Below are 58,474 nucleotides of genomic sequence, written 5' to 3' on the forward strand. Positions count from 1 at the left end.
CTTGTTTATTTGGCCCGTGTCATCCTTTGAGTCTGACGTCTTGCTTCAGAGGCTCCAATAACTTGCCTGTGGCGCAGAAGTAGGACTTGAAGCCCATGGTCTGTGGCCCCACCCCATCCTCATCACCTGTTTAGGGGAGCTTTCATTTCCTCATCTCTGTCCTGCCCGTGTGAGTTTACACACATGCACACACATAGGTTGTGCGGGGGAAAGCACCAGGCTGTGAGCTAAGGGACTTGGAAGGGCACGTTGTAACCCAGTTTGGGCCACCAACCCACTGTGCGACCTGGGGCAATCCCTCTGCCTGCCTGGGCCTCAGTCTCCCCATGTCTGTACAATCAGTGGGGTGGGGTGGACCAAATTATCACTGCGTCCCTGGTAGCTTGAAAAGGAGTGACCGTGCCTTGGTGGGCACCAATTTAGTGCCCGGCTTTGCACCAAGCCTGGGCACTGTGAGGTGGGCACTGCACATACCCAGCTCACAGGGCGGAAGCAGGCTCAGGGAGGTGAGTGCCTTAGCCCGATCACACAGTGACACAGTGGCCAGCCAGGACTCGAACTTGGGTCTGGGTAGTCCCAGCGCCCACAGGCCTAACCACTGCTGCCAGTCCATCCCCAGGCGGCTTAGAATAAACTGCCCTCTGCGCAGGCCTGACGCCCTGCACCCTCCCAGCCCAAAGACCAGACCCCCTGACAGCTGTTGGCAGGTCCCCAGCGGTCCCCAGCCCAGTGGGCTCCGTTCCCAGAGCCAGTGGTTTGTTCCCCAGACCTTCCAGTCCCACGGGCTTGTGGTCTGCCCTCCGCCCCCCCCCCCCCTCCTGCTGAGGACAAGGAGGAGGCCCACAGGGGCCTGGACTTGGGGAGGCCCCAGCCCCCGCCCCCCCGCCCCCTGCGGAGAGGATAGGGAGGGTAGGGCTGTGGGAGTTTCGCTGGTTTAAAAATACACAGAGGAAGCGGGTGAGAGGGTGAGAAAGGGGAAGGGGAGGTGAGGAGGCAACGTCGATGTCCAGAGCCTCGAGCAGCCTCTTGCCCGCAGGCCAGCAGCACTGCCCGACTGGACAAGATGACAGAGAAGCCCAAGAAGGCCAGCAAGAAGTTCAGTGAGTGCACTGTCCCTCCGCACCCCTCTGCCCGCCTGGCATCTCAGCTCCTCTCTGCATCTGCTCTTTATGACCCTGTCTCCTTCCTGTTTCTCTTTTGGTCCATGTCTGCCTCTCTCCGGAGGTCTCTGCTTCTGGGTTTCCATGTCACCCTCTCTCACCCTCTCTCCATCACTCTGGGCCACTGTCTCTCTCTCTCTCTCTCTCTCTCTCTCTGGCCCGTTTGGCTCTCCATCTCTGTGCTTCTGTGTGTCAGTCTCTCCACTCATCTGCGGGTCCATGGAGCCCGGGAAGATGGCTACACACTCCATCTGTACGCCTGGTCCTCATGGGGTCTCAGGTGGGGCGTTACTGGGGTAGGGCAGGGGTGTGTGTGTGTGTGTGTGTGTGTGCGCCATGGGAGGCTGTCCCATGTCCCCACCAGCGGGGACACTGGGACCCAGAGCAACTCAATAAGGGCCACACCCACCCATGGCTGCTTCCCCAAGTCAGTCCCTTCCTGGTCCCAGCAGACATCTGCCTGCCCTGGGCCCTGGTTTCTTTGATCTGACAGCACAGTGTGTGTGTGTGTGTGTGTGTGTGTGTGTGTGTGTGTGTGTCCAGGGCAAGGCTTATGGCTGCATCCCACAATGAAGAGACTGAGACCCAGAGAATTGCCTGAGATCGTTTGGGGCGATAGACCAGGGCCCAATCTCATGTGCCTGGACTGGGCCTCAGGTTCACTCCTTGCCCCCCTACTGTTTCCTCCAGATCCCTGGTGCCCAGGAGACAAATACGTGGGGCTGGGGAAGGAGGCCTCCCTCTGGCTGTTGGCACAGTTTCTGCCCCAGGGCAGAGCTTTCTGAGAGCAGAGCTTCGGTGTTTTCTGACGCTTGTCAGGAGGCAGAGGCTAAGACCAAGTGAGGGGCGGGCAGGGCTGGAAGAAAGCCCCAAAGCACTGACCTTTGTCCCGGCTCAGCCTTGCTGTGTGACCCTGGGCAGCTCCCTTGCCCTCTCTGGGCCTCAGTTTCCACTCTCGTCAAATGGAGGCATCTTACCTATCTGCCAGCGTGCTTGTGAGGACCTGAGGAGGCAGAGGATGCTGAGGAAGTGGAAAATGCTAGAGTTTTTTCCTTTTTGCTTAACTGGAGGCCTAGGGACGTCAGATGGTGGTGGCTGCAAGAAGGGGCAGTCCCACCGCTGGGGACCGGAAGGAGGAATCCACACGCGCCCCCCCCCCCCCCTGCAGAAATGAGGAGATGGTATCACCCGAGCACTGAGCACTGCCCCGAGTTAGAACCCAGGGCTCAGCTGACAGGAAGGAGAGAACCCACAGAGACTGGGACCCTCAGGCTCTTGACAATCCCTTTCTTGTTTCTCCCCCGCCCCAGGTTCATAAACACCCACCCCCTCCATGCCCCAACACACACGTACACACGCCCACACACATGCAACTTCACCTGCAGGCTGTGTAACCCAGGGGGTTCATTTCACTTCTCCGAACCTCCGTTTCCTCATCTGGAAAATGGGGGATTAAACTGTGCCGGGAAGTCGTGCTGAGAAGTCAATGAGGTCATGCGTGCTGCAAGTTTGACCAGTGCAGAGGCATTATCGTGGTCAACGTCACCACCATCATGACCGGCTCCTCCATTTTTTTTTCCTTCATTACTTCTGGAGGATATTTGTGTGCCAGGCCCCATGGTAAGCATGTCATTTACATGCTTTCCTTCAGTCCTCCTACTGACCAGAGGAGGTGGGCGTTATAATCTCCATTTTGCTGATGTGGAGAATGGAGCTCAGAGGGGTCAAATGACTTGACGAAGCTTGCACAGCCAGGATGCGGAAGAGCAGGGATTCCAGCCTGGGGCTGTGTGGCTCCAAAGCTGCCAAGTTGTACCATAATAATCAGAGGAGGTGTCGGTGAGGCCTGCCCTCCTGAGCCCTCAGTGAGTCAAACAGCATGTACCTAGAATCTATTATTATCGCTGCTGGCATCATCATTAACCCCTTTCCCTTCTCCTCCCCCTGCCAGAGTTCTTCAAGTTCAAGGGCTTTGGGAGCCTCTCCAATCTCCCCCGGTCCTTCACTCTGAGACGGTCCTTGGCTCACATCACTATCCGACCGAATCTAAAGCCTGAAATCTTTGAGGCCACGCAGGACGACATGGTGACGGTCCCCAAGAGTCCCCCGGCGTATGCCCGTTCCAGCGACATGTACAGCCACATGGGCACCATGCCTCGGCCCAGCGTCAAGAAGTCTCAGAACCGACAGGCTGCCCTGGAGACCCAAGAGGTGGGCCCTGAGCCCCACCTGGTGCCCCGAGGCCTGCCTGACCCCCCAGGCATGGAGGCGGCCCAAGAGAAGGTGGTGGAGACCGAAGCCCCCCTGGAGGACACAGAGGGGAAACCCAACCCGTCAGCCGTGGAGGCGAGCCCCACGGGAGAGCCTGAGGACCCCAGGGTAGACACAGAAGAGGAGACAGTCCCCAGGAATGTGCCCCCAGAAAGGTAGGTGCCCACCAGGGGAAGGGGAGGGCAGGACCTGCAGGGATGGGGTTTCCAGTCTCCCGCTGATAGAGCCTGGAGAGCCCCCCCCCTCCCCCGCCCCGCACACACATCTAAGTAAACATGCCTTAACCAAGAGCCTGCTATAAACCAGGCACTATGCCTAGCCCTTCACTTGCAATTACTTTTCAAGGAAAAAATAAAACTGGGGTGGAGATACCGTTATGTACATTTGAGGAAACAGATTCAGAGACGGAGTCATCTGCTCCATTCAGGTTGCACATCTAACAAATGACAGCGTCAGGGCTTGAACTAAGAGCCATCTGACTCCAAAGCCCCAGGCAACCTCCAGCACGGGCTCCGCTGCTGGCTGGACTCCAAGCCTGATCACTGGACCTCTGCCCAGGGCCCTCACACAGAAATCAGCACCCTCACTTCTGCTGGACAACACTGCTTCACCTGCTCTAGAAAACTATTTGTCATTTAACTTGGTTATAGGGTGAATTGAGTTCATGCAAAAATACAAAGAGTGATGATATGGTCCTAGCTCCCATTTAGTAAGCACCCTTTTTACTGGCTGTCAAAGCAAAGGTCATTCACGGAAAACTAAAAGAATCTACGATCAGCCCCATTTTACAGATGGGGAAACTGAGACTCAGCCAAGGTTGCAGAGCTGGGATTTGAACAGGAAATGGCTTGCTTCCAGGGGCTGCACACTCATCCAGCCCATTTTACCTACCACTTTCTAAACCCTACAGCCATGTACTTCATGCCCTTGGGAGACCCTTCTCAACCCCAACGAAAGGAACCTTTTCCACCTTAAGAGCCTTTGTGTAATCACAGGGATCAGATGTGCCCATTGCGATAAAGAGAAAAAACAAATAGCTGAGCAAAGGAACTCTAGGGCTGGTGCTGGGACCTTTCTTGAGTGGCTTTGCCCTGAGACAAAAAAGCACAAAAGACAAAAAAGCTTCTGTGTGCTAAGAGATCAGAACACAGACCCACCCCCTTCAATGGGGGGAGCAGGACCCTGTAAATCTGCAGAGTGAATCCAGTCCAGGCTCTGCCTCTGACTGACTGCGTGCTGTTGGACACGTCTGTTCCCTTTTCTGGACCTCAGTTTTCTCATCTGATAAATGGGCATCACAATAGCACCGACCGTGTAGCGTTGTGGTGATAATTCAAGAATAATATACTTATTAAATCTTAGCACAGTGCCTGGCACACCACAAACAATAAATGGGAATGCTTACATTTATGATGAATAAAATGAATGCTTTCCACCATCCCTGGCTGCCCCACGATCGGGGATGCCCTGCGGTTCCCTCCTAAATTCAGCCTCATTCGGGCGTGGAGGAGCAAGGATGGCATGGCGGGGCGGGGCGTCCCAAGTCTGAGATGGACATTGGAAGTTTGAGGGAGCGGGACTGGCGGGTGGAGGAGCGTGGCCTTTGCACACTGCGCCGGGACAGTTGGGGAAGTGAGGGTTGGAGAGGGGAGGGGCGAGGCGGGGAGGGGGGGTGTCAGGGGGCGTGGCTTTCCAGCCCCGGACGCTGACAGATGGGGAGAGGGCGGGGCGAGACAGGAGGGGCGTGTCCAAGTGGGGCGTGTGCTTCCAGCCGGTGGAGCGGCGCCGGCGGGGGGCGGGGAGGGGCGTGGTCTAAGCCTCAGGCTCCGCCCCCGAAGTCTCGCTCTGGCTCCGGAGCCCGGTGGCCTGAGAAAGGAGGGAGCCCCTGGGCTGAGCACAGGCGGCCAGCGGGGAGCCATGACTGCAGTGGGCCGAAGGTGCCCCACGCTGGGACCCAGAGGGTGAGTGACCAGCGGGGCGCGGGGGCGCTGGCGGGGGCCGCAGGGGTCTGAGGGGGAAATCCGTGCCCCTGCGGCAACTGACAAACCGGGGCTGGTTTAGCATCAGGGACTTTGGGTGGAACTCTGTCCCGTTCTGTCTGGAAACAAGTTGGGCATTTACTCCTCAGAACCGCCCCGGGAGAGAGACACTACATCACGCCCATTTTACAGATGAGGAAAGAGAGGGTTACTGTGCCCAGTTTGACACAACAGCAAAGATCAGAACCAGGGTTTAATTCCACCTTCCTGCCTGTGCCCTTAAAGGGTGGGCAACCCCTTCCTCTCCAGCAGGGCTGTTGGGAAACCTTGGGCATGCCAAGTCTAGGACCCAGCCTTCCTCCCCTGCGGCAGGAGCCTGGTGGTCCTGGCAGTGCCTCTGGCATCAAGCATGGCCTAAAGCTGTCAGAGAAATAGACTCTCCCTCACCCTCTAATATCTGGAGTGTCCAGGGGGCCAGAGGGGGTGGGTTTGCCGGTCAGACTGAGCCCTCCTGTGTCCTAGGACCCAGTGTCCCACGCTGCCTTTCAGCCAAGGAGGAGGCCAGGAATTGCTGGGCGTTTTCGGGAGCCCCTGAAGCCCAGGCCTGTACACCGGAGTCAGGAGCGCTGCTCGCCCTGCCCTCCTCTGGGCCTCAGTCTCCCCAGAAGCCCAGATGGGCCTGCGATGGTTTCTGAGGATCCATCCAACTATGGAGGAAGGCATTTGAGAACTGTCGCTGAGCAAGACTGGGGGCCTCGATCCCATAGGGGGTCCCCAGGGGGTGTTTCCAGTGTCTGCCCAGAGAGCAGCCTAAATTGGTTGTCCCTCCCCCACCCCTGGGGAGTCAGGGTGCACCTGGAGCAGAAGGAAGGAAGGGGAAGAGGTGAGGCTGCAGGGGTTTCCTGGTGCCCAGTTCCCTGTTGAGATCATGGGATGAGGAGGGAGGAGGGAGGGGCCAACAACACCGGGTATGAAGCGCCTTTAGGAGAGTGTCAGCCTGGCCTGCCCCCACCCAGCACCCTCTGCAGGGAAGTAGCCCGACCAGAGACCCCTGACACCCTTCCCTCTCAGTCCATGTTCCAGAGGAGGAAGCCAAGGGAGGCTCCCAACAGCCCACACCCACACCCACACCCACACCCACACCCACACCCACACAGGAATCATCAGGCCAGGGCACCAGCAGAGGTGATGGAGATCTGGCTCATCACTGGCCAGGCCCTGCCCGGAGCTCCCAATGGGCACTGTCTACCACATGGGCCCTAGGTGTGTGTGGGGGAGGGGGGAGAAGGATGGGGGGCTTCTATTTGCCACATTTTATCAGTGAGGAGACTGAGGTTCAGAGAGGGGAAGGGGTGTTCCTGGGACTGCAGAGATTAAGTGTCAGAGCCGAGATTTGACCCCAAGCCCAAGCCCTGAACCACGAGGCCACGGTTCACCGCCTGCAAGTAAAAGGCTCAAACCCTGTTTCTACCATTATTTCAAGTGACTTCCCATAACCCCCTGGAGAGAGATGTTAGGAGCCCACTTTACAGACGAAGACATTGAGGCTTTATAAAGGTAACGACTTGCATGAGATCACACAGTTAGCTGAGTTGGAGTGTTAGTAAATTTAACATTTGCTGAGATGTAACTCTGCCCTAGACACTATTCTAGGTCCTGGGGAGACAGCAGTGGGCACAGCAGGCAAAACCCTGGGCTCCCGGAGCCCCCATTCCAGAGTGGGGGAGACAGATGATTAACGAGAAAGCGAGTTATACCGTCAGAGGAGAAAAGCGTCAGGAAGAGAGGTTTAAATCAAGTAAGGGAATTGGTCGTGGGGGGCGTGGCTAGTGGTGGCAATTTAGGGAGGTTAGCTAGGAAAAACTCCCTGAGAAAATGACGCTTAAACAAAGGAGATGAGGTAACAGTCCCTCTTGCTATCTGCGGGAGCGCGTACCCGGCCGAGGGGACAGCATGGCCAAAGGTCCCCAGGTGGGGCGTCCTTGGCATATTTGAGAACAAGGCGGGGGGCTGGGGGAGAGGAGTGGGAGGGGACAGGCTGGAGAGGACATGGGTTCAGGGACCGTAAGGCCCGGAGGACCGGCTGTGACTGTGCGGCCATTGCTGGCCTTGAGGCAGGAGGGCCCCACTGTGACTTGGGGTGACAAGGACCTCTCCTTTCAGGGGGATCTGAATGCACTTCTACTCATTGTAAAGGTCCCACCCAAGTGCCCTTTCCTCTGACCCAGAGACCCGACCTCTGCACCCCCGTTCCTAGGGCTGTTCAGAAGGAACCTGAGACTTGGGGAAGGTGGTACCCCCTAGGGGAGCCGGGGCACCCTGTGTTGCCTGGACCCCAGCCCTGATGCCAGGCACTGAGAACAGGCCAGCTCCCCCCTTTCTTCCTGGAATGTTGATTCTGGTCCAAGAATTCGCAGTGCTCCCCAGAGTCCCACGACCCTCTCGGTCCTGCGGAGTGACGTCAGCTGCTGGGCATCTGGTAGTGATTACCCACTGGGGGAGGGGGCGGTGGGGGCCCAGCCCGCTCAGCCTCCTCAGGCTCAGGGCGGCTGGTCCTTGTCTTCCGAAGGGGCCCAGCTGCTCCTGGCTCTCATTTCCTGTGGAGACTTTCTCACAGTCCTCGAGACCCCCGGACGCCTCCGGCTGTGGGAACTGTGCTGGTTCAGGAAAGATGGACTGCCCCGCCCCCAGCTGAGACAATCCCCCTAAACCCTCAGGGGGCCCTGCTTGCAGCGTGCACCACCTATGTCGGGGGCGAGGGCTGGGAGGACAGGGGTGGGATGTATCAGCAGCTCCGAGTCCCCCTGACTCTACATCCTTGAACTCAACTCCCCTCTCTGAGCCTCAGTTTCCCCATCTGGGCAAATTAACAGCAGCTGCTTCACAGGGTTGCTGTGGGGATTGGATGAGATGGGGCAGGTGGGACATTCACCCTGGGCTTGACCCAAGAAAGTACCAATACACGGGAGCCGCTCATACCGCCATGCCCAGGGTACAGAAGAGGAAACTGAGGCCCGATGAGGGGGTTTGCCCAGGGTCACACAGCTTCCTCCCTCCCGGCCGAGGGCCCTCCCCAGAGCCCCAGCGGGTCTTCCCTCTGCACCCACATGCCCTTTCCTCTTTCTGACATGGGTTCTGGGCTCCGGTTTGGATGAAATCTCTTTCTTCGCCATCCCCTCCCCAGCTTCCCCCTCTCCCCCGACCAGGAGCAGCCTCTGTTTCCTGGGGGGACCACCTCATGCAAGGGACAGCGCAGAGCCCACCCCGACCCAGTCTGCGCAGCGGTGTGTCCTGGGTCAGGTCCCCAGCTTCCTTTCCTCCCCTAGAACACGGGGCTTCCGGTCCCAGGCCTTCGGTCAGCATCCAGCGCGTGCCTTCCCTTCTGCTCTTCTGCCATTCTGAGACTCGGCAGCCTCGGAACTCAGAGTCCCTGGCTCTGCCCTCTCCTTACAGGGCTGCCGCCCTCTCTGAGCTCCTGCCGGGAGCTCACCCCTGCCAAGGAGTCTGAGGGCGCAGAATGGTGGAGAAGGAGCAGGCTTGCCTCCAGGACAGTGGTGGCCCATCTTAGAGGTGGTGGGGCAGGGCGGGCGCTAAAGCCAAGGGCCCTCCTGGCAGGAGATCCCGAAGGCGTCCCTGGAGAGCCGGGCATCCTGCCCCAGATCGCTCTCTGCCCGGGGCCCTTAAAGTGTGAGGAGCACAGAGCAGGGTTGCTTCTCGGCCAGGGCCGAGTGAAGGTCAAGGTGAAGGCAGGAAAGAACCTTGCTGCCCCAGGGCAGGGTGGGAGATCTCGGGGAGGGGGGCTGGGGCAGAGAGGGGAGCCACACGGGCGCGGGAACCTCGCACCCTTCCCTCTCACAGGACCCTGGTGGCCCCTCTGGGAAGACAGTTCTAATGAGTCACTTTCACAGAGGGCGTTGACCCTCAGAGAGGGGAAGGCAAAGGGAAAGCCAAGAAGCAGGAGGCGGCGGCCGGCCGGGGAAGTCTCCACTCAGGGCCGTCTGAGCAGGCCTCCAGGCCCAAGGGGACGAACGAGGGGACAGACAGATGGCAAAGCTGCCTGTGGGGAGGGAGGGCCCGGGTGGGACAGGATGGCGGCCCCTCCACTGCCTCTCCTCGGGGAGCCCAGGGAGCCGTGCCCTTTCCTCTGGGCCAGGATGGAGGTCCTGAAGGTCACGTGGTGCTCAGACTTAAACCTGCATCAGGGGAATAAAAGGTAATTGGCTTTAATTACTGCTCATTAATCCAATTAACTAAGTTAAAATATGCACCGAGTGGTATCAGTTATCAGAACAAATCAGTTAATATGGGCAATTAAAGGGGTTGGTTATTTAAATAATTAATGCAGCTGATTAATGGGACTGATTTAGCTCAATTGTCACTATTATTTATTAATTGATTTCACCACTGATATTAGAGGGGATGTGCCTTTTAAATCCATAAAATACACGGAATAAGTTAATTAATGAATGGAGCCGAGTGTTTAGAAATGAAAGCTTTGATTCCTGGTTTGCTCATTACAAGAGGGAGAACGTTCTAGAAATCTCCAAGCAAACTGAGAACTGAAGTCTAAGTAGGAATTTCCCTGGCCCTGAGGCAAAGAGGAGGCTCCAGGCAGAGGAAACAGCAAGAGGAGGCTCCAGGCAGAGGAAACAGCGTGGACAAAGGCCCTGAGGCTGGAGGGAGATGACCCTTGGGAGGAAGTGTGCGGTGGAAGTGTTAGAGGAGAGAGGATGGGGGCTGGCAGGGGGCCTTCCTAGGGCACGGAGCCACCGTGAGGACTAGACTTTACCCTTAGGTTGCAGGGGCTGCTGTGACCTTCATTCATTCATGAACATCTTTACGGGGTGCCTGGCACTGCTGTGGGCAGGGCTCAATCCCTGGGGAGGTGAGGGTATAGTGAGAAGAGACAGTCAGCGCTTGCGTCAGGCCCACGGTCAGTCAGATGTGCTCCGGGGAGAACTGGGCAGGGCAGGGAGGTGGGAGCCTGGAGAAGGACACAGTTTTAGGTGGGTGGCCAGGGGAGGCCTCACTGAGGAGGGGGCATTTTAGTAAAGACCTGCAGGTGGGAGGGGGAGCTCAGTGGAAAGTATTCCAGCAGAGGGAACAGAAAGTGCAAAGGCCTGAGGTGGGGGTGAACTCCAGCAAGAAGCCCAGCTTGGCCTGAGCAGGGTGGTCAGACCTAGGGCGGGGGAGAGGCAGGGAGGCTGTGAACGCTGTCATGAGAACTTTGGCTCTTACTCTCAGTGAAACTGGGGTCACTCCTGTGGGTTGGAGCAGAGAAAAGCCATGATCTGACTGTTATTTTAACGGGACTGCTTGTGCTGCTTGGGGTGAGAATGAGCCACGGGCACAGACGGAGGCCTGTGAGGAGGAGGTGGCCACACTCTGAACAAGTGGCGGCAGTGGGTGTAAGCAGACATAGCCACCTTCTGTCTTGGAAATCCTGGAGTGCTATAGAGTGGGGGGGGGGGGGGGGGGGGGCGGGGGGGGCGGGCAGGGGGCGGGCTATGGGGGCTGACTGCTGCCCAGGCCCTTAGCTTCCCGGGCCTCTGCCCTGAGCACCCCCATTGCCCTGGGCACCCCATCCCACCTGATCCCTGGTGCAACCTTCCCTCCCCAAGGCTCCTCTCCCGCCCACAGCCTGAGGGGAAGTAGACAGGAAGCTGGAGGAAGTGCTGGGGTGATCCCAGTGTCCTGGCCAATCTGTTCCCACCAGTCAAAGGATTTCCGGGCTTGAATGGCCGGAAACACTGGGATGGGATGCCTCACCCGGGAAGAGCAGTGGATGTAAGCAGGGCAGGGGTCCCCCGTCATCGGACAGAGAGGATCCGAGAAGCCTGCTATGGCCGGGCTGCAGCCTGAGGGACTATAGTTAAAGGAAGGACCTTACAGGAGGGAAGGTGAGCAACAGAGACTATAGAACAGCGGTTCTCAACCTGTGGGTCACAACCCCTTTGGCGGTCGAACGACCCTTTCACAGGGGTTGCCTAAGACCATCGGAAAACACATATCTAATTACCTATTGTTTTTGTGATTAGTCACTATGCTTTAATTATGTTCAATTTGTAACAATGAAAATACATCCTGCATATCAGATATTTACATTACGATTCATAAAAGTAGCAAAATTACAGTTATGAAGTAGCAACGGAAATAATTTTCTGGTTGGGGGTCACCACAACATGAGGAACTGTATTAAAGGGTCGCGGCATTAGGAAGGTTGAGAACCACTGCTATAGAATGTTGCAAAAAGGAGGGCTGTCAGACTGCTGCACAGTGAGGAGCCTCCTGGCCTCAGGAATTCTGCCCTGGGAACACATACCTTAACCACTGTTATTTTTTTAAGCTCAGATTTTTTATCTATTTTATTAAAATTACTACATTTAAATTTAAATATTGCACTTCTGTATGTGAGGAAGCAGTTCCCCAATGTTCAAACTTTTTCCCTATTCTGTAGCTGGAATAGATGCTGAGGCCTGTGTCAGCTAGACAAGCAGGGCCCCGCCTGGCAGAATTCATAATCATGATAGTGGTTAACATTTCTCGAGAGTTAGTATTCATGCATTCCTTTAAGCAATAAATATTCCTTGAGCTCCTACTAGATGCAGGGCACTCGGCTGAGGGCTGGGGTCTCAACAATGAATAAGACAAAGTGGAGGTGTCAGGTAATTAACAGTCAACAAATAGCTGTCAAGTGGTCATTTCGGGCAGGGCTTGATGTGGGGAAACATAAACCAGGGCAGAAGGGACAGCAAGTGCAAAGGCCCTGTGGCAAGAATGAGCTCGGCTCAGAGGCCAGTGTGGCTGGGGTGGGAGGAGGGTCAGAATGAGTGAGGAGGCATGTGGGGCGGGGTTGGCAGGATGGGTGGTTGGGCACCTCCAGGCCACACAGGACCCTAGAGATTGGGGAGCATAAACCCAGTTTATGCCTATTTTTTGAGCATGATAATGCCACTCTACTCTCACAGGGGGAGAAGCGTTCTGGATTGGATGATAACTGACGTGGCCAGCCATCTGCAGGCCATGGAGGAGGGTTTAGATTTTGTTCTGAGAGATGGGAGGGTCGGGGTGGTGTGTGTTCCTGATCTGCTTAGGTTTTCAGCCTAGTGCCGGCTGGTGGTGGAGGGGAAGCTGACCGAGGGGTGAGAGAGCCAGTGAAGAAGGCTCAGGTGGGGCAGGGCCGACACATGGAGAGACATGGTCAGGATCTATTCTGGAAGGAGACCGCAGGATTTCCGGTGGCTGGGTGTGGAGTGTGAGTGAGAGAGGAGGCACAGATGACCGGAGGTTCTTGGCCAAACAAAGCAACGAGAAGAATGAAGCTGACACTAACTGATCTGGGAAGTGGGTGTGGGCGCAGGGCGCGGCGCAGGAGGACCCAGCGGGCCTGGTTCGGATGTGGCGAGGTCAGGATGACAGCAGACATCCAGGAGGAGATGCCACAGGCAGCTGGGTTTACGAGTCCCGTGTCGCAGGGACAGGTCCAGGCTGTATCAGAGGAGGGATGCCATTGCAGGCCAGGTCCTGGGGGGAGCGACTCACCGTGGCCCCCATGAGGAAGGAGATGTTTGTTTAGCACCAGGAAAAACAGACACCTTGGTCTCTGGCCCCTTCAGGCCCCATCCTGGCCCCATCCTGGCCACCCTGGAGACAGAGGGATCAATTCCGCAGCAAGTGTTCCAGCAGTGGCACCAGAGTCCTAGGCAGCTGCTGGGGGCAGGGGGGTGTCACTCCACACTGGGGACCAGTGCAGGGCAGGAGGAGAAGAGGCTGAGGCCCAGCCTGGGGCCTCCAACTGCTCCAGTCAGGGCCGGGTGGAGGGAGAGCAGGATGGGCGGGGGAGTGGGGGGGTGGGGGGTGGGTGTAGGCAGTGGCCTACAGCGGGGTGAAGACAGTGTCAAGCACCAAACATTCATCAGCTTCTTAAGTCCTCACGACAACCCGATGAGGCAGAGGCCCTATTCACAGGAAGCCCAGGCTCAGAGAGGTGCAGGGGTTTGCCCAGGGCCCCACAGCTAGAGAGCGAGGAGCAGCCAGGCCAGCAGATTCCAGGAAGCGCTCTCAGCTGCAGTGCCCCTCAGCCTTCAGGATGAGTCCTCCGGAGAACAGCACGGGGGGGGGGGGGGGGGGGGGGGGCAGCTGGGGAGCCCGGAAGGGCTGGGGACACTCACCTCTCTTCTTTCCCTCCAGGGCTGCTGGAGAGCCAGAGGCTGGCGGGGACTACGTGAAGGTAGGAGGGGCTGGGCAGGGGACACTGGAGGGAGGGCTCAGAGCTGTTCCACGAAGGGCAAAACCATTTCCTGAGCCTTTTTAAGAGCCAGATCTCACTGTCTGTCCCAGGAGGAAGGGGCCTAGGGATTGGGGCAACATCTGGGGTCTGGTTTCCCTCCAAGCATCTTCTTCCCATGGGTGCCGTCATTCTGTCCTGGCCCCCCACTCAGGACATCCCAATGCTTGTTACCAGCAGACCTCACCCACTGCCGGCTGGACAGCACCCCAAGGGTGTCTCTATGCAAAGGCCATACTCCAGTCTGCCCAGTTTTTGCGCATGTGCTGGTGCTGGGAGGTGGGAGCAGGGAAGAATGACTCTTCATCATCACAGATACGTTGATCACAAGCTGAATATGTTCTGGGAGCTGGGAATGTTGAAAATGCAGTTCTGAAATGATGACAACAACAACAACCCGACATAACATTTTGAGTGCCTACTGTGCGCAGAGCCCTGTGCTGGCTGCTGGCACTGGAAGGAGACAGTTTTGAGCTCTTTGCATGAATGAGGTCTTACTTCTTCCTCATCACTGGGCAGTGAAGGCCTTCCTGTGGCCACTTACAGATGGGAAACTTGAGACCCAGAGAAGTGCAGTGACTTGCTCATACCACACAGCTACTGGGGGGGGGGGCGGGGTGGAGGGTAGGATTGCCATCCAAGTTTACCTAATGCCAAGACAATGGACAAAGCCCTTGACCTTCCACCTCAGGAGCACCCACCCTCGTCCAGGGCTCCTGCTGAGACAGAACCACAGCAGAGGGTGAGGAGCACCAGGCCCTGTGCTCAAAGGGCTCCTGGTCTGTGTTGGGACCAGGCAGAACCACACAATGGTTCAGGCTTGTGTTCTGTGATCCGGCAGCTCCTAATTTTGGTCCCAGATCTGCCACTTATTTGCCACATGACAGGGTGTGTGCATGAGACTTCTCTGAGCCTCGGTGTTCACCTCTGAGAAGTGGGATAACAGTGGCACCTCCAACCCAGAGTTGCCATGGGCTCAGTGAAGGAGCTGGGCCTGAGACAGAGCAGGCTGGCCTGGCTCCTGGCCACGGGGTCATCCATCACCTGAGACGCTGCCTGTACAGTTCTGTGTAAGTGACGAGTGATGAGGCAGTACGGAACCTGCTCGGATTGCTGTCCCCCACCCTCACCAGAAGGCTCATGTAAGAAGCCACTGTAGCTCCAGAAGTAGGGGCTGACTTTCAGCTCAGGAGCTGGGAGGGGGGATCAAGGAAGGCTCTCTGGAGGAGGCGACATTGAATCCACGCCATTGCAGTTGACCAGGAACATTCACTAACATCCTCTCCCCGAAAGAAAAGCTGGAAAGGAGAGAAAGGCCAGCAGAGATGGGCGGCAGAGAGGTCCAGGCAGAGGCAAGAGTGTGGACAAGGTCAGAGAGAAGCTGGGCGAGCCCGGGAAGGGCAGCTCAAGGCTGCAGCAAGGCGAGCAGGGGCTGCTCCTGGGACTGCGCCCCGGCTCCTCACCCAGAGCGTTACCCCACAGGGGACAGAAGCCCCGGGAGAATCAGCACAAAGCCAGTGGCAGCACACGGGGGGCGTAGTTCAGCATCCCGCAAGCCCAGCTTCTGGAAAGATAGTGAGATCCCCATTGCTGACGGGGGCGAGATCCCTGTGAGGATGATAAGCTTTGTACTTTTCTTATAGTTTATGGTGCTAAAACATTAATTAAAATATTACAGAAGAAATTATAGCTGTGCACTGAAACTGGTCCAGTGGTTCTCAACCTTCTGGCCCTTTAAATACAGTTCTTCATGTTGTGACCCAACCATAAAATTATTTTCGTTGCTACTTCATAACTGTCATGTTGCTACGGTTATGAATCATAATGTAAATATCTGATATGCAGGATGGTCTTAGGCGACCCCTGTGAAAGGGTCGTTCGACCGCCAAAGGGGTCGCAACCCACAGGTTGAGAACCGCTAGGTTAAACTGTCTCCTTAAGGATGAAGTCAGAAGGATGTTAGCTTTAAGCCTCAGACGAGGGTGGAATCAATAGTTTCCAAAAGCCCGTTTCTGCCCCGAGGTTCTCAGCTTCCAGGACCCCCGGATTCTCAGACCAGGGAGTGGGTACTTCATCGAAGGCAAGGATTCCAGCGTCCCAAGGCCGCACAACCCCAACTTCCACACTCAGAGCGGCAGCTGTGCCCACAGAAAACACTCAGATACAAGGGAGGCCCAGAGAGGTGGCCTGAGGTCGCCCCGCCTGTCCGAAGGGTGTGAACCCCAGTAATGACTCCCTTTGCAGCGAAGACCCTATAATTCTAGGACAGAAAGTCCGGGTTCTGACACTAGGATGGGAAATATTCGTGTGCATTTATTGAGCACTTACTTTCGGCCTGGCCAGTGCTCACAAGAGTTCTGTGAGGTCAGCACAGGTATGTTTTGCAGATGACTACATCTGGGCTCCAAGAGCAGGGACTGGTGGGCTGGGGGCGGGGACACAGCTAGTTGAACCCAGGTGGGTGCCCTAACCATTGAGCTACTGGCTCTCTGCACCGCAGCGGCTGCTGTCAGCCGACCATCCTGTGATTCTCAGCAAAGTCCTTGCTTCCAAATCAGAGATGAGAACTCCTGGGCTCTGGGAGATTTTCTTCTGAGGCCACAAAGGATTCCGTTAACCACATACAGGAATTTTTCCAGCTTTGGATAGGATTTAATTCAAAGTCTCTGCCTGCTCTGGGTCGGTGAGGGGTGCAGCGAGTGGGGGAGGCAGGAGCGCCCTCGCCGGCCCAGGGGTCCTCACCCCATCCCACTATCCCTCGTGATGGCCCCCTTGTCAGGTCCTCCGCTGCGCATCCCCCTATCCAGGCAGCCTGGGCGCTCGGGGCTGGAGCGCGTGGGGGCGAGAGGGGGGGCGAGGGGCGGGCGGAGGGAGGAACAATGGCCCCCTCCCCTCCCGGGCCGGCTGGAGGGTGGGGTCTCCCCGCCCCGCCTCCCTGCTCCTCCCCCGACAAGGCGATGAGGTAATCGCGCCGCTGAGAAGCACGCTCAGCCGGTGCCCAGCCCGGTCAGTCCCGCGCCCCTGCCCCGCCGGCCGCCGCCCCCTGCACCGTCCGGGTCCCGGCTGCCCGGCCCCACCATGACCGAGCGCTGCAGCCTGTGGAGCGCCCTGTCGGCCGCCGCTTGCTGCTTCTACCGAGGCTCCTTCGTGCAGGTGCAGGTGAGGGGGCGGCTTGGCCCCGCCAGGCGCTCGGGGCAGGGACGCCGGCCTCTCCGTCCCGCCCGGGAGCCGCAGCCCCGCGATGCCGCGCCGGGTCCGGCCGGGCAGGGTCGAGGGCTGTGGGAGGGAGCGGGGTCATCCCAGCGTCACCTCTGGGAGCTCCTAGGGGTGAGCGTCCAGCTGCCACCCCCGGGACTCGGCACTGCGGGGGCTGCCTTCTCCGCAGGAGCGAGCTGGCTGGGGCACGGGGTGTCAGGAGTTGGGGTCCCGGTGTCCTGCTGGTCCTCCGCGCGCACTCGGGTCCCTGAGGCTGACCCGGCAGCTTGGCTCCCCATTGTACCGGGCGCTGGGCTGGGGTCAGGAGCGCTGTGAGGGGCGGGAGGCTGAGAGGGTGCAGCGGTGCCCGGAGCTGGGGCCTGGGCGCCCGCCGCCCTCCTGCACTCTGCGTGGGCTGGGCGCGCTCCGGGCGCGGGGCTCTCGGCTCAGCTGGCCGGGCAGTGCGGGAGGACGTCGTGGCGGCGAAAGGGTTAAACGGAAGGGGGTGGAGGGGAGGACCCGGACCCCGCCTCTCTGCGGAGCATCCTCTGGGATGGCTTTGCTCGGGGTTAGGAGACTAGGGGAACTAGAAGGGCCTGGTGGGCGCCGGCTGGTGGGAAGAGGCTCTGACCCGGGGTCTCCGCGCTTTTGCTCCCGGGTCCCTGGGGGACGCCGGGCGCATCACCTCTGCGCTCCCCGGGCTCACAGACGCTCCGAGCCCGCCTGAACGACGGCCGCGGCTGAGCGCAGCATCCCGGCGCCGGCCAATCAGGCACGCGCAGGCCTGGAGGCGGTGAGATCATCTCCAGCCAATAGCAGGGCGCTGAGCATCGGGGATGCTGCATTCGCGCCCCAGCCCTCCCCCTCCCGGGAGCTGGGGACCCCCGGGTGGAGGGTGAGGTGGAGGGCACAGGGACCTTAGGGTTCCCCACCTTCGGGTGTGCGGGAGGTCCCCCCAGGTTCTCCCAGACTATTGATTATGGCTGGAAAAGTGGAGCCCAGTCTTCTACCCCCATTGACGGATGAGGCTACCCAGGCCCAGAGAGGGAAAGTAATTGGCTCAAGGTCACACAGTGGCAGGCAGAGTCTGGGGCCAGGGTCTTTCGCACACAGCCCCTCCCCTTCTTTGTCCCATGTTCCTCTTGCTCCAGATGTGGTACTGGGGCAAGTTCTCAGTTGGATGCTCTTTGTCAAGAAGAAGGACCCCAAAAGGCCCGTGTCCGCTTCCCTCCTCAGGGTGTGGTGTGGCATAAGGAGTAGGTGCTCCTGGGGGAGACTGCCACCTGGGCCAAAGCCAGGCCCTTCAGTGCCACCCTCACCGGACCTGCATCTGGCCAGTTCTGGGCTAGATCTGTCAGTCCTGGAGCAATCATTGTTGGAGCCTGGAGTTGGGGGAAAGAAGAGGAAGCAATGTCACATGTCCTCACAGCGAGGAGGACATCTGTGGTCTCGCCACAGTACTCTGGAGCAGCGGTCACCAACCGGTGGTCCGTGGGCCACTGGTGGTCAGTGAGGTCCGAAAGGTTGGCGACCGCTGCTCTGGAGTATTGTCTCCTTTCATCTTTGTAACTTGGTGAGGCAGATTTTATCATCATACCCATCAAACGAGGCCCAGAGAACTCACATGGCACAGCGAGGATTGGGCTGGGCTCTGTGGTGGGGGTGCACCTGACAGCAAGGGCTCCCCTCCCATTTCCCTTAGGTCTCCAACCCCAGTCACAGTAACTAGGAAACCAGAACTCTCCCGCTTCGGGCAGGTGGAAGGGGGGAGTCCTGGGCATTATCTCCAGTGAGTGACCTTGGCCTTCCCTGCTGGGGTGCCGTTTCCCCATCGGGCAAGAATTGCTTGAGATGGCGAGGAGGAAAGGGCCTTGGGGACCCTAAAGGACAACACAGATTTGCGTGTGTGGAGGCCCCGGCTCCCCTGTTTACAGCTGCCTCTCTTGCCATTCTACTGTATAATTCACCATCCCAGAATGTTTCTTTGTCCATCCAGCCCTGTTTCGGTCCATGCCTTTGCCAGGGTACCTGCTGCCTTACCCCCCAGATCTACCCGTAGCACTCCTCCCTCCCCCCACTTCAAGACCAGTTGGTTGTCCTTGGTGCATAACGAGAGTTCTGTTATTGCCATCTTGCCCACAAAGGCTTCCTAGACCTCCCCACCTCGCCCAGACTTCATCTTCCTTCTGAAAGCCTGCGTGCTCTTTGCCGCTGTCCAGCACTGTGGTGCTGACCGCAGTCTACTCAAATGTTCCTGTGGCTTTTCCTCTCCTCTTAGTTGGGGCTTCCTTGAGGACATAGCCTGGGTTGTTTATTGCCTCACTTACTTACCCGTGGCACATAGTACAGGGCATGCAACACAGTAGGCACGGTTTGGTGGAATTCACTGTGATTTCTTTACTTCTGCCAGGACGAGGACTCCTGGTTGAGGACCTGGCTGGCACCTGTGCCTAAGAGCTCCCGGGGTCCCAGGATGAAAGGGTTCACCTGGTGTAGGATGGGTAGGGGGAGAAGACACAGGGCTTTGGATCGGTTGCCAATTCTTGCTGTCTCCGCCCAGTTTTCCAAGGAGAAGTACATTCTGGACTCATCGCCTGAGAAACTACACAAGGAGTTGGAGGAAGAACTCAAACTCAGCAGTACAGATCTCCGCAGCCACGCCTGGTACCATGGCCGCATCCCCCGAGAGGTGAGTGGGCTCAGAGCTGGGGTCTCATCTCCAGACCCTTCCCCCACTGCTCAGCCAGCCCCAGCCCAGAGAGGCTCTGACTTAGCGCGAGGTGGGTTCAATCACAGGGGACTACTGGAATGAGGTGTAACTATGCCATTTACTGACTGTGCAACCTTGCACACGTCACTTGACCCCTCTGAGCCTGAGTTTCTTCATCTATAAAATGGAGGATAATAATAGTACCTACTTCACAGGGCTGTTTTGAGAATTAGATGAAATAATTCAGGTAAAGTGCTTAGCATGATGTCTGACATACAGCGAGCTCAATGAACATTGTCCTTTGTTGTCGTTGTTATTTGTTTTTTAATGTTATAGGGTTTGTACATCAGCCTCCTGTGTGTTTGGTTAGTGAGTATCAGTCCTTAGGCTACTCAGTTTTGGCAAAGTTGAGCTTCTAGGCCAGCAGTCGCCAACTGGTGGTCCGCAGACCACGGGTAGTCCGTGAGTTCCGAAAGGCTGGCGACCGCTGGTTTAAGGAAACCTTTGGAGCAGCGGTTGCCAACTGGTGGTCTGCAGACCACTGGTGGTCCTTGAGTTCCGAAAGGTTGGCGACCGCTGTTCTGAGCTGAGGCTCAGATTGGGGCAGATGGTCCCCTGTTTCCTCTCTCAATCGCACTGTAAATCTTTGTCAAGAATCAACTCTGCCAGGCCCTGTGCTGGGCTCCAAGGATGCAGCGGAAGCAGGGGCTGGTGGTCCAGGGCAGGCGCTGACAGGAGGCAGTCAGAGCTCAGTGGGAGAAGTGCAAGAATAAAGTGCCTAGTGGGGAATGTGGGGGAGCCTCGAGGAGGGGCCACTGTGAGATGGATAGGAGTTCACCAGGTGGGCAGGGTGGGCAGGATGGTCCAGGCAGAGAAAGCAGTGGGAGGGTACCCAGATATGCCAGGGCCTGGACTGTTTGGAGGAGCGAGGATTGGGAGTTCACTTTGCCCAGCGTGAGCCCTGAGGAGGCGTAGGTGTGAGACCTGAGTTCCCCAGACCCCCTGTTCCTGTGACTTCATCCAGGGTCTTATGGCCTGCCTCTGAACATCCACTTGCAGGTGTCCGAGACCCTGGTGCAGCGCAACGGCGACTTTCTCATCCGGGACTCGCTCACCAGCCTGGGCGACTACGTGCTCACCTGCCGCTGGCGCAACCAGGCCTTGCACTTCAAGATCAACAAGGTGGTGGTGAAGGCGGGCGAGAGCTACACCCACATCCAGTACCTGTTCGAGCAAGAGAGCTTCGACCACGTGCCCGCCCTCGTGCGGTACCACGTGGGCAGCCGCAAGGCTGTGTCGGAGCAGAGCGGCGCCATCATCTACTGCCCCGTCAACCGCACCTTCCCGCTGCGCTACCTGGAGGCCTGCTATGGCCTGGGCCAGGGCGGGGGCAAGGCGGCCGGGCCCGCCAGCCCCGCGGGCCCCAAGGGCAGCCACATGAAGCGGCGCAGCGTCACCATGACCGACGGGCTCACCGCCGACAAGGTCACCCGCAGCGATGGCTGCCCCACCAGGTAAGCAAGGACCCTAATTCTGCCTCAGTCTCCCCATTTGTCAAGTGGGCGTGTCAGTCATGAGCGCGCTGGTGAGAAAGGGGAGGCCGGGCACACTGACCTGGGGAATGATTGCCCTGGAGCCTTAGTGACATGTGTGGCACAGGGCTCACTCAGCCCCCTGGCAGGGGGCCCTGGCTCTTGCCTCTCCATCCCCACCTACGCCCCTCCCTACCTACCCCCTTCCCCATCTACCTCTCCCCCCCCTCCCCACCTAACCCCTTCCCGACCTACCCCCTTCCCCATCTACTTCCCTGCCACCTACCCCCTTCTCCACCTACCCTCCTCCCCACCTACCTCCCTTCCCCCCTTCCTCATCTACCTCTCCCCCTCCCCACCTACCCCCTTCCCCACCTACCCTCCTCCCCACCTACCCCCTTCCCCACCTACCCTCCTCCCCACCTACCCCCTTCCCCACCTACCCTCCTCCCCACCTACCCCCTTCCCCACCTACCCTCCTCCCCACCTACCCCCTTCCCCACCTACCCTCTTCCCCACCTACCCCCTTCCCCATCTACCCTCCTCCCCACCTACCCCCCTTCCCCATCTACCTCTCCCCCCTCCCCACCTACCCCCTTCCCCATCTACCCTCCTCCCCACCTACTCCCTTCTCCACCTACCCTCCTCCCCACCTACCCCCTTCCCCATCTACCTCTCCTGCCCTCCTTCCCCCTCTACCTCTCCCTCCCTACCTGCCCTCCCGCCCCACCTAGCTAGGCCAAGGCAGGCATCAGAGTGGAGGGCTTTGCTGTGCAAACCACCACACAGGGAATGGAATCTTGATGAGACGCCATTGCCTCTGGGGCTGGGTGAGACCAGGCCTGGTCCCAGGAGCAGCCACAGCAGCGAATCATCCCGGGGGCCTCCTGGGCACCTAAGCGCCTAGCCTGTGCCGAGTGCTCTCCCTGCTCGTATCCTCAACTCCGGTCGCTCTGGGTGGTGGCTCCTGTCCATTCCCCCACTTGATGGAGGAGGAAATAGGCCCAGAAAGGGGCAGCAGCTCGCTAGTGAGTGGTGAGACAGATTCAAACCCAGGTCTGCGCGTCCAGTCAGTGCTCCTGATTCCTGTGGCTTCCCTGGCTGTTTGCAAAGAGACCGGCTGTTCTGAGCCACTAGCACTTGGACGGTCTCATCTCCCTGGGCTGGGCTGGGCGCTGCCCGCCAAGGAATTGATGGCTGGATACCCTGCGGCAGCAGCCACTTGGCCTGTGGTTTGGAAGCAGTGACTGTAATGGTGCCAAGAGCCACAGGCCCTGTGTGCCCAGGCATCTAGCAGAGTGTGGGAGGAGGGCCCCGCTCGGTCGGCCTGACTCCCCTGGGCTTCCCATGCTTCCCTCTAACCCCATCCCCGACAGTTGTTCGAGCTGGGGGCAAGGTCCCCAGAAAAGAGAGCATGTGTGCAGGCTGCGGCCTGCAGAAGCCGTCCTCCTCTGGGCTGTTTTTGTACCTGCTCATTGGGAGGTTAGGCTTGATCATCTCGGAGCCTTCTCTGCCTCTGAAGTTCAGTAGTTCTGGGATGGAAGCGGAGGTGGGGGTCCTAAGGTTGGCTGAGGACCCGAACTGGGCTCTCTGTTCACAAAGATGTCTGCTCCACAGCACAGCACTGCCCCACCCCCGGGAATCCATCCGCAACTGTGCGCTCAGCATGGACCAGATCCCAGACCTGCACTCGCCTATGTCCCCCATCTCCGAGAGCCCCAACTCCCCTGCCTACAGTACCGGTATGGACAGCGGCGGGCAGAGGGGCCAGTGGGGGGATCTGGTGGCAATGATTGTGTGTGTGCACGTGCTTTTGATGAGTTCTGTTACTGTGTGTGATTATGTGTTTTTCTACCTCTTTTCTGAGAGCGAGGCCCTGTAAAAATTTACTCTAAGAACCTGATAGCAGAGCTATTTTTTTAAAATACATTTTTTTTATTGATTTCAGAGAGGAAGGAAGAGAGAGAGATAGAAACATCAATGATGAGAATCACCAATCGGCTGCCTCCTGCACGCCCCCTACTGGGGATCGAGCCCGCAACCCAGGCATGTGCCCTTGGCCGGAATCGAACTTGGGACCCTTCAGTCCACAGGCCGACGTTCTATCCACTGAGCCAAACCAGCTAGAGCTCTAGCATAGCTATTGATGTTGACATACAAACAGTTCCACAGCTTGCTCATTGCAATGGTTTGAGTCCCTAAACACGGGCCAGAAACTTTGTCATAACTATCCCCCTTCAAATCAACAGGCCTGAGTGTGAAAGTTAAAATCCCTTGTCAGAAATGATCCATTGGACAATTTCTAAGCAACATGGTGGACGCAATACCCAGGAGCCAGGTTTTACCAGCTCTCTCGCTTGCTGGCTGGGCGACCTGGGACAGGTCAGCTCACCTCTCTGAGCCTCAGTTTTCTCACCTGCAGAACGAGGATCATAAAAGTACTTACTCCACAGGATACTGAGGAGGTTAAGTGGACCAATGTGCCAAGAAGGATCTCGCAGGCAACAAGGGCTCAATTAGCATCACCTGTAACTTTGATGATGGTTTTACTGTTGTTGACCAGTGTATCTCCAACATATCGCCAGCTCCTGGCACATAGGAACTCACTAAACCATCATTACTAATCCACCGAGAAATAATTCCACGTGGCTCCCTGAACTCCAGCCAGAGCTTAGCTTCCCTGAGTCGCTGAAAGCCCCTCCCGCCGCCCCACCCTCCCCCATAGTCCCGTGCTTTCCCAAGGCTGCGGCAGCTTAGGGTGGGCGTGTGCAGACCCCTGGGGGCCAGTGATGGCCAAGCCTCGCTGAAGGCTGTTCCTTTTGCTGGTGCCCGCTGGGCCTGGACTGTGTTGGAAGCAGGGATGTCCCCTGTAGGGTAGATGGAGGCTGTCCTTCGGGAAGGGGGTGGGGGCACCGCACTGGGTGGAGCCATGGTAACCAGTGCTCTCCTTTTCTCTCCCTGCAGTGACCCGTGTTCATGCTGCCCCCGCAGCCCCCTCGGCCACAGTGCTGCCTGCCTCCCCGGTCACCCGCCGCTCCAGTGAACCCCAGCTGTGTCCTGGAAGTGCCCCAAAGCCCCCTGGGGAGTTGGACAAGGGCCCTTATGCCAGTCCCTCCCACACCCTCTGCAAGGCTTCCCCCTCACCATCGCTCAGCAGCTACAGCGACCCGGACTCTGGCCATTACTGCCAGCTCCAGCCTCCTGTCCGTGGCAGCCGTGAGTGGGCAGCAGCTGAGGCCTCCAGCCGGCAGGGCAAGAGCTACGGAGAGAGGCTAAAGGAACTGTCAGAAAATGGGGCCCCCGACGGGGACTGGGGCAGGGCCTTCACAGTCCCCATCATAGAAGCCACCTCTTCCTTCAACCCAGCCACTTTCCAGTCACTACTGATCCCCAAGGATAACCGGCCCCTGGAGGTGGGCCTCCTGCGCAAGGTCAAGGAACTGCTGGCAGAGGTGGACGCCCGGACGTTGGCTCAGCATGTCACCAAGGTTGACTGCCTGGTAGGTGCTCAGTGCACCCTGGGACAGGGGCAGCACCCCGGCCCCTGGCTTTAGGACTGGGATCAGGGTAGTGAGGAGCTGGCCCTAAATTCCCCAAACATAGCCAGTGGGCCTGGATTCTGGCTTCATGGCTGTCCTTTACTTGCTGTGTGACTCTGGGCTGATCACTTTGCCTCTCTGGGCCTCCATTTTCCCCTTTTAAAAAAGTTGGCCTGGCCTGTGGGGCTCAGTTGGTTGGGTGTCATTCTGTGCACCAAGGAGTTGCAGGTTTGAAGGTTTGATTCCCGGTCAGAGCCCATGCCCAGGTTTTGTGTTTGGTCCCCGATGGGGGGCATGAAGGAGGCAGCTGATCGATGGTTCACTCTCACATGGATGCTTCTCTCTCCTCTCCCTTCCTCTCTCTCTTAAAAAAAAAACCCAATAGAAATGTTAAAAAATAAATTTATAGAGACTTTAAAAAAGCAAAAAGCAAGATATTGCTTCCTCCAGATGTCAGCTTGGCACTGGAACTGGGCAGTCCTGAAACCCAGCGGTGTCTGACTTCACTGTTGAGTCTGGCTAAAGTCCGGGGCTGGTCCAGGGAACGTAAATGACCCAATTCCCCGCCCCCACACCCCCTGGTGGACAAAATAAGCAAAACTCATTACCTGGGCCCATAAGTTGTCAGAGCCCAGAGTGTTTGCTGTGAATGAATCTTTGCTCATCTTAGAACCCCAGCTATCTCTGCACCTCACTTTCTCACTCCGAAGTTTGGAGTGCACTGGTTACTGGGTCGCACTGGTCTCCAAGCTCAGGAAGCAAGAAGAGAGAGTGCAGGGAAGTTCTATGAAGAGCACTAAGGTGTGAAGGGAGCAGCCCTGGGTTCTAGGCCCTGTGTGTGACGTCGGACTGCCCCTTTCTCTTGTTGGGACTCAGGTTGGCCTTCTGGAATAGGGCAGTCCTTGGTCCTTAACCTTCACTGAGTATTTAACACGTCAGGCACCTCTGGGCATTTCCCATTTATCCCTCATTTCGCAGATGAGGAAAAGAAGGCTCCTTTGCTCCACCGAAGAGGGTTAGCAGTAGAGCTGGAATTCAAATCCGGCCTCCCAGCCAGGCTGCCCTCCTAGATAAAGCTTTCTGACTCCCAGATGGCTTGGGCCAGCCAAGACAGGAAATTAATCAGCCCTCTGGGCGTCCTTGCAGGTTGCTAGGATACTGGGCGTTACCAAGGAGATGCAGACCCTAATGGGAGTCCGCTGGGGCATGGAGCTGCTCACCCTCCCCCATGGCCGGCAGCTACGTCTAGACCTGCTGGAAAGGTAAGGGAAACCCCCCCTCCCCCACACACACACCCCGCCCCCACGCTGGGGGACTCTCGTCCTTTGGCTTTGGCCAGCTGGCCAATCACAGTCTCTCAGCCTGGCTCCCAGGGGTTGTGGCCACGCCCCCTATCCCACTGACCAAGTGCAACTTGTCATTCTTTTGCTCCAAGCAATTCTGGTTTCTCAAAGACTCAGTCCTTTAGGGATTCACCTTTGCATCCTCCTGACCAATCATAGTCCATGAATCTTTGCTCCGCCCATCATCTCTCTGGCCACGCCCCCTGACCTCGTGGTCTCTACAACCTCCCAGTTTGGGCTTTGCTCTCCACCCACTCGGTGCCTAACCCCTGGCAGTGGCAGGAACCCTGGTCCCGCCCTTGGCCCCGCCCCCCTGACCTGGCCTCTGCGACAGGTTCCACACCATGTCCATCATGCTGGCTGTGGACATCCTGGGCTGCACCGGCTCTGCTGAGGAGCGGGCAGCGCTTCTGCACAAAACCATCCAGCTGGCCGCGGAGCTTCGGGGGACCATGGGCAACATGTTCAGCTTCGCTGCGGTCATGGGCGCCCTGGATATGGCCCAGGTACGGAGGGGCCCTGGCAGAGCGGGTTCAGGGGGACTGTCGCCCTGGGCTAGTTTCCTTCGGGATGGCTGTGTAGTGATTCTGGAAGAACTCAGCAGCATTGGGGAAAGGGCTCCTGGAAGAGTGGGTTCTCTAAGTGCTGACCTGCTCCGACACCAAGTCTGCCCCTTCGCTGGGCCTCAGTCTTCCCACCTGTAAAATGCATGAGGTGCATATAGGAGTATCAGTCATTTAGTGAGCACGTACTGTATGCTGGATGCTAGTGCTACACTAAGTATTTTACAAGCACAGATTCCTCAAAACAATCTCGAGGTAAATGTCTTTATTGTCCCCATTTTACTGATGGAGAAATTGAGGCAGAGCAGTACTTGCCTAAGGTCACACAGTCAGAGGCTGAAAAAGTTGGGATTAGAACCAGGTCTGTCTTAATTTCATCGCCCAAACCTCATCCACACTGCACTTCCTCTCCTGTGCCTAGTAAATAGTAACAATGGGGGTCCTACAGGCCGTGGGTCAGCTCCCAGCTCTACCACTTATTTCTGGAATGACCTTGGGCAAGTCATTCCCTTCTCTGAGCCTTAGTTTCCTCATCTGTAAAATGGGGGTTGTGGGAGGGCTTCATGAGGACTTAGCACCATCCCTGATACATGAATGGTGATCATAATAACCGTACATCTGGGCATCCACTCGGCAGGGCGGCCTGTGGCCCTTGCTGGCCGCTTTCCTGGCTGGTCGCTCACAGTCTGGTCTCCCCAGATTGCCCGGCTGGAGCAGACATGGATGACTCTGCGACAGCGACACACGGAGGGTGCCATCCTCTACGAGAAGAAGCTCAAGCCGTTTCTCAAGAGCCTCAATGAGGGCAAAGGTACCTCCCCCATGTTGCTGTGTGACCTTGCACAGGTTTCAACCCTCTCTGGGCCTGGCAAGACCTTCCGGTGTGGAAGATGATGAGAGCTTGCCTGAGCTCTGTGCGAGCTATTCCTGCACTCACTCTGCACCTGGCAACTGTCAGCCCTGTCCAGGCGTGGCCCTTGGGGCCGGGTCAAGGGTGCGATAGATTTAGTTGAAAGAATCTGAAAGGAATGGTCTGTCCAGGAGTCAGGAGCCCTGGGGGTTTTCTGGGACCTTAGGCAGGCCCCACCCTTTCCCCTTCTGTGTCTCAGTTTCTGGGGCCACAGTGGGCAGTGGGGCCCTCAGGGTCTCTAAGAGCCTGCTATCTCCCTCCTTGCAGAAGGCCCGCCACTGAGCAACACCACATTTCCTCATGTCCTGCCGCTCATCACTCTGCTGGAGTGTGACACGGCCCCGGCTGAGGGTCCGGAGCCCTGGGGCAGCACGGAGCACGGCGTGGAGGTGGTGCTGGCCCACCTGGAGGCTGCCCGCACGGTGGCACACCATGGAGGCCTGTACCACACCAACGCCGAGGTCAAGCTGCAGGGTGAGTCCTTCGGGCCTGGGCCTCCCTCCACTTGCCTTGCTCTCCCCTTCCCTTCCAATGTTCATTCCCATTTTCCACTCCTCCTTCCTGCCCTGTCTCCCTGACTCATTTTTCTCATCCCTTTTCTTCCTCACTCATCATTTCAACAAGCAATTGTTAGTGGCAGGCACCAGGTAGACACAGATGATTCAAAGAGCATCAGAGCTGTGTGTCTTAGCTTCTCTGAGCCTCAGTTTTCTCATCTGTGAAGTGGGTGTTCTAACAGGCCCACTTTACAAGGTTGTTTGCAAAGTGCTATGCCCGGGGGGCTGGGGCTGAGACAGACCTGCCCTGCCTTCCAGGAGCTCTTAGCCCAGTCGAAAGGTAGAACTCTCATGAAAGGAGCAGAGAAAGTGGCTTCAGACGATCCATCTTTTACTGCTTTAGGCATTATTTAGTCATACAAGTTTACTATAGACAAATTGGAAATGAAAGCTGAACAAAAATAAGCTAAAAAAGTCACCCACAATTACCCAGAGGTGAATGCTGTGAGCATTCCGGTGCACATCTGTCCTTTATCTTCTTCAGAAAGAAAAACACACACACACAAAAACACGTTTTTTTGCACTGACTTACAAAACGTATATACGTTTCTTAGGAAAAATTTTGGAACTTGCAGAAAAACACAAAAAGGAAAAGAAAAGGCACTCAAGCTCCACCCCCCCATTAACATTAATATTTTATCTTCCAGTCATTTTAAAATTATATGTTGTAAATAGTAGGGCAAAGACTAGGTACTAAACTGTGAGGCCATGTCCATCAATAAGCCTTGCTGAATCCCTGGCAGAGCTGCGGGAGGTGTCCCTTGGAGGGGGCCCTGAGGGATGTGGTGGCTCCTGCGAGAGCCCCCGCCTCCCTAGCTGGGTGGTGGTCCCCTAACCCCTGTGCCCCGCCCTGCAGGGTTTCAGGCCCAGCCAGAGCTCCTGGAGGTGTTCAGCACCGAGTTCCAGATGCGCCTCCTCTGGGGCAGTCAGGGCGCCAGCAGCAGCCAGGCCCGGCGCTATGAGAAGTTTGACAAGGTTCTCACCGCCCTGTCCCACAAACTGGAGCCTGCCGTCCGCTCCAGCGAGCTGTGACCCCCGTGGACCCTTCCCCTCTGCAGCTGCGGGCAGCATCCGGGACAGAGGGGCACAGACCTTTCTCCAGAGCACCCCAGGGACACTGTGACCAGCCCAAGAATGTACCGGACTCCACGCCAGGATCTTCCTTGCGCCCCCGGGGTTCTGCGTGGATTCTGGGCTCCGTCCCACCTGCTACATGCTCACCACGTCTCCCTTCAGGAAGAACCAGGATCCCTGTTCCTCCCTCCAGCTCTGCCTCTCCCCGTCCTGCTGAGGTGCCCTGTGTTTGAGCCATGGGAGGCTCCTCACGCCTCCTCTCTCTCCTCCAGGCATCTGCTCCCCACCGACACCAAGGCCTCCATCTGGCTGTAAATAAGTCTCCGTTCTGTAAATAGGTGTACAGAAGCCATGCTCTTTCTTTCATATAATAAACTTTTATGTCTCTTTTTTCTGTCTCTCAGGAGGCCCTGAGGTGGAAGAAAGCATCTTTTCTCAGGTGAAAGGGGGAAAAAAAATCCATTTCACAAATATTTATTTAGCACCTGGGACATTCCAGATTGTACCAGGAGCCGGAGTTACTGCTAATGCTGAACCCCAGTCCCTGCCTGGAGGAGATCACAGCCAGTGGGGGAGATAAACAGCCAATTTCAACCAGTGGGAGAAATTCTGACCTGTCCCCCTACTCCCCCACTCCCTGCCCCCGGGAAGCCATAGCAAAGGTTCCCCAAATGCACCAGGAGGGATCCCAGATGTGTGGGATGGAAGGGCTTTTTGAAATCTAGGAATCTGCCTCTCTGGGAACCCGAGAACTGTGACCTGGGTCACAGCAGCAGAATGAGGGAGGCTGGAACGTGGGTGTCCTGACTGGCGTTGTTTTCTCTCCTCAATAACGGGAACCACTCACCTTCAGGCTTTGAAACGTGGCCTCAGAAGTGGTGTATGTGTGTGTGTGTGTGTGTGTGTGTGTGTGTGTGTGTGTGGAGTGGGGTAGACAATCTTTGAAAAGGGACATGAACACGGTTGTCTTGATTCTATAGGTGGGAGGGGTAGACCATGTGGACCAGGCAGAGCCCTGCCAGGATGGAAGTCTGGGGAGCCCATTCACTGAGTGTGAAACATATGGGGTCCTTTTTGTTCTGAATCCTTTGACAGAGAGGCTGGGTAACACAGTGCATTAGATCTTTGGCGGCAGCCAGACTTGGGTTCAGTTCTATTGTTTACTAGCTGAGTAACCATGGACATCAGGCTTAACCTCTCGGGTTCCCATTTCTACCTCAATAAAATGGGAACGTTAACAGAATCAATCTCTTAGGATTGGTGTTGAAGCAGTTAGCGCATAGTAGTTGCTAGGTAAGGAACCACTATGTTTTATGCATGATGGATTGTCAATGATCATTTATTGATTACTTTAATGCAAAACACTTTATGTGCCTGTACTTCATTGAAATATCACCATTTTTCTGTATGATAGGTACTGTTATCACATAGGATATATAAGGTACCTAATACTAATGGCACACAGTAGGTGCTCACCAAAAGCTATTAGTATTCTTAAATATGAAAGGCCCAGCTGTAGTGGTTCAGTGGTTGAGCATTGATCTATGAACCAAGAGGTCACAGTTTGATTCCCAGGTTGTGGGCTCGATCCCCAGTGTGGGGCTTGCAGGAGGCAGCTGATCAATATTCTCTCTCATCATTGATGTTTCTATCTCTCCCTCTCCCCTCCTTTCTGCAATCAATAAAAACATATTTTTTAAAAAGCATGAAAAAGGCGCTTTATAAGGTGTAAGGTGCCACACAAGTTTTCACTACAATTGTTACATTACCCTTGTGGTCATAATTCCTTACTATTTTTTTGGAACTACTTCTATGTTCCCCTAGTTACCATGGTTATGGAAACGCGTCCCTCCATCCCGAATTGGACAGCTCGCGGGTTCCCCCTGGAGGCCACCTTCCGGTCCTGCAGCGGGACGACTGGGCGGGCCTTTGAGAGGGGCGAGAGGGGCGCCGGGAGTTGTAGGCCAAGAGAGGTGGCTGCCGCGGAGCGATGCACGCCGGGAGCTGTAGTTCTCGGGAGAGGCGGTTGGCGGCCCCAGACCTAGCTCGGGCCTCACCCGGATGGCGGCTGAGACGCGTGGCCGCCGGCCGTGGGGCTCGCGCCTCCTCGGGCTGCTCGGGCTGGTTTCGGTCTCGGTCGCGGCCGCCGCCTGGGACTTGACTTCATTGCGCTGCAGCTTCGGCACCTTCTGCGAATGTGACTTCCAGCCCGACTTTCAGGGTGAGGAGCCGAAGAGTGGAGGGGCGGGCCGACCGGAGACCCCACGGACTCCGGGACTGGCTGGACCTGAGGGTGGAACCGAGGGGCGGAAGGACCCCAGACTCCTGGACGGCCGGGCCGGAAGTGGGTCCTGTGTGGAGAGCCTGGGGCTCGGGACCTGGGGCCAAGGTTAGGGGATGCTTGTCTGGGTCCAGGCAGAGCCCTGCCAGGATGGAGAGAGGCCTTTGACAGCGGGGCCGCGGGGCAGGGCTAGGCCTCCCCAGGGGAATGGCCGCCAAGGGAGAGGCTGACCTTGGGAATAGGCAGAGGGGTCTAGGGCAGAGACCCTGTTGACGGCTGGCACCCACTTAGGGCTGAGCGCAATTCAGAGGGAGGCCTGGAGGGGGCGCTGCCAAGCTGAATTAGGCCGGAGGGTGACTCCTGCAGCGGGCGATCCCTTGTGAAAGCGTCCCAGGCCATAGGGATCTCTAGACCCGGTTCCAGACATCACTTCCCCCTTGAACCTCTTCCGGCGGGAGCGTGTCCTCAACTCTGACGCTGTCCTTCTTGTGGCCCTAGGTCTGGAGTGTGACCTGGCCCAGCACCTGGCAGGCCAGCACTTGGCCAAGGCGCTGGTGGTGAAGGCGCTGAAGGCCTTCGTGCAGGACCCGGCCCCCACTAAGCCGCTGGTCCTCTCCCTGCACGGCTGGACAGGCACTGGCAAGTCCTATGTCAGCTCCCTGCTGGCGCACTACCTCTTCCGGGGTGGCCTCCGCAGCCCCTATGTGCACCACTTTTCCCCTGTCATCCACTTCCCCCATCCCAGCCACATGGAGCGCTACAAGGTAGGCTGGTTGCATCCTGGACCATCATCCCCCTGCATCAGGGATGCCACGCCCTAGGGAGGGAGGGAGTCCTACGCCCAGAGAGGGGGGTTCACTTGCTGTAGGCCACACAGTCAGTGGGAGCCAGCCCTCAGGACCCATCCCGAACAGAGCTCGGGACGATGCCATTCTACCTGGCAGGGAGTTCTCACTTTAATTCTTGGGGGTGAGGCATTAATGGTGTCTACTTGCCAGGGTTGTTCTGAAGAACATGAGATTATAGAATTACAGGTATTAATTATTGAGCACTTACCTTTGCCAGTCTGCATTATCTTCTCTCTGAAAAGCACTTAGCCCCAACGTGAGGCTCAGAGTAAGTACTTAGTAACTACAAGCTGTTATTGCTACTATTATTATTATTTTTACTACTGTTGTTGTTGTTATTGACGGCAAGGCACTTTCCAGGCTGAACTAACTGTCACAGCTGCCGGGAGCCCTGTCTGGAGTCACTGAGTTGGTTGAACTCCCTTGCACCAAAAAGTCACTGGTTAAATTCCCTGACATGGCACACGCCTTATGCCGTTTGATCCCCGGTAGGCGTCGTGCAGGAGGCAGCCAATCGATGTTTCTCTCTCTCTTTCCCCCTCCCTTCCTCTCTCTCTAAAATCAATTTTAAAAAACCAACAAAACATTGCCCTAGCCGGTTTGGCTCAGTGGATAGAGCGTGGGCCTGTGAACTGAAAGGTCCCAGGTTCTATTCCGGTCAAGGGCACATGCCGGGGTTTCGGGCTCGATTCCCAGTGGGGGACTTGCAGGAGGCAGCGACCCATGATTCCCTCTCATCATGGATGTTTCTATCTCTCTCTCCCTCTTCCTTCCTCTCTGAAATCAATAAAAATATATTTAAAAATAAGAAAAGAAAAAAAAAAAACACCCAACAAAACATAAAACAAAACTGCTGAGAAAGTTCACGGGGCAGGAAGGAGCCCTCCCCTTTTATAGAAAGCAGCAGGTGTCAGGGAAGGAGCCTGAAGGCAGGTGCCGGGCCTGGGTTTGAGTCCCTGTTCTCCTGCTCACTTGTGTTTGAACTTGGACAAGTATTCTGCCCCTCTCAGGGCCACAGTTTTGCCATCAGTCCCATGAAGGGATGGTGCTCGCTGTGAGCCCATGTCTTCCAGGGAAGGGGATTAATTCTTGCTTGGGAAGAAGTCTGGGGCTGGGGGAGTGTCTCCAGTCCCCCTCAAACTCATGCCTCTCTCCTGCAGAAGGACCTGAAGAGCTGGGTCCAGGGGAACCTCACGGTTTGTGGCCGCTCCCTCTTCCTCTTTGATGAGATGGACAAGCTGACCCCAGGCCTGATGGAGGTCCTACAACCTTTCCTGGGCTCCTCCTGGGTTGTGTATGGGACCAACTATCGCAAAGCCATCTTCATCTTCATCAGGTGGGTGCCGCTGTGACGGGGATACTTAGAGGCCTCAGCTATCTTTGTTCTGTGGTCCCCCAGCAGAATACTGTCCCCCAGGGCCCCATCAAACTTTCCCAAAGCCCCTCACCCTCCTGATGGTGTCATTCAAGGTGGCTGGCTTCCCCTTTGACAGTCTCGAAGCCCATTCTAGGCTCAGGCTTTCTGGTCCTCATTTCTTTGTGGAAGCCCTGCGGCTAGCTCAAGAGTTTTCCCTCTTTTGTGGCCAGGAGGACACGGGCCCTGGGGAAAAAGACTGCGGTTCTAGTATCACCTCCAAGAGTCCTTGCTATGTTTCCTCAGGCAAATTACTTCACCTCTCTGAGCTCCCATCTCTCTGAACAGCAGGGCCAAATGAATGCCCCACTGTCCTAGAAGCTGGGTGAGGGGAAGTCAGTTTACAGGACTTAAAAGTGTTTTGTAAACTGTAAAGTGCATGGCATTTACAGGTGAATTTCTAGGTCCTGGTTGTGGACTCGCTCTGGAAAGGGGAAGTGGTTCCTGTGGAATGTGTTGGTGGGTTTGGCTCCTGCTGGCACTGAGCTGAGCCCCCAGGCTCCGGTTGTGTTAGGTGGCATGTGGGAAGCAGGGCCAAATCCACTGTCTGAGTCTCGGCCCGGGTCCCCCTGGTTTTAGCAACACTGGTGGTGAGCAGATCAACCAGGTGGTACTGGAGGCATGGCGCAGCCGCCGGGACCGCGAGGAGATCTGCCTGCAGGAGCTCGAGCCAGTCATCGCCCAGGCGGTGCTGGACAACCCCCACCGTGAGTGCTCAGGAGCCCCACCCTGGGATGGCTTCACACCCAGGTCCATCGGGCTGGGATCTGATGCTCTGCCCACTGACCCAGGACTTCCCAGCCCAGGCTCTATGCTCCTGGCTGTCCCAGAACCTGCCTGAGCCCTTCGCCCGGAAGGTGGCTGAGAACAGTGTACCTACACTGGCCTTTGGGGGGTAGAAACCCAGCTCTGTGAAGCTCAGCTGCTTTTCCCTATCATCCCTTCCGGCAGACGGCTTCTGGCGCTCGGGCATCATGGAAGAGCATCTCCTGGATGCCCTGGTGCCCTTCCTACCGCTCCAGCGGCACCATGTGCGGCACTGCGTGCTCAACGAGCTGGCCCAGCTGGGCCTGGAGCCAAGGGACGAGGTTATCCAGGCTGTGCTGGACAGCACCGCCTTCTTCCCTGAGGACGAGCAGCTCTTTTCCTCCAATGGCTGCAAGACTGTGGCTTCCCGAATTGCCTTCTTCCTCTGATTCTCTGGCATCCTTGTCCTCCCCACTCGGCCAGGCCATGCAGGAAAGCCCTGGGGCCTTTGCCAGAGGGACCCTTGTCCTGACCTCCTGGAGAGTGGGACCTAGAGCACAAATTGAAGATGAGGAGAAGTGTTGGCTAGGCCATGAGACAGAGGGTCAGGTGGGCCTCTTAGCTGGTCTGAGGACATCGTGGCCTTTGCTTCCTGCCCCGGGGGAAAGTGCTGGTCACCCCAGAACCTCAATGAGTCTTGACCTCACCCTGCAGCCTGAGCCTTCTTAAATGTGAATTGTATCTCAGGGACTGTGGCTCCTGGCTGCTCCCTCCCTCCTCAGCCTTTTCCCCTTAGCCCCTTGCCCTGCTACCATATCCCACACCCTGTCCCAGTATTATAAGCCAGGCTGAGACTTCTCAGTCCCCACGGATGAAGGGACTCAAGCTGCCACTTGGGCCTGGTGTTTAATGTTTTTAATTTTGTAAAAGAAGAGAACAAATATAATAAACTTAGCCATGGGACCAGAGTAATGTTGGCTGAGGTTTCTAATTGCTGAATGCCAATGTGGTAGGATATCTCCCATCTCCAGCAAGAAGTGGGGGCTCGGTGGCCCCTTCAGAGAGCAGTGACACTGCCAAGGCTGGGCTTCTGGCTCTGGTCCTGGATGACATCAGTCTTGCTGGATTCTGGGCTTGGGCTCTGGTTCCAGTTCTCGAGCACCTTGGCCATGACGAGCCACTGGCCCTCGCCCTGCGTGTCCTCCGTGTTGCTGGGGCTCCAGCTTGGGTCATCGTCACTCTTGGTCTTGCTGGAACTTCGGATCAGTCCCCGGGTCTGGCCCCGGGTGGCCTCAGCCTTGATGGGGCTCCGCCTGTGAACCACCTTGGTCTTTCTGAGCCCCTGCCTTGGGCCCTGAGTGGCCTCAGTCTTGCTGGGCTTTTGCCTTGGGCCCTGAGTGGCCTCGGTCTTGCTGGGCTTTGGCCTTGGGCCCTGGGTGGCCTCGGTCTTGGTGGGCTTTTGCCTTGGGCCCTGGGTGGCCTCGGTCTTGCTGGGCTTTTGCCTTGGGCCCTGGGTGGCCTCGGTCTTGGTGGGCCTTTGCCTTGGGCCCTGGGTGGCCTCAGTCTTGGTGGGCCTTTGCCTTGGGCCCTGGGTGGCCTCGGTCTTGGTGGGCCTTTGCCTTGGGCCCTGGGTGGCCTCCGCCTTGCTTGGCTTCTGGCTCTGGCTCCCCGTGACCTCGGTCTTCCTGAACAGCTGGCTCTGGCCCCTGTCTGTGGGGCTGAGGTTCAGGCTTGAGTCTTCCCTGTCGTTTCCCAGGTCTGAGGAGTGCGTCCTCAGCAGTGAGGAATCAGAGGTGAGGGGCACAGGGGTGGCCGAGGTGCTCCTGTATTCCGGACAGGTCGTGGACGTCTCCGTCTCGGAGACAGACAGGGTCCTGACTGGGAAGAGCATGCCAAGAGCACCCATCAGGCCACCTTCCTAGGCAGTTCCAGGAAAAGGAGGCTCTTAGGCCTTCCCCTTGCCTGTATCCCAGAGGCCTTGCATGGCCAAGGGCAAGGCCTGCCAGCCCAGCCCTCCTCAGCAACCTGCGTTTTGAAGGTGGGCCAGGGCTGTAAGATAAGGGGGAGATACTGAGGGTCCTACTTGCCTATCTCTGGCTTCCATGGTGCTGGCTGCTCCTTGTCCTCTGCGTTCCAGCCACAACCAACAGCCTGTAGTTCGCCCTGCCCCACCCTCCCCTACCCCTCCTTCCGGTCCTGGAAGTCCCCACTGGTCCCCCAAAGGCGGCTAAGTGCACCCACAGCCCTCCAGTGCACATCTACACTGTCCTGGTTATCCGTCTACCTGCGCGCCTTCTTCCCTTCAGGACCAAGGGCTCCCGGGGCGGGGACTGGGCTATTCATGCCTGTGACCAGTGTGTGGCAAAGCCCAGCCCTGGGACTCGATGGCTTGTTGAACTGCACTAAATGGAAGGACAGGGCTGGCCGCCACTATTTCTATCCTGACCCCGGACTGCTCACACCTGCTCTCGGACTCTGTTAGGAGTGGCATTCCTGGGTATTTGAATCTTGTCCCTTCCATGCTGGTGCTCGGCAGAATCGGGGGTGAAAGTCCTTTGGACATGCACATGTGAGCTTATTTTCGGGAGAGGCAAGAGGGCAGAGAGAGAAAGGGCCTGAGGGGGCGTGGGGCTGGAGCAGGCAGCAATGTGAAGTGCCCATCGTGAAGGCCGCTCCCAGGCCTGTGCGGGCATCGCCTCCCTGAGGGCTCAGCATGCCCCCTGCAAAGTTGGGGTTATACTCCTGCTTTAGCCGCACAGCTGTAGGCAGCAGAGCCCACGTTCTCACCCAGGCCAGGGAGTCTCTGACCCGGACCTTCGCTCACTCTGCTGCTCTGGCTCACTCAGGACTGGAAGGGACACCAGGGACTTACAGCCCAACATGGAGACTGACGAGGTCTGGTCGGGGTAGCTGTCGGACAGGGACTTCTCCGGCTTCTCCTAGGGCAAGAGACGGGCTAGGCAGTGGGGCTGCAGGACGCCCCGGCCAGCGGCTGAGCTCCGGAAGGCCAGCAGGCAGTGGGGCCTTCAGTGACTGTTCCCTTGAGCTTGGAGCTGCTCAGAGGCCCCAGGTTAGGGCTAGGTAGGGACATGCAGAGGCTAAGATTGGACAGGAGGGGGAGTGGCCAGCCTAGAGAGGCATGCTGCTGTGAGCAAGGCAGTGTTCAAGAGGCTGCATGGGCCCTGGCTGGTTTTGCTCAGTGGTTAGAGTGTCAGTCCGTGGACTAAAGGGTCTTGGGTTCAATTCCAGTCAAGGGCATGTACCTAGGTTCCAGGCTCCATCCCAGGCCCTCGGGGCATGTGTGGGAGGCAACCAATTGATGTGTTTCTCTCACATTGATGTTTCTCTCTCTGTGTCTCTCCCCTTCCCTCCCACTCTCTAAAAATCAATGCAAAAAAATATCCTCAGGTGAGGATTAACAACAACAATAAAAAAAGAGGTGGCACGGGCCTCAGTTTCCCCATCTGCAACATGTAAATTAGTTCAAGTATGGCACAGGCTTCTGTAAACTGCCAAGTGCTGTACCCTGGGCAGTGGCCAGTGAGCAACTGAGGAGCTTTGCCCTACTTTGCATGTCGTATCCCACTTCCTCCTCCCCACATACCTTGGAGGAAACTACCACTAATACCATTTCATTGACCAGGAAACAGGCTCTGAGCACCTAAGCAGCCTGCCCAGGGCATCAGCTGAGAGAAGCTGCGGCCAGGGGGGCTGGGCAGGGGTACGGAGCACGAACAGCACTAACGTACAGGTGCCAGCTCACAGCTCCGAGGGAGGGAGCCCACAGTGACTCCAGGGGCACAGGGACCAAAGTTTTGTATTTTGTATCCTAATGGAACCTGGAAGAAGGGCGAGCTGGCCTTTTCCATTTATGGGAAGGGATTCAGGGAGCCCATTTACTTCCCCTGTGTGAGGTTTCCTGGGGACACTATTGACGTGCTGTCCAACAGCCGTGGGTGGGTAGGTACATTGTGGGGTAGATGGGATTCGCCATGGCAGTGAGAGTGAGCAGCAGCCCGGTGCCTCTCACCAGTGCGGTTTAGTGAAGGGAGCAGAGACCGGAGGGCGCACGGATCTGTCCCCTGAACACCAGGCTCATCTACGTGTGAGTGGTGTGAGCGATCGGGACAGCCTCGTGGGGTGGGCTGGGCTGAGGGAGGGGCCTTGAAGGGGGCTCCTGGGGACTTCTGGGGAGCTGGGAGTGTTCTTTCTTGATCTGGGTAATGATGCCATGGGTGCATTCAGTTTGTGAAAATTCATCAAACAGTTCCTTTATGATTTGAACACTTTTCTATGTTACACTCAATACAAGTTTAATATATATATTTCAGAGAGGAAGGGAAAGGGAGAGAGATAGAAACATCAATGATGAGAAAGAATCATTGATCGGCTGCTTCCTGCATGCCCCACACTGGGGATCGAGCCTGCAATGCAGGCATGTGCCCTGACCAGGAATCGAACCATGACTTCCTGGTTCAACACTCAACCACCGAGCCATGCCAGCCAGGCTCAGTTCAAGTTTTTAGAAAGGAATTGGAGAATTAAGAAAACTCTGGCATGAGTGGCCAGTGCACACATCAGCATGCATGAAGGTGAGTGTGGGCAAGGTTTGAGGAGGCCTCTCCGTGAGGGGCCCATGTCCCCCTGTGCACTCCCTCCGGGGGTCCCCTTACTGGTACCATCCGCATCTCACAGCAGCAAGTCCCCCGCCCAAGCGACACAGCTGAGTGGGGCAGAGCCAGGCCTGCGTGCACTTCACCAGACCTCAAAGCCTCCAGGTCCTGCTTGTTGGCCTACTTACCTTCTTCTCGGCATCCACGGCCTCTTCTGGGTGTTCTGGCCCTTCCTGCGGGATCCGGGATTTGGAGTCCAGCTTCTGAGGTTTTGTCTTCCGCAAAACCTGTTGTTCCTTCCACGAAAGCTGCAGGGTCCGGGCCTTCTGGCGCTCCAGTTCTTGCTTATGGAGCTGTCTGCCCAGCCAGGGCCCCAGAGCACAGGGTAAGTCTCCCTGCCCCACCCACCATCCCCAGGACTGGACAATGGCTTGAGGCGGCAGCCAGGGCCAGAGGAGCCTTGAGCCCAACCATTCCCACTCCTGGCCTGTGGCTCCTGCTCGAGGAGCTTACCCCATGATGCCTTGAGAGATGTTATCCTTCCTCCTGCTCTCTATCACACGACTCAGCTGCATCTTGGCCAGGAGGCCCACCTGGCTGCCAAGCACCTCCTCCATTGACATGCCCGGGAAGAGGATGGTTATCAGCGAGAGCAGCTGCAGGAAAGGGGTGACCAGAGCGAGATGTGGGCCAGGGCAGGGGCCGGTGGTATGATGCTGCCCTGCCCTTGCAAAGTCCCTTTGCAGGGCTGAAGAGGGGAGAATTTACAAATTGTTGTCTTAAAGGGCTGATTTGCCCCAGAACTGCGAGGAGACCATGAGAAAGGAACTATTCAGAGAGGAAACACTGACGGGGTGCGTCTAGCCGTGGGCTCTGGAGCCAGACAGATCAGGGTCTAAGCTCTAAGCTGTGTGATCTAGGACAAGAGGACTGGCTTCTCTGAGCCTTACCCTCTTGGTCTATAAATTGGCGGGTGATAACGTTACCTGTCTCCTAGGGGCTGAAGAGGGTTAGAGTGATGCGAGCTGAAGAGGTTAGAACAGTGCCTGGCACACAGTAAATGCTCTGGCATTAGCAGCTTATACTAGTTGCTAGGAAACCACATTTCTTTTCGGGGCAGGGAGTATGTTAGGAGGCCAGGAGTATTGACTGTGCAGACGCCCTCCTGGCCACCAGGAGGAACCCACCTTCGGTTGCTTAGGGTCAAGGATCAGGGCAGTTGCAACGTCCTGGCGGGCCCCAAAAATGTTCTGTATGAACTGCCGGCTTCTGGCGCGGTGCAGGTAGTACTGAGCCATCTGGGGATTGTGCTGGATGGCCAGTGTGAAGTGGCTCTCTGCCTTCTGGAATTGTCTACAAAATAGCAGCCACAGGCTGCAGTGAGCGAAGCCTCCTGGGTGGGAAATAGCAGCTTCCGGCCCCACGGAGGAGTGTGGAGAAAGCCAGGCTGGTACCTGCTCCCCGCCACCTTGCCCCACCACTCTCCTTCTACCAGCTACGCTCTTGATGGACCCAACACTCAAATGATAGTATACAACCCCAACATAAGTAGACACTCTTTTTATCTTAGATTAGGGAAGTCCTTTTTGAGAATGTCATACACCCAGCAGCTAAAAGTAAAAAAAATTAATTTGTGATTAAATCCTAAGTTACTGAGTAGCAAAAACACCACAATGAAGCCCTGGCTGGGTAGCTCAGTTGGTTAGTGCATCGTCTTGCTATGTCAAGATTGCTGGTTCAATCCCTGATCAGGGCACATACAAGAATCAACCAATGAATGCATAAATGAGTGGGACAACAAATCAATGTTACTCTCTCAAATCAGTAAATTAAGCATGCGCGCGCACACACACACACACACACACACACGCCACAACCACCACAAAGGAAAGCAATAAGCATATATATTTTGCTACATAAGGCAGATGATAAGCTAATTTTTCTAACCTACACAAAAACTCTTTAATTTTTTTTAAAAAAAATTTAATTTATTGGCACAAAGAACCCTTTAACAAAAAATTTTTTAAATGAGCAATTTAGTAGGTAAATGGGCAAAAGATTTGGGCAAGCCATAACAACCAATAAACATATAGAAGATGCTACACAACTGTGCTAGCGACTTAAACATGCAAGATCAAGTGCAAAAGAGTTTGTTGTTTTTTTGCCTATTAGGTTAGCAGAGTTGAAAATAGTCTTACTACCTCACACTAGGGAGGTCTGGGAAACCAAGACTCTTTTCCTGGGAGAAAAGTTTATATTAGTTCACTGTTTTTGGAGAACATTTGGACATTATTTAAAATGCTAAATTTTCACACTCTTTTATCGAACAATTTAACTTCCAGCAATCTAACTGTAGTGTTCCTGGTATGAGTGCATGAAAACATATGTGTGGTGCTCATTACTGCATTATTTATAGTAAAAAAAACTGAAAGCAGCCCAAACGTTCAGCAGCAGTGTAGTAGCTAAATGAATAAAAGGCAGCCCTCTATGGTTCCTCCACAGAATGGAGCCCTAGGCAAGCAGGAGCAAGAGAATGAGATGGTCCCAGACTAATGCCATGGGAAGTAAAAAAGCACAATTTAGCATGAAAACACTTCTGTAAAATGATAATAACTGTTACTGCATGCATAGGAAACGATCTGGAGGAATCTTGACCAAACTTATGGGGGTGGGGAGGCCTTGGGAGGTAGCTATTATAAGGAACTTCCATGTTCTGAGTTATCATCAAACCCTTAAGTTTTTTATAAAAAGCACAATTACCATAACATTTAGAAAACAGTGAAGGATTTTTTGCAAAAACTTGGACATTAAAACCTATATTTAGGGGACATCACTGGGAGAACTTTTTGACTCGAGGATCCCAGCTGGTGGCTTCCTGCCCCTGGCCCCGCCCCCAGCACTTGACCCCGCCCCGCCGCAGCCGCAGCCCCGCCCCCAGCCCCGGCGCACTTGCTCTTGTGCTCGCAGCAGCCCATCTTCTCCTGCAGCAGGCTCATGCGCAGGTTGGCGCCCTCGTCCGACGGGCTCAGCGTCAGCGCCTCCTGGTAGTCCGCCTCAGCAAAGTTCAGGTAGCCCAACTGGAAGAAGCAATCTGGGGCCCCCCACCCCCGGGTCCAGGAGCCTAGCTCAGCCTTCTCCACCCGCCAGAGGGCGGGCGGGGCCTGAAACTGAGGGCTGGTCCACCTCTCCAGCGGCCTGATTTCTGAGCAGGCCGTAGGCTGTAGCCAGTTTCTTGAAGGCAGTGTTTCCCCACGTGTGTCCGTGGGACACTGCGACTCTTAACCGTTTCCTCTTTCCCTTCTTCCTCCCTCCCTCCCTGGGGGGCCTCAGGCGCCCACCCGCTGCCCCCCTCACCGCCGCGGTTGATGTAGAGGCCTTTCTCCCCCTGCTCATCCTTGAGGACCTTGTTGAGCAGCAGCACGCCCTCCTGGTAGGCGCCCTGCGTGTAGCAGTGCAGGGCGAAGTCGTTGTAGGCCAGCAGGAGCTGGCGCTGCGCCTGCCGCACCATGTCCTCCTGGTGCTCGCTCATCATGTCCAGCGCCTTCAGGAAGTCCTCCACCGCCGCATCAAAATCCCGGAGCCGGCGGTACATGGTGCCCCTGTGGGGAAGGGACATGAGGGCCAGAGCAGGGCGCTGACGGGGTGCCTGTGGCTGGGCAAGCCGCTGCTGCTCTGGGCCTTCTGACCCGTGGAGGTGGTGGTGGCGGCTCCCCCAACCCTCAGGAGGTTTGGCCTATGGGTCATGGGTTGCTACTCAGGTAACCTGCTAGTCACTAGTCATTTTTTTCTCAAAAGCAGCTTCCCTCTCTCTTTTTGGGAGCCAAGGGCACGCCAGCCTCTATGCTCAGGCTGTACATGCACAGGTGTTTCACCTCCACTGCTCATGTGGGAAGACCGGGGCTCAAGGAAGTTAAATGGTCCTGAATCCTGTGGTGAGTCCTTGTTGGGGTCAGATTCACACCCAAGCCTTGTCCACTGAGCCAGGCTGATTCTCCCAGCATGACCTGCTCAGCAGGCCTGGGGGTCCAGGATCCCTGCTTAACTGAGGCTGCTGCCTGCGGAGACCACCTCCCATGCTGCCTTGATCCCAATGGGGAGTAGGGAAAGGTTAGTATCAGTTAGATGGGGAACTGAGGCCTACATCGATTCAAGAGCTCTCCTGGGACCACACAGCTGGGCCTTATCCTGGCACCTCCCCACCCAGTACCTGAAGAGGAAGAAGCTGGGATCCAGAGGGTTGTTGTCGATGGCACTGTTCACACACTGCACTGCATGCTGCAGCTTGCCCTGCACGGCTAGGATCCTGGCATCTCGGAATGACTTCTGGGACTTCTCTACCATCATCTTGAGCAGCACCTTTGCCTGTGTGTGCTTGGGATCCAATACCAAGGCGCTGTGCAGGTCTTGATAGCAGAGGTGGGGCTGCAGGGGCCAGGGGTAGCATCAGGGGCACAGCCAAGCTGAGCCTTACCCTGTCCAGTGGGGAGAGGCCGACCTCCTGGCTATAGGGGCCTTTCTCAGGGTAGGCTGGCACCATGCCACCCATCCTCAGTGCTCCCGCTTTGCTGTTCCATCTGTTCTGCCTCTTGAAGGAGGCAGGGAACCTTGTGGGAAAATCTCATCCCTACTGGCCCCTCCAGATGTGACCTCAGGTGAGCAAGGGTCGCCTTTGCTGGTTTCTGCCATGGAAAGGGATTTGGAGGACAGCCTCCTTGGAGAACTTCTGTGAAACTCACTTGAGGTGGGAGGAGGGTGTGGCCCCTGATTGTGACTCTTGTGCCTTCTTATCCTTTCCTCCCTGGCTCCCTTGACCTTTATGCCCAACATAACTCTGGCCAAGAACAGATTCAGGCCTGGGCATGAGCAGAAAACATTCCCAGGCAAATACCTTCTACCGGATGAGCATGTCTGTCAGTCAGTCAACACAGTCTTGGCAAGCACCCCATGTCCTATAGGTAATTGGTGGAAGGGTGAGCAGAGCAAACAGTGGACACCAGGAAGTTGAGAGGGGAAAGATGGGAAGGACTTCCAAGTAGGCCGACTTGGGTTCAAGGGCATAGCTCCTGAGAACTGGCTGTGTGACCCTGAGCAAGTCACCCAGCCCCTCTGGGCCTGTATCTTCACCGGTAAAAAGAGGACAAGGGGGTTGCATCCACTGAAACAGTTATTGTGAGCCTTTAAGATAAACATGAGTAGGTACTGGCGGGGTAGCTCAGTTGGTTAGAGCATAGTCCCGATATGCCAAGCTTGTGGGTTTGATCCCCAGTCAGGGCACATACAAGAAACAACCAATGAATACATAAATAAGTAGAACAACAAATCTCTCTCTCTCCCTCTCAAATCAATTTTTAAAGAAGATAAAAATGAGTTAAGTGCTTAGCATGTGCATTGTGAGGCTAAAGTGGTGGGAGCGGCTAAAATCCCAACAGTCAAAAATCATTATCAATAATTACTAGTCTCCCACCTTTGAAGGAGACTCTCCCACTGACTCACTGTTGATCACAGAAGCCTCAGTACAGGGAGGCTCACATTCCCACCCCCAGATGCCCCACCCACCCCCATTCCTTCCCCTCCTGAGTGTCCCAGCTCCCAGGCACCAGGCCAAGCCAGAACACCCGCCATTGTTCTGGATCCTTCCTTCCCTCTTGCACTCCCCCAGTCTCTGGTCCTGACTTCCAAGGATGGTGGAACTGCTGCCTACTTGCCCATCCTTCCCCTGGCCCCCTTCTCTTCTGCTGGATGGCACCTAGCCTCTTCTCCAGGCCCCTGGTCTCCAGACTTGCCCCCTGCAGCCCACACTCCCTCTGGCAGCCAGAAGGATCTTTCTAAAGCCCATTGCCCCAGGGAACACCCTTTTGAGGTTCCTATTGTCCCCCAAAAGAAGTCAAGGTCGTCCTGAGTTCACAAGGCCCTGCCTGACACCCTCACATACCTAAATTCCCCTCCTCCCTTGTGACTCGTCTCCCTGGCCCCTAAGTTGTCCCCTGTACTGTCTGTCCCCATGCCCAGCCTGTGGAGTGCAGCAGCTGGGGTGCTTAGAAAATGTTTACTGAGACAAATAAGGAAAGGAAGGAAGGAAGGGGGAAGGGCCTCTTTAACTAGTGGATCTCTGATGGTTTCATAGACTCACGAAGTCATTCTTCACCTAATTATCTGCTTAGGGATGTCTCTCTGGGCTGTGAGTTCTGTGATGGCGGTGATGGCATAAGTCTCTTATCTTGTGGTTTCCGGGGGCCAATCCAGGCCTGGCACGGAGCCAGGGCTTAGTAACAATGGTACAGTATCCTCTCTGCACTGAGGGGATGTGGCTGCTGGCTGCTGGCAGCCTCCTATAATCTTGGGATGTGCTGGGGGAAGGGCCACCCACTCCCCACCCTCCCTATTTTACCTTCCCCATGGAGTTATAGAGCCTGGCTCGGAGGATGTAGATGTCAGCGTTGGTTGTGCCATACTCCACCTCCTTGGTGACAAGTGAGAGGCAGTCCTGATATCGTCTGAGGGCCAGGAGACAGGCTATGCTGAGGACAAAGGGCAGAGGTGCTGTCTACCAGAGAAGCGATTTTCAACCCTTTCCAGCTCATGGCACACATAAACTAATGACCAAAACTCTGCAGCACACCAAATATATTTTGATTTGTTCTCACTGGAAGGCTATTATTTTATTTTTAAGATATTTTTTCTATTTCAGAGAGGAAGGGAGAGGGAGATAGAAACATCAATGAGGAGAGAGAATTATTGATTGGCTGCCTCCTGCACACCCCATACCGGGGATGAAGCCTGCAACCCAGGCATGTGCCCTGACCTGGAATCCAACCGTGACCTCCTGGTTCATAGGTTGACACTCAACCACTGAGCCATGCCAGCCAGGCTGGAAGGCTATTTTTGTGTTGGCTGTTGTCATTTTTTAAATTTGACAACCTAAGGGAAAAGAGGTCAGTGCTCCTGACTAAATACTCAGGTATTGCATGTTTTAAAGATTCTTGCGGCACACCGGCTGAAAATCGCTGTGCTAGAGGCCAGGAAGGGGCTACTGGAGAACCAGGGCTGGCAAGGACACAAATGGGCCACTCACCATCGGTAACGGAAGCTGGGTTTCTTGGGCTGGAGCTCGAAGGCTTGCGAGAAGACATTCAGGGCATCCGCAAAAGCACACTGTTCAAACAGGCACTGGCCCTGAGGACGCGAGGGACAGTCCCTTCTGCGTGCATCCCCAGCCCAGCAGCACTCATGAGAGGGGTGGGCAACGTTGGGGTGGGAGAGAAGAGAGAAGAGAGAGGCTCAGAGCTCTAGATCTGGAGAGCCTTTAAGAGTCAGAGACACAGAGATGGAAAGAGATACAGAGCTAGGGAGAGAGCCAGCACTACAGAGACACAGGAACAAAGAGACACAGAGAAAGCATGGGAGGTGAGCCAGAACAGCAGAGCCAGCAGTAGCAGGCTCCAGCCTGGCCCAGGGCTCCAGGTGCCGGGCCCTGTGTTAAGAATCTGAACTTACAGCCTCACTGGTACTAACTAGCATCCCCCTTTCAGATGAAAGGACGGAGGCTCAGAGAGGTGAAGTGACTTCCCCAAGGTGGCACAGGAAGTGTTAGTACTGGACTTGGGACCCTAACAGACAGATTAAGTATGTGATTTGGATATCCCAGCTGTTTCAAGAATTGAATAACTACTTAAAAGATATTGAAGTTGTCAAAATGGAAAAAAATAAGACTTTGTTGGTATTTATGGTTTAATATTGGTGTGTTTTTTTAAAAAAATGCAAATGGGGCTGGTATTCCCCTTTAAGTGCTTAGAGTCTCTAGATTCTACGTCTGTACTGTCCAGTACTATAGCCACCAGCTTCATGTGGCTATATGAATTTAATTTAAAAGAAACACAGCTTAAAAATTAGTTTCTCAGTCACAATTGCCACAAGTCGAAGGCTCAACAGTTCCCCGTGGCCAATGGCTACCAGATTGTACAGTGCTGAGCAGGTCACTGTCATTATTGCAGAAAGTTCTATTGGATGACGTTACTAAACTTGACCAGCCCTAGTGGTAAGCCCACTTGGGAGGTGGGAGAGGTCATGAGAGGGGCAGCAGGTGGGGAACAGACACAGGGCCAAGGAACTCCCCGGGAAGTCAGAACTAGTCCCAGGAGCAAGGAGAGCCCCCAGAGCTGGGGGGAGGCCCAGGGGCCTGGGTGTGAGGTGTGCGCGTGGCGTGGGCCTGGGCGGCCCCAGCACCTGCAGGTAAAGCACCAAGGTGAGGCGCTTCAGGAACTGGATGTTCTCGGGCTGGAAGGAGTGGGCCCTCCGCAGGTTCTGGACAGCCGAAGAGTAGTCGCAGAGCTGGATGTAGGCTTCGGCTCTTAAGGCGTAGAACTCGACCTGAGGGAGAGGGGACTGAGTTACCAACAGGGACTTGGTGGCCCTGAGACCAGGGACCTGGAAGGCATGACAGTGAGGGGGAAGTGTGTGCTACAGACTGGGTGGGTCCCCCCAAACCCTCCCCCTCACCAGCTGGGGGTCCAGGTGGATGGCACGGGAGAAGAACACCACAGCTGTTTCCCAGTCTTCTCGCTCCAAGCACCAGTGGCCTCGGTGGTAGCTGTGGGGGCAAGGGGCACAGGCAGAGAGGTGGCCCTGACTTGGACTTTCCCAAGGGCATACAGCTGGGACTATGCAAGTGGGTGGGAGGCACTTGGGTGGAGAGAACAGAAGAGTAGACAGAGATTCTTGGAGCTCATCCAGGCCAGTAGCAGCCTTTGACTCACTGAGGCAGATGAGCCCTATTACACAGTTGAGTTCACTGGAGCCCAGGTAGGGAGAGTAACTGGCCCAAAGCTGCACAGCATGTCAATTACTGTGCAGAATAGAAACCAGGGACCTTGGGACAAGATAGTCACTCACTACTCCCTGACTTTGAGAGGAACTGTTATTTCAGAGAGTGTTGGTTTTATTTCATCAAAGCTTTGGAACGCCTGGCTGGTCCCGAAGATGCGCTTTATGGTCTCCCTTGGGAGTGGAGTCGCCCATGGCTTTGGCTCTGGCGAATCCTAGAACCAATGGACAGCAAGCTGGAGCAGGCCTCGCAAATGACCCCCACTCCACTTATACAGGCTTATCAGGTATTTCACAGGAAGGAGGAGAGGTGGGAATGAGCCCTGGTAGGAGGCACAGCCTGAGGTATGGTGGCACCCCAGCCCCATTCCCCTGAGGGATGTTCTAACCCAGAGGTTCTCAACCTGTGGGTCGCAACCCCTTTGGCAGTCGAACGACCCTTTCACAGGGGTCGCCTAAGACCATCCTGCATATCAGATATTTACATTACAATTCACAACAGTAGCAACATTACAGTTATGAAGTAGCAACGAAAATAATTTTATGGTTGGGTCACAACATGAGGAACTGTATTTAAAGGGCCAGAAGGTTGAGAACCATAACCTCTCTCTCCAGTCCTGCCTCTCCCTTTCCTATGGTCAAGGCCAGGGTTTAGGAGTCTCATACTCACACTGTCCTCAGCTCTCCTCCTGGTACCCCTCAGCACTCACCTCCAGCCACACCCAAAACTCTAATGCCTCCAGCTCAGGCCCCACCCCACCCCCCACCCCCCACCGGCCTGCAGCTCCTTGCATATCCTGTGTGATCCTCGTGCCCAGCAGGACCAACTGAGCACTGCACCTGACTTCTGCTCTAGTTCTGCCGCCTCGGGAAGTCCACCTTCTCTGAAGCCACAGACCTATGTCCCATCATCAGTCCTCAAGTCCTGTCTGTCCCACTTCCTCACGACCTCTTCCCTCCTCTTTTCTCGCCCTCTCCTCTGGGCCCATGCCATCGCGGCCAGGACGCCAGCATCGGCCACCCCTCGGACCTTCCCAGCGGCCACACGTCCCAACTCCTGTTCCCCGCACTGCGACCTGGCACTTTCTTGAACTGCACAACTGATCCTGCCTCCCCCGTCCTCTTTCCTGCGAACTCAGCCTTGGTCACTTCTCTCCCGACCCTCTGCCCTGGCGGTAGCCTTCTCCCGCACCTGCTTGGAGTCGGTCATGAGGTCCCGCCCTGGGTGACCTGTGGAACTGAGCTGGCTCCCTCTATGCCCTCCCTCCACGTTGCTAGGCACCATCTCCACGACGCCCACAGGCTCCGCCCCTTTGGCCACGCCTCCAGATTCCAAGGGCGGTTTGAGCCAGAAAAAGGGCAACAAACTTTTATTAGCGGGGGAGGCTGAGACGACAGCGAGGCGGGACGACAGCGGGGGCAGAACGAAGCTCCCTTCTCTGATCCGGAGGCCAAGCAAGGGCTCTGCGAGGCCCACCATGCCCCCAGCCGGACGCGGTGACGCCGGCCCGCGGGAGGGGCCGGGGCGCCCCGGAGCGGCCACTGCCCCGCCACTTCCGCCCCTCAGGAGCGTGGCGACCCCGTGGCCCGCCCTGGATTGGACGCTGGCGGCAGGTGGCGACCACAATTGGCCGAGGGGTGGTGACGTCAGGGGCGGGGCTGTTTCGGGGTGGGAAGCGCGCCGCCCGCCGCGGGGCCTCTGCGGGGCGGGGCTGCTGCCGAGTCGGACCATGAGCGGGTGCGTTTTGGAACCCCGGCCCCCGGGGAAGCGGTGGCTGGTGAGTGGAGTTAGGGGGGCGACGTAGGGGCTCCCGGGACCGAGCTCCAGTTTTGCCGCTGTCTCCCCGACAAAGTCCCCGGATTCTTTGCCTCAGTTGTTTTAAATCTAGAAATGGGTCCGATACTCCGACGGGCTCCAAACTCCCAGGAACTCCGCCCGGCGCCTCGCGCCCTGCCGGTCCGGCCCGCCCAGCCTTCTGGAGGCTCCGGGGTCTCCGGGCCCCCCGTTCGCGCCCGTCCCCACTCCGCTCCTGCTTGGCGTTACCCTCCTGCTTCGGGTTCCAGGGGGCATTGTGAGATGGAGGGTGTCGGGAGCTGTCGGCCTCAGTGTCCCTGGTGCCGCCCGCAGGTGGCCGGCCTGGGGAACCCCAGGCTGCCCGGCACGCGGCACAGCGTGGGGCTGGCGGTGCTGGGGCAGCTGGCGCGGCGGCTGGGCGTGACGGAGAGCTGGGCCCGCGACCGCCGCTGCGCCGCCGACCTCGCCCTGGCCGCGCTCGGGGATGCCCAGCTGGTCCTGCTTCGGCCGCGGCGGCTCATGAATGCCAACGGGCGCAGCGTGGCCCGGGCCGGTGAGTAGAGGGCACCGAGGGAGCCGGCCTGGAGGGCGGAGGGGCCAGAGGGGACTCGGAGCTGCGGCCACGGTTCCCCTCCGAGTTCCAGTTGCCGCCTGGCCTCGGGGACTGTGGGAGCCTCCGTTTCTTTAAACTGTGGCCTCTCACGGGAGGTGGGAGGTGGGAAACGCCCCCGGGCAGATCAGCGGTAACGGGGCCACCGTTTCCCTGTGCCAAGCGGAGCTGTTGGGCCTGACTGCCGAGGAGGTCTACCTGGTGCACGACGACCTGGACAAGCCCCTGGGGAAGCTGGCTCTGAAGCTGGGCGGAAGCGCCAGGTGAGGCCCCGAGCCTGAGCCCGTAGGGATGGGACAGGAAGTTGGCCTCCCATTTGGAGTGGGGTGGGGGTGCTGACCCCAGCTGAGCTGGGAGCGGGAAGGGGGCTGACCCAGGGAAGCACTGACTGACTGCCCCTCTCCTATCCCTCGAAGGGGTCATAATGGAGTTCGTTCCTGCATTTGCTGCCTCAACTCCAACGTGAGTGCGCCCCCTTGGTCCTGCTCTGGGTCGGGTGGTTCGGCATGGGGCCCATCACTCCTCACCAAAGCTGTCCGGGCCCCTCCGCTCCTCCACAGGCAATGCCACGGCTGCGAGTGGGCATCGGGCGCCCGACGCACCCGGACGCCGTGCAGGCACACGTGCTGGGCTGCTTCTCCCAATCGGAGCAGGAACTGCTGCTTCCAGTGCTGGAGCAGGCCACAGACCTGCTCCTGGACCACATCCGTGAGCGGAGCCAGGGGCCCTTGTCAGGCACCTGACACCAGTGGCCACAGCGGCCTGCTCACCTGCCATGCCCAGATACCCAGCCACGTCCACAGAGGTGCCACGCCAACCTGTGGTAGCCACTTTTTATAGAACTGTTCTCTGGACTACTCCAGGCTCCTGGGATTAAAAGGGACTGTGGCTGGATTGGTCCATTTTGGGGATGAGGGTTGGTCGTCTCTCTGTGTCTTACTTGGAAAACAGGGAAACTTCAGGAAGACTAAACTTTTTTATCTTTTTTGAAGACTCCAAGGTTTGGATCTGTAAGATTAAAGATGCCTGCTTGGAAGCTGAAGCTTCCTCCGGGGGTTCCTACCCTCCTCCTGCCTGTGGAGGAGGGACCCAGCAAGCCCCCCTCCCAGGGGCTGTGTGGGCATGCCTTAGGCCACTGAGACCTTGTCACACCTTTCTTCAGCCCATTTCACAGATGGGGAAATGGAGGCTTAGAGAAGTCTGGCCACATCCCCAAGGCCACACAGCTGCAGTGTGACTGAGCCATGATCGCACCCAGGGCTGGCTGTCATCGAGGTCCCAGGCACTCTCACCTCAGTGCTGCTGAGTGCCTGGAATGATCTCATACGAGTGAAGTGTGAGAGCAGCCTGAGGTCCTCAGGGTTGGGTGAGAGGTGGACCTGTCGAGGCACCAGGCCCAGATCTGCCAGCTGGGAGGTCGGGAGGTCGGACAGCCGTTGGAACATTGACCCAGTCTTGGGTGGCGAGATGCTGGACTGGCTGCAGGGAGCGGGGTGGTGTCATCACCTCCATTTCAGAGATGAGGAGGCTGAGGTTCAGAAAGGCTTTAGGGAGCCCAAATTCTGGCCCAGGGTCTCTGAGACAGCCCTTGGCAAGTCCTATAGCTGCTGCTTCTGAGGTCACACAAGGTCACTCACCTGTCCGGGTGGCCATGATGTTGGTGGGGACCCACAATCATCGGGGGGCTTAGGACCACGGCCGAGCTGAGCATGGCCAGCAGCTGCCTCAGGATCTCCTTGCAATGCAGCTGGAACACTATCTCATAGTTGCCGTCCTCTTCCTCTGGTTGCAGGTTCTGGTAGGAGTTGGGGTGGGCCCATGGGGACCAGGCCCATAGTGGCCCAACACCCACCTCTGGGAAACTCCAACCCCAGTGCCTGTTTTAAAAAGTGTTCCCTGGCTGTGGTGGGATACCCATTCTCCAAATGGGAAGACTGAGACCCAAGGCCTTCCAGGGCCTCAGAGAAGGACTCCATCCAGTTTCTTCACGACCTTGAGGGGATCTTTGAATTGCAGACTCAGAAAAGGGCAGACTTGCCAGGAGTCTCTCAGGGAAAAGTTGGGGCGCCTGGCCCTGGCTTGGCTTTCTCCGAGGGCCCAGTTACCTCTGGGCCGACCCCCCCCCTCACTTTCACCCACTTGTTGGTCACCTGCAGAATGTTCTGTAGGAAGTTGGTGGTGTGGGCCAGGGTCGTCTCCAGGCTTGCCCGCACCTTCTGCTCTTTGGCCAGCTCTTGCCGCAGCCGCTTCGCCTCAGTGTGCTGATGCTCCAGCTGCTGGTTCAGCTGGACTTTCTGGCTCCTGGCCGTGGGACCTGATGAGTCAGCCACCTCCCTACTCCAGGGTGTTGGGCCCTACCATTGCTCGTTAGCCCACAGGGTCCCTCATCCAGCCCCGGGCCTCAGGCTGTTTGACAGGAAGCCTCGAGGCCCTTCTAGAGAGAGGAAGTCACTGGCCTGCGTCACGTGGCCATAAGGAGCTGGGCTCCTGCCTACTCCCACCGTCCGCGTCCGCCCACCGCGGGCCCCACCTCAGTGCCTCCTTCTCCTTCTGCAGCTGCAGGACTTTCTGCTCCAGTTCGCTCCGCAGGAAGCGCAGCTGATCAGCCTGCACTCTGCCCTCCTGCTGCTTGTGGCACTTCTCAGTCAGCATGAGGATGATCTGTGGGTGCGAGCAGGTGGCCATGCCTCAGACGCACTGTGGGTCCTTAGCCAGCCCCATACCCCCAGCTCTAGACTCAGCCAGGGCTCACCCCATTGCACAGAGAGGTCACATCCCTGAAGAGCAGCTGAGCAGAGCCCCCAGCTCTCCGGGAGTGGGTTCCACTTCAACAAGTTATAGGAGCTTTAAATCAAATCAAGAAAAATGAGCTGCCCTAGCCGGTTTGGCTCAGTGGATAGAGCATCGGCCTGCGGACTGAAGGGTCCCTGGTTCGATTCCGGTTAAGGGCACATGCCCGAGTTGCGGCTCGATCCCCAGTAGGGGGCGTGCAGGAGGCAGCCAATCAATGATTCTCATCATTGATGTTTCTCTCTCTCTTCCTCTCCCTTCCTCTCTGAAATCAATAAAAATATATTTAAGAAGAAAAAAAATGAGCTGGGGCCAGCACCCTAGAGCCCCCACAAGTAGGGCTGGTCCCCTCACAGCTGGCTCCCTCCAGACTTGGCTCCAGGCCAGGTACACCCCTGCCAAGTGGGTGTTTGCCCTCAGGGCAGGGCCCCTAGGATTCCCTCCAGCTTTAGGTGCCAAACACCCTGTGATGAGGGCCTGGCAGGCACACCTTTTGGTGGCTTCTGTTGTGCTTGGCCATGGCCTGCTTGGCGTTCTGCAGTAGCTCCAGCTCTTTGCACAGCTTGTCTTGGTTGCTCTTGAGCTGGTCATTCTCCCGCAGCAGCTGCACGCCATGCTGGGAGACCCTGGACAGCTGCAGGGTCACAGTGTTGTTCTCCAGGATGGCCTGCTTCGTTGTGTCCCACATCTGGCTAGTGGCCATCTTGTGGAAGTCAGTGGCCACCTGGTTCACACGCTGAATGATTTCCTTCTTCACTCTACTCGGGATGGGTGGGAATGAAGGGGGTCAGGCAGAGTGGGCACAGACCTCAGGCACCCCTCCCTATGTGGAGGTGCCCAGAGTGCCTAGGGCCACCTCTCTGCTCGTCCCTCCAGGAGGGGTGGGCCGTGGGCAGGAGGCTTCTCACTGTAGACCTTTGTACCTTTAAAAAAAAAAAAATATATATATATATATATATATATATATATATATATATATTTTTTTTTTTTTTATTGATTTCAGAGAAGAAGGGAGAGGGAGAGAGAGAAACATCAATGAGGAGAGAGAATCACTGATCGGATGCCTCCTGCACACCCCCTACTGGGAATTGAGCCCACAACCCAGGCATGTGCCTTTGACCGGAATCGAACCTGGGACCCTTCAGTCCACAGGCCGATGCTCTATCCACTGAGCCAACCTGCTATGGCACCCTTTGTACCTTGAATTATGAACCAAATCAGTGGATTAGCTATGAAATAAATAATGACTTAAGTCACAAAACGTAGCAAAAGGAAGTTCAGGGATTCTCCGATGCCAGTGTGAGGACGAGCTGGGGAGCTTGGTTACTTTCTCACACTCTCCATAACCCTGCCGGGATCCCGGGGAGCTCAGGATGGGGAGTCAATGAGCTAGCACAGGCTCCCCAATCAGAATTCTGTGAGGCAAACAGAGGTCTGAGGACTGGGCTGCGCCTGCCCCCCACCCCATGAAGGCTCCCGCACCCGGCCTGCCCACCTGTCCCTGTCCAGCACCGACTTCTTCTCCAGGTTGTACATGTAGTCCTTGTATTCATACTCCTGCTTCTGCAGCTGGTCCTCCAGCAATGTGAACTTCTCCGAAAGCTCCTCTTTCTGCTGCCGGAACTCCTCCAGGGCTGCCAGCTTCCCCCCTGCCCCATCCCCAGGCACAGGCCTGGTGAGGGGCCGCCTGGGAGGGCAGGTCCCAGGGGCAGCAAGGGCCTGGAGCGATGCCCCTCCCTCCCCACTTACTCTTGCCTGCCTTATGGTTCCTGATCCAGGAGGGCCAGACCCCTACCCCTACACCTAGTCCTGCCCACCTTTATTGCTTTAGTCTGGAAAGCTCTCTCTTCCCCTCCACTAATCTTATCAAGACTCGTTCAGGTTTCACCTCTGAGAAGCTGTCCTTGACACTCTCCTCCACTCCTGTCTCATGAAGGCAATGGTGACAACCACCACTCATTTGAACACCTTCTCTGGGCCAGGCATTCATGCTGTCATTAAGCCTCAAAACAACCCTTGGCACCTGGGTGACCTTGGCCAAGACACTTAACCTTCTTAAGGTGCTCCCTTACCTACAAATGGGGAGACAGTACTTCCTGCCTCACAGGATTGCTGGGACATTAACTATGGAAGATAATGAATGTGTGGGAAGCAGCACATCGCTGTCGTTATTCAAGGTAGACATATCCCCATTTCCCAGGTGGGAAAGCAGGGTCAGAGAGAAGTGCTTGCCCGAGGCCATAGAGATAGCGGTAGAGCTAGGACTTGAGCCCACAGAGCCAGAGTCTGGGATTCCCTGTCTCCATGGCAGGTGCACCCAGGCCCCCTCACCAATGATGATGTTCTCCGTGGTGAGCTGGTCCTTGGTCTCCTGGAACTCATGGCGCACCTGGGCTAACTGGGCTTCAAAGGCGTCCTTCTCCATCTCCTTGGCCAGCTGCAGGCTTTGGAGCTGCTCATTGAGGTCGGCGATCTCATCCACCCGCTGGTTGAGCGTCCTCTTGAGGAAGGCCACAATCTCCTTCTTATTGCTGGCCAGCTGCTCATACTCCTGGCGGAATAGCTTCTCCTGCACGGCCAGCTCATCCCACTTGTGCTGGTACCTGAGGCGAGGGCAGGGCAGGCCTCTGCAACTGGGCCAACCTCCTCAAGACCCTCTCACAGAGGGGCATTTGCGGTTCCTCATGGTCAGAATCCAGCCTCATCTCCCCCTGACCTGCACTCATGACCATAGCCAGTGTCTGCTCAGTGCATTACCTTCATCACATCATTAGCATGTAAGTTCCCTGAGGGCAGAGCCTTTCTCTCTTGTGTTCACTGCTGTGTCCCCAACACCTAGGACTGTGCCTGGTACATAGCAGGTACTCTGTGTATTTGCTGAATTCTCACAACAGCCCATAAGGAAGTGGATACTATGATGATTATACCCATTTGACAGATGAGAAAACGGAGGCTCAGAGGGATAAAGCAACTCCTAGTAAGTGGCAAAACCAGAACTTGAACTCAAGTCAATTTGACCTCAAAGTCAAGGCTCAACTACAACACTTAACTGCCCAAGTCGACCAACTCTGTGCCCTCCCTAGCCTTTGCACCTGCTATCTTCCTTACTTTCATCCACTGAGTTAGCTACCTCCTCAGTGGAGCCTTCTTGGCTCTGAGCCATATTTGTGACCCTCTCTGGGGTGCCCTTTAGTAGGTTAGTCCTTGTCTCACTGGGCAGTCAAGACCTGACGTGTCTGTTTTCTCCACCTGGCCAACCTCTGACCTCCTTCACCGTGATATTCTTGGGGCCTGGCAGAGGAGCTTAGCAAATAGTAAGCACCCAATACTGTCTCCCAAACGCATTTTCCCCAAATACATTCAATCCAGTGTCTCAGCTTGAAGGAAGCTCGTGAATTTTTAACAGTGTCCTATGATTGATCTATTGGTTTCCTAGGGAATAATTGGTGAAGTTATTTGGAAAGATGTTTTAATTCATAATTAACCCAACCAACATCTTTTGAACGGCTACTGCATACAGGGCCCTGCAGGGTGCAGAACCGAATGACCTGCTTCATGGAGCAAGGAAGCAGCCTGGTGGAGGGAAGTCAGGGGGCCAGAGCTCCCATTCTGCCCTCTCTTCCTCCTGAGGTGACTTCCCCTCCCTGAGCCTCAGACCTTCTGTCTGTGCAATAGGGATGCCATGAAGACCTCTCTCCTGGCTCTGTCTCAGGGACACAGTGAGCACAGCACAGGACCCACCTGGCACACAAGAAGTCAACATTAGCTGTATCTGCAACATGTGGGGTTCTTGCTCATCACCAAAGGGTCTTTTAAGGGTGACCCTGAGACTGAGCCAGTGCATCCTAACTGGGAGGAAACTTGGTTTGAAAATAAGAAAAATGGCCAGGTGAACATGTCTTGGAAGAGTTAGACACACACACACACACACACACACACACACACACACACACGCTACCATCCCCAGCTGAGCCTGCACAGTGGCCAGCTCTGGGCAGAGCTTCTGACCCAGCAGGACCAGCCTCTAGGCACCCACCCACCGGGCCAGCCTGTCCTCCAGGTCTCGGATCTGAATGTGGTAGAACTCCCGTAACTCCTGGGCCAAAACCATATCCATGGCCATGTTGGGCTCCTTCTTGGCACTTTTCTTCTTGGCCTCGAGCTCCTTGGCCCCCTTCTTTGCCTTCTTTTTGGGAGCCATGGCTGGTAGCCACCGCTACCTCAGGACTCCTTTAAAAGACCAGGTGGTTGCTAAGGAAGTTGGTCTCATACATAGCAACAAACTGAAGGAATGAAACAAGGCTTAAAGGGGCCCTGTCCTATTTTGGGCAAGGCGGGCACTGGCGAATGGTCTCCACCTCCAAGGCTGACAGCACCTCCGTAGAGTCTCTAGGTTGGGGTTTCCTAGGCCCTGGTGTCTCCAGACCAGGATGCCAGGCCCTCAGGGCACTCTTGGGCTCTGGGGAGACCCCTTCTCCCCCAGGTGGCAATAAGTGATGTAGAAATATTACAGTGGTTCTGAGCCCTCGAAGTCACTACCCTGCCCCTTGGTGCTGATCAGAGGGGACATCTGCCCCAGAGCTCCCCAGGACCAGAAGAAGCTGGTCACCAGGCCCCAGACCAAGAAACCCCTCCCCTGAGGCCTGAGACCGGCTTAATTCTTTGGTGATGCCCCAGACCAAGAAACCCCTCCCCTGAGGCCTGAGACCGGCTTAATTCTTTGGTGATGCAGCTACCAAGCAGAATCCTCCTCTTGGTTCACCCAAAGCAGGTGGGGAGGCAGTACGGTAAGGAAAGGTATTTTAGTGAGCATCGACCTAGGAAGCGGGAGGTCTCGGTTCGATTCCGGTCGGGCCAGATGCCTGGGTTGTGAGCTCAATCTCCGGTGTGGGGCACAGGAGGCAGCTGATTTCTCATCATTGATATTTCTATCTCTCCCTCTCCCTTCCTTTCTGAAATCAATAAAAAAAAAAAAATTTTTAAAAAAGAAATAGATGTTTCATATAGGAGGCTCCCATACGGGGTCCCAGGACATCCCTGTCCAGAGGCTGGCTCAGTTCCCACCCAGCTCGGAGAAAGTGCCCCTTTGTCCCACGCTGACCCCGGCAAATAAAGGTGTACTCTGTAGCTTTGCCTTGGGTGGCAGCATCCTGGGCTGGGGGGAGGGGGAGAAGAGGGCGCGGTAGGTGTCCAGCTGGCTGATGCCCTGGCTGGCCCCTCATGCCCCATCTCCTCCCCTCTCCCGGAGACCATGCCTGTAGGCCTGTGGTATTCACCCAGTGCTTGTGGCCCAGGCACTCCTGAGACAGGGGCAGGTCCTCTTCCTCCCTGTTATCCTAGGGCTTGGCACTTAGCAAGAGGTGAAATAGTCCCTCCTGGAAGTCTGAAGGCTAGACAAGGTGAAGCTCTATTACTGCAGCCTTAGGGGTTGGTTTG

General features: G+C 56.5%; 5 protein-coding genes across 12 annotated transcripts; 3 read left to right on the plus strand and 2 right to left on the minus strand.

Moving 5' to 3' along the window:
* Window positions 1–963: 963 nt before the first annotated feature.
* On the plus strand, window positions 964–29,510 carry SH2D3C (SH2 domain containing 3C). Of its 4 annotated transcripts, XM_070430605.1 has the most exons (12): window positions 964–1,100; window positions 3,112–3,586; window positions 13,601–13,640; window positions 19,453–19,581; window positions 20,662–21,116; window positions 22,752–22,876; window positions 24,099–24,634; window positions 25,820–25,935; window positions 26,351–26,522; window positions 27,279–27,390; window positions 27,757–27,963; window positions 28,903–29,510. In XM_070430605.1, exons 1-12 carry the CDS (start codon window positions 1,064–1,066, stop codon window positions 29,076–29,078), a joined length of 2,580 nt encoding a protein of 859 aa, XP_070286706.1. In that variant the 5' UTR covers window positions 964–1,063; the 3' UTR covers window positions 29,079–29,510. The 4 variants fall into 4 exon arrangements, with proteins under 4 accessions (XP_070286706.1, XP_070286708.1, XP_070286707.1 ...); XM_070430607.1 differs by lacking the exons at window positions 964–1,100; window positions 3,112–3,586 and adding an exon at window positions 5,283–5,392; XM_070430606.1 differs by lacking the exons at window positions 964–1,100; window positions 3,112–3,586 and adding an exon at window positions 9,248–9,623.
* Window positions 29,511–31,147: 1,637 nt separating this feature from the next.
* TOR2A (torsin family 2 member A) lies at window positions 31,148–35,376 on the plus strand. Of its 3 annotated transcripts, XM_070430612.1 has the most exons (5): window positions 31,148–31,341; window positions 31,900–32,165; window positions 33,410–33,585; window positions 34,243–34,370; window positions 34,615–35,376. In XM_070430612.1, exons 1-5 carry the CDS (start codon window positions 31,182–31,184, stop codon window positions 34,857–34,859), a joined length of 975 nt encoding a protein of 324 aa, XP_070286713.1. In that variant the 5' UTR covers window positions 31,148–31,181; the 3' UTR covers window positions 34,860–35,376. The 3 variants fall into 3 exon arrangements, with proteins under 3 accessions (XP_070286713.1, XP_070286714.1, XP_070286715.1); XM_070430613.1 differs by lacking the exon at window positions 34,243–34,370 and having other exon boundaries at window positions 33,410–33,597; window positions 34,615–34,875; XM_070430614.1 differs by lacking the exons at window positions 31,900–32,165; window positions 34,243–34,370; window positions 34,615–35,376 and having other exon boundaries at window positions 33,410–33,562.
* Window positions 35,253–49,107, minus strand: TTC16 (tetratricopeptide repeat domain 16). Of its 3 annotated transcripts, XM_070430609.1 has the most exons (14): window positions 49,036–49,107; window positions 47,913–48,058; window positions 47,520–47,610; window positions 47,247–47,390; window positions 46,096–46,196; window positions 45,412–45,541; window positions 43,231–43,445; window positions 42,378–42,622; window positions 41,973–42,114; window positions 40,211–40,376; window positions 39,537–39,679; window positions 39,212–39,380; window positions 37,283–37,349; window positions 35,253–36,288 (listed from the first exon to the last, which is right to left on the minus strand). In XM_070430609.1, the coding sequence occupies exons 1-14, from the start codon at window positions 49,051–49,053 to the stop codon at window positions 35,468–35,470; spliced, it is 2,598 nt and encodes an 865-aa protein (XP_070286710.1). In that variant the 5' UTR covers window positions 49,054–49,107; the 3' UTR covers window positions 35,253–35,467. The 3 variants fall into 3 exon arrangements, with proteins under 3 accessions (XP_070286710.1, XP_070286711.1, XP_070286712.1); XM_070430610.1 differs by lacking the exons at window positions 47,520–47,610; window positions 47,913–48,058; window positions 49,036–49,107 and having other exon boundaries at window positions 45,412–45,536; window positions 47,247–47,335; XM_070430611.1 differs by lacking the exons at window positions 47,247–47,390; window positions 47,520–47,610; window positions 47,913–48,058; window positions 49,036–49,107 and having other exon boundaries at window positions 45,412–45,536; window positions 46,096–46,355.
* A 416-nt stretch (window positions 49,108–49,523) lies between these two features.
* PTRH1 (peptidyl-tRNA hydrolase 1 homolog) lies at window positions 49,524–51,164 on the plus strand. The gene is made up of 5 exons (XM_070430617.1): window positions 49,524–49,621; window positions 49,972–50,191; window positions 50,412–50,511; window positions 50,665–50,710; window positions 50,809–51,164. Exons 1-5 carry the CDS (start codon window positions 49,574–49,576, stop codon window positions 50,989–50,991), a joined length of 597 nt encoding a protein of 198 aa, XP_070286718.1. The 5' UTR covers window positions 49,524–49,573; the 3' UTR covers window positions 50,992–51,164.
* CFAP157 (cilia and flagella associated protein 157) lies at window positions 51,068–57,267 on the minus strand. Its single transcript, XM_070430615.1, has 9 exons — window positions 57,079–57,267; window positions 55,370–55,641; window positions 54,534–54,687; window positions 53,529–53,796; window positions 52,779–52,909; window positions 52,399–52,549; window positions 51,886–52,043; window positions 51,541–51,727; window positions 51,068–51,256 (listed from the first exon to the last, which is right to left on the minus strand). The coding sequence occupies exons 1-9, from the start codon at window positions 57,237–57,239 to the stop codon at window positions 51,185–51,187; spliced, it is 1,554 nt and encodes a 517-aa protein (XP_070286716.1). The 5' UTR covers window positions 57,240–57,267; the 3' UTR covers window positions 51,068–51,184.
* Between the last annotated feature and the right edge of the window lie 1,207 nt (window positions 57,268–58,474).

This window comes from Myotis yumanensis, unplaced genomic scaffold, assembly GCF_028538775.1.
Source record: "Myotis yumanensis isolate MYYU_CA2020_CCGP unplaced genomic scaffold, mMyoYum1.0.hap1 SCAF_12, whole genome shotgun sequence".
In the NCBI taxonomy this organism is placed as follows: domain Eukaryota; kingdom Metazoa; phylum Chordata; class Mammalia; order Chiroptera; family Vespertilionidae; genus Myotis; species Myotis yumanensis.

Coding starts and splice junctions, on each gene's coding strand:
- PTRH1 (XM_070430617.1), top strand. CDS start 49,574: ATGAGCGGGTGCGTTTTGGAACCCCGGCCCCCGGGGAAGCGGTGGCTG. Junction 49,622..49,971: donor CCCCGGGGAAGCGGTGGCTG/GTGAGTGGAGTT, acceptor TGCCGCCCGCAG/GTGGCCGGCCTGGGGAACCC. Junction 50,711..50,808: donor TTTGCTGCCTCAACTCCAAC/GTGAGTGCGCCC, acceptor GCTCCTCCACAG/GCAATGCCACGGCTGCGAGT.
- TTC16 (XM_070430609.1), bottom strand. Junction 47,611..47,912: donor CCTCTCAAAGTCAGGGAGTA/GTGAGTGACTAT, acceptor TTGCCCCCACAG/CTACCACCGAGGCCACTGGT. Junction 46,197..47,246: donor CCTTGGTGCTTTACCTGCAG/GTGCTGGGGCCG, acceptor TCGCGTCCTCAG/GGCCAGTGCCTGTTTGAACA.
- SH2D3C (XM_070430605.1), top strand. CDS start 1,064: ATGACAGAGAAGCCCAAGAAGGCCAGCAAGAAGTTCA. Junction 1,101..3,111: donor GAAGGCCAGCAAGAAGTTCA/GTGAGTGCACTG, acceptor TCCCCCTGCCAG/AGTTCTTCAAGTTCAAGGGC. Junction 25,936..26,350: donor CGTCTAGACCTGCTGGAAAG/GTAAGGGAAACC, acceptor CCTCTGCGACAG/GTTCCACACCATGTCCATCA.
- TOR2A (XM_070430612.1), top strand. CDS start 31,182: ATGGCGGCTGAGACGCGTGGCCGCCGGCCGTGGGGCTCGCGCCTCCTC. Junction 31,342..31,899: donor CTTCCAGCCCGACTTTCAGG/GTGAGGAGCCGA, acceptor TTGTGGCCCTAG/GTCTGGAGTGTGACCTGGCC. Junction 34,371..34,614: donor GGTGCTGGACAACCCCCACC/GTGAGTGCTCAG, acceptor CCCTTCCGGCAG/ACGGCTTCTGGCGCTCGGGC.
- CFAP157 (XM_070430615.1), bottom strand. CDS start 57,239: ATGGCTCCCAAAAAGAAGGCAAAGAAGGGGGCCAAGGAGCTCGAGGCC. Junction 54,688..55,369: donor CACGGAGAACATCATCATTG/GTGAGGGGGCCT, acceptor GGGATGGGGCAG/GGGGGAAGCTGGCAGCCCTG. Junction 51,728..51,885: donor CATCATGGCCACCCGGACAG/GTGAGTGACCTT, acceptor CGCTCCCTGCAG/CCAGTCCAGCATCTCGCCAC.